Here is a 72,089-nt window from a genome sequence, read left to right on the forward strand (position 1 = left end):
GTTATGTCACAGGTGAGTGCCGTCCCCCCAGGGCAGTTCTGGGCTGCTGGGCTGTGTAGGGAGGCTCCCAGTCTGCTGAAATGATGGCTGAGTGGGGCTTTGTTAATTCACACTGCTCCACCTTCCCAACTCTGGGACAATCAGCTGATGTTGCAGGGAAGGCTAATGTCCATGCCCAGTTTTGTGGTGTGTGCCTGTTATTTGAAGCACTTCAGTCACACTGGGTTGTCTGAGGCAGTTCTGGGCTATGGGGCTGGCGATGGGCAGGAGTGTTTCCTGTCCACCAGGATGATGGCTGTGAGCAGACACCCCCCTTTTCTTGGGAAGTTGTGGTGTTTAGTGAATTTTCTCAGCCACTGGATTATTGCCTTTTGTCTCAGAGCTCTCTAAGTTCTGCTCTTGACTTGACGTGCCCAAATTGCAAGTCTTTGAAGCTTTCTGTATTGGGCTTCTTAGAGTAATTGTTTTAGAAAAAGAAAAAAGGATTAAAAGAAAAAAAAAAAGGGCCCTCCTCAGAGATCTAATGGGTTATTGAAATGCTAATAGTCAAAGCAACCAGGACCATTAAGGAAAGGTACACAGGGCAGAGAGATCAGCTTTTCTTCGGGATTTGCATATGCGTCTCAAGGCCTGAGCTCTGCCCTTCCCCTTTCTGTGTTCACCAGAAGTCCAAAAATCCTCTGCTTTTATTTTGGAGTTTTTTGTGCTGTTTTTTTTTTCTATGCCTGTCTCCTCTCTGCTGGGCTGGCTGCTGTCAGATTCTCTGGTGTCTGGTCTCAGTCTATCTATGGTTGGAGTTTGGATCAGTAGAATGAGTTTCCGATAAGGGCTGCCACTGCAGTTCTCCCTTCTCCTTCCCGGAGCTGACAGCCCCTCCTCCCACGGGACTGAGCCTGGCAGGGAGGGGCGCAGGTCCCCTGGCCACAAAAACTTACAGATTTCACTGATCTCAGCCGTTTGACATTTTCATGAGTGTTGTATGAAGTATGCCGAAAGACAGATTGCTCTGTGGTGTCCAGTCCACGCAGTTCCTGGCTTTCTACCTACTTTCCTGGAGGAGTAACTAAAACATACAGCTCATCAGTCTCCCATCTTGCCCTGCCTCCAGGATTTCTAATATTTTACAGTTAATTGTGGATATTGTCCACCACAAGATTCACTGTTTTACCCATTTCCATCTTTTAACCTCCAACTTTCCTTCTGGTGATGTGCATGATTCTGAGCTTACCCTTTCCACCACCTTCACACACTTTTCAGCACTGTTAGTTATTCTCACAACATGCTACCATCACTTCTGTCCATTTCCAAATGTTTAAGTTCAAACTAATTGAACATTCTGCTCATAATAAGCAACTGCTCCCCATTCTTTAGCCTCATTCTGTATCCTGATAACTTATATTTCATGTCTATAAGTTTACAGATTATAATTATTTCATATCAGGGATACCCTGCAATATTTGTCCTTATGTGGCTGTCTTATTTCATTCAATATAGTACCCTCAGCATTTCTTCATCAACCCATTTTTTTAAGATTGTTTTGCTCACACACCATACATTCTGTGCTGGGTTGGATGTATTGTGTCCTCCAAAATGCCGTTATCTTTAATGCAGTCTTGTGTGGGTGGGAAATGTATTGGTGTTGATTGGGTTGGAGAATTTTGATTGGATGTTTCTGTGGGGCTGTGATCACTCAACTGTGGGTGAGATCATTCATTGGATAATTTCCATAGAGGTGTGGCCCTGCCCACTCAGCATGGGCCTTGGTTAGGCCACTGGAGCACTATATAACCTCAGAGAGAAGATGCAAGCTTGCTACAGCAAAGAGGGACACTTTGAAGAATGCACAGAAGCTGAGAGAGTAGCTGCAGATGACAGACTGTTTGAAGATGACCATTGAAAGCAGACTCTTGCTCCAGAGAAGCTAAGAGAGAACAAACACCCCAAGAGCAACTGAGAGTGATGTTTTAAAGAGGAGCTATGACCTAGAGAGGAATATTCTGGGAGAAAGTCATTTTGGAAAGCAACCTGGGAGCAAGCAGATGCCAGGCACATGCTTTCCCATCTAACAGAGGTTTTCCAGATGCTAATGGCCTTTATCCAGTGAAGGCATCCTTTGTTGATGGGCTCTTTATGTCCTCAAGACTGTAACTGTGTAACCAAATAAACCTCCTTCATAAAAGCCAGTCCATTTCTGGTGTTTTGCATCCTAGAAGCATTAGCAAACTAGAACACAATCCATCCTAAGTAAACAATCATTTGTTCAAAGAAGGTAGAGGGACAAAAGAAAAAGGAAACAGAGAGAGAGAAAAAAAAAGACAGCTAGAAAGCAAAAAGGAAAGATAGAAATAATATAAAGTAGAACAGAGAGTGAGACAACATCACCAATGCCAGGAGTCTCATACCCTTCTCCTATGTCCCTCCCCTTACATGCATTTCAATTTGGTATATTGCCTTTGTTACATTAAAGGATGCATAACATTTCTGTTAATTATAGTCTCTAGTTTGCATTGATTGTATTCTTCCCCCAATCCCACCCTATTTTTATCACCTTGCAATGTTGACATTCATTTGTTCTACCTCATGTAAAAACATACCTGTACATTTTATTACAATTGTTGAGCACCCTAGGTTTCACTGAGTCATACAGTCCCAGTCTTTATCGTTTGTCTTTTGTTCTGGTGTCCCACATTGACCTAACTTTCCTCTTTCCACCATGCTCACCGTCCTCCCCACTACATGGGATCTGACACAGATGGGAGTAAATCTCCCTGGCAACATAGAATACGACTCCCAGGGAGGAATCTAGACCCAGCATTGTGGGATGGAGAACATATTCTTGACCAAAATGGGGATGTGAAAGGAAATGAAATAATCTTCAGTGGCAGAGAGATTCCAAAAAGAGCTGAGAGGTCACTGTGGTGGGCACTCATATGCACAATATAGATAATCCTTTTTAGGTCCTAATGAATTGGAATAGCTAGCAGTAAATACCTTCAACTATCAAACTACAAACTTGAACCCTTGAATCTTGAAAATGATTGTATAAAAATGTAGCTTATGAGGGGTGACAATGTGATTGGGAAAGCCATATGGACCACACTCCCCTTTGTCCAGTGTATGGATGGATCAGCAGAAAAATGGGGGCAAAAAAAGGCCCACAGTGTTCTATTTTACTTTAATTGTTCTTTTTCAGTTTAATTTTTATTCTCATTATTTTTGAGTGTGTGGTAATGAAAATGTTCAATAATTAATTTTGGTGATGAACACACAACTATGTAATGGTACTGTGAACAATTGGTTGTGTGCTTTGTATGACTGCATAGTATATGAATATATCTCAATAAAATTGAATAAAAAAAAGAACAACCAAAACATTCCATCCCCCATCCCACCCCCTATTTTTGATTTCATTTTTGTCTCTGTTTTTCTACTCATCTGTCCATTCATTGGATAAAGGGAGTGTGAGCCACAAGGTATTTGTAATCACAAAGTCACATCATGTAAGCTGCATAGTCATACAATCATCTTCAAGAATCATGGTTCTTGGGTAGCATGTAAGAATACCCTTCAGAGTGTCTTCTTGACTCCACTTGAAGTCTCTCAGACACTAAAACTTTATTTTGATTCATTTTGCTTCCCTGTTTTGGTCAAGAAGAGTTTCTCAATCCCCCAATGTTACATCCAGGCTAATCCCCAGGAGTCATGTCCCATGTTGCCAGGGAGATTTACACCACTTAGAGTCATGTCTCACTTATGGGAAGGGCAGTTGGTTTGACTTTTTTTTTTTTTTTTAATCATCATTTTATTGAGATATATTCACATACCACGCAGTCATACAAAACAAATCGTACTTTCGATTGTTTACAGTACCATTACATAGTTGTACATTCATCACCTAAATCAATCCCTGACACCTTCATTAGCACACACACAAAAATAACAAGAATAATAATTAGAGTGAAAAAGAGCAATTGAAGTAAAAAAGAACACTGGGTACCTTTGGCTGTTTGTTTCCTTCCCCTATTTTTCTACTCATCCATCCCTAAACTAGACAAAGTGGAGTGTGGTCCTTATGGCTTTCCCAATCCCATTGTCACCCCTCATAAGCTACATTTTTATACAACTGTCTTCGAGATTCATGGGTTCTGGGTTGTAGTTTGATAGTTTCAGGTATCCACCACCAGCTACCCCAATTCTTTAGAACCTAAAAAGGGTTGTCTAAAGTGTGCATAAGAGTGCCCTCCAGAGTGACCTCTCGGCTTGTTTTGGAATCTCTCTGCCACTGAAGCTTATTTCATTTCCTTTCACATCCCCCTTTTGGTCAAGAAGATGTTCTCTGTCCCACAATGCCGGGTCTACATTCCTCCCCGGGAGTCATATTCTACGTTGCCAGGGAGATTCACTCCCCTGGGTGTCTGATCCCATGTAGGTGGTTTGACTTTTGAGTGGGCTAAGAGAGAGGCCACATCTGAGCAGTAAAATAGGTTGCCTGGGGGAGACTCTTAGGCACAAATATAAGTAGGCTTAGCCTCTTCTTTACAGTAACACGCTTCAAAGGGCAAGCTCCAAGATTGAGGGCTCAGCCTACCAAACTGGCTACATAACCTTTGTTAGCTGTTTGGCATGGGCTTCCTTGGGGCAGCCATTTTAGCTTTTTCTCTCTTATTTTTGAGGATATTTTTGCCAGATATAGAGTACTTGATTGACAGCTTTCTCCTTTCAGTGCTATTTGTTTTCTAGAGTATTCTACAGCTTAAGAAACCTACTTATTACTGGTGTAAATATTAAGATAAAAGTAATTCAGTAACTGAAGAGTCCTTTCAGCAGTTTTAAAATAATTTTTTATTTACTAGAGAGGTTATTTATTTACAGAAAATACAAAGTTTCTATAGACCCTCCCATTATTAACACCTGACATTAATATGGTACATTTTTCACAACTGATGAAAAAGAATTTTTATATTTTTACTATTTACAATAGTGCATGATTTCCAATAGTGTTCACTGATTATATTGTATAATCCTATCTTCATTTTACAAATTTTTATTGACACAATTGTTTAGTTTCCTAATCTGTAAAAGCAATTGCCATGAAATGGGTTGACATAAACAATGGAAATTTATTTGGTTATGGTTTGTGGGCTAAAGGAATTCAAAATCAAGGCATCAACAGTGCAATGTTTTCTCCTCAAAGACTGTGGTGTTTGGTGGCTTGCTGGCAGCAAAGCTTGGCTCTCTATACATGGTAGGGAACATGATGGCATTTCCTGGTCTCTCAATTTCCCAGGTTCTATTGATGTAGCTTTTGGCTTCCTGTGGCTTGCTCTCTGTGTTTGAATTTCATTCTCTTATTAAAGACTCCAGTAATAAGAATAAGATCCTCCTGAATGAGGTGGAACACACCTTAACTGAAGTAACCTCATCAAAAGTGTCTACTTATGTTGGGTTTACTTCCCAAGGAATGGATTAAATTTTAGATCAAGTTTTTCTGGGCATATGTACAGCTTCAAATCACCACACTCCACCCTCACAACCCCCAAAAGACATATTCTTTCTATATACAAAGTACATTCATTCTATCACAATATCCCAAGATTCTTAAGTCATTTTAGAAAAAGTGATCAGTACAAAGACTCATCTAAATCAGTTATGGGTGTGGTCTTTCCTGGGACAGAATTCCCCTCTGTTTGTGGGCACTTGAATCCTACAGAACAGGTTATCTGCTTCCAATATACAGTAGACAGACAGGCTTAGGGTAAACATTTCAATTCATATAGGGAAAAAGTGGAAAGAAAACAGGGGTCATGGGCCACAAACAATTCCAAAACCCAGCACAGTATACTCCATTAGATTCCAAGTTTTGAGAGTCATCTATGGAATGAAGGTTTGTTCTCTTGGCCCGATGAAGCAGAGTCACCACCTCTTCTAAGAGTTTGTGCCATAGCCATGCTCTCCCCAAAACTGGGCTGAAGGCCCCACCCTCTTCAAGCATTGGGATGGCAGTTAAACATTTTGCAAATAATGTTGCACATGCCTCGCTCCCTCAGAACACTGGTGTGGTGGCCAGATTCTCTACAATCCCTGGGGAATAGGCTTCACCCTCTCAGAGAACTGGGGTTGCAGCACTCTCCCTGAAGATCAGGGCAGAAGGCCCACCCTCTCCAAGTTTCTGAGCAGACTCCCCCTTTCCACACACATGGGTAGGTCTACTCTCTTTGCCCAAGAAAATGTCTTTGATCCAGATCTCGGCTTCCGTATTCCTGCCATTGAAGCTATTTTTTCCTTCAGTCTTTTCCTTTTCTCTCCCTTTTAGTCCAAGACGGCAGTGGTTTGGTTCATACAAATTATGTGAGAAACTTGTCAGCATGGTTGAAGTGTGACACACCTTAACTGAAGGAATGTCATAAAAGTTCTTACTTATGTTAGGTTTGTGCCCATAGGAATGGATTAAACTTAAGAACCTGTTTTTCTGGGGACCATAAAACTTCAAACCACCACCACCACACACACACACAACCTGAATTTCCCCCTTTAACTACAGTTAAATAAATAATTTGGCATTGTTAATTATGTTCATTTTGTGCTACCATCACAAACATCCATTACCAAAATTTTCCATCAACCCAAATAGAAACTGAGTAAAATTTTAGCTTTAACTCCCTGTTCTGTTTTGCAAAGGCTGCTGTTATGCAAAAAAAAACAGAAATGGATTGGTTTTTTTTTCAATTAGATCATTTCCACTTTTTATTATTATGAATAATGCTGCTATGAACATTTGCAGAAGAGCTTGTGTTGGCATGTGTTTTCAATTTTCTTAGATATTTAACTAGGAGTAGAATTGTTCAATCACATGGTAATTCTATTTAATGTTTTAAGGAGCCACTAAACTGTTTTCTGCCAGAAGTGCACCATTTTATATTCCCACTAGTAAGTTACAGTGGTTCCAATTTCAGCATGTCCTCACCGAACCTTGAGATTTTCTGGGTTTTTGGTAATAGCCTTACTAGTATATGTGAAGTGGTATCTCATTGTGGTTTGTATTTTTTCTATTTTGCTTTGGAAGAATCTTTTTTTCCTTTCTTAGGGAAGTTGTGGGTTTAAAAAACAATCATGCATAAAATACAGGATTTCCATATTCCAACTCTTTTGATAACACCTGGCATTGGTGTGCTGCATTTATTACAATTGATGAAAAAACATTTTTATAATTTATTGCTTCCATCTTTTGACAGTTGTGAATAATGCCATTATGAACATCACTGGGCAAATATCTCTTCGTGTCCCTGCTATCAGCTTTTTGGGTGTATACCTAGTAGGGGGATTGCAAGGTCATATGGTAGTTCTATACTTAGTTTCTGAAGGACCACCAAACTGTCTTCCACAGTGGCTGCAAAATTTTACATTTTGCATTGCCACCAGCAACGAATCTGTGTTCATATTTTTCCACATCCTCTCCAACACTTAGTAATTTTCCATTGTTTTTTAATAGCAGCTATTCTACTAGGTGTGAAAGGGTATTTCATTGTAGTTTTCATTTGCATTTATTTCCCTGATGGCTAATGATATTGAGCATCTTTTCATGGCTTTCTGGCAGTTTGTATTTCTTCTTTGGAGAGATGTCTATTCAAGTCTTTTGCCTACTTTTTAACTGAGTTATTTGTTTTATTGTTAAGTTGAAGTTTTTCCTTATATATTCTGGATATTAAAACTTTATCAAGTTTGTGGATTCCAAATGTTTTCTCACATTGTGTAGGTTGTTGTCTTACTTTCATAGTAAAGTCCTTTGATTTTTCCCTTTCAAATTTTTAATGTGTTGTAATACATTGATTGATTTTCTTATGTTGAACCATCCTTGCATGCCTGGAATGAAACCCACTCGGTCATGGTGTATGATTTTTTTAATGTGTCTTTGGATTCGATTTGCAAGTATTTTGTTGAGGATTTTTGCATCTATATTTATTAGGGAGATTGGCTGGTAGTTTTCCTTTTTTGTAGCATCTTTGCCTGGTTTTGGTATTAGATTGATGTTAGCTTCATAAAATGTGTTAGGTAGTGTTCCATTTTCTTCAATGTTTTGAAAGAGTTTGAGTAAGATTGGTGTCAGTTCTTTTGGGAAGGTTTGGTAGAATTCCCCTGTGAAGCCATCTGGCCCTGGGCATTTATTTGTGGGAAGATTTTTGATGACTGATTGGATCTCTTCGCTTGTGATGGGTTGATTGAGGTCTTCTATTTCTTCTCTGGTCAGTCTAGGTTGTTCATATGTTTCCAGGAAATTGTCCATTTCTTCTACATTATCCAGTTTGTTGCCATACAGTTGTTCATAGTATCCTCTTATAATTATTTTTAAATTTGTTCAGGATCTGTAGTTATGTCACCTTTTTCATTCATTATTTTGTTTATATGGGTGTTCTCTCTTTTTGATGTTGTCAGTCTAGCGAGGGGCTTGTCAATCTTATTGATCTTCTCAAAGAACCAACTTTTGGTGATATTTATCCTCTCTATTGTTTTTTTTGTTTTCTATGTCATTTATTTCTGCTGTAATCCTTGTTATTTCTTTTCTTCTGCTTGGTTTAGGATTGGTTTACTGTTCATTTTCTAGCTTCTTCAGCTGATCCATTAGTTCTTTGATTTTGGCTCTTTCTTCCTTTTTAATATATGCATTTAGTGCTATAAATTTCCCCCTCAGTACTGCTTTTGCTGCATCCCATAGGTTTTGGTATGTTGTGTTCTCATTTTCATTTGTCTCTGTATATTTAGCAATTTCTCTTGCTATTTCTTCTTTAACACACTGATTGTTTAGGAGAATGTTGTTTAACCTCCAGGTATTTGTGAATTTTCTAAGTCTCTGATGGTTATTGACTTCTAATTGTATTCCATTGTGGTCAGAGAATGTGCTTTGGATGATTTCAATATTTTTAAATTTATTGAGGCTTGTTTTATGTCCCAGTATATGATCTATTCTGGAGAAAGTTCCGTGAGCAGTAGAGAAGTATGTGTATCCTGATGATTTGGAATGTAATGTTCTGTATATGTCTGTTAAATCTAATTCATTTATCAGATTGTTTAGGTTTTCAGTTTCCTTATTGTCTTCTGCCTGGTTGATCTATCTATAGGAGAGAGTGATGTGTTGAAGTCTCCGACAATTACTGTGGAAACATCAATTGCTTCCTTTAATTTTGCCAGTGTTTCTCTCATGTATTTTGTGGCACCTTGATTGGGTGCATAGACATTTATGATTGTTATTTCTTCTTGTTGAATTGCCCCTTTTATTAGTATGTAGTGGCCTTCTTTGTCTCTCAAAACATCCCTGCATTTGAAGTCTATTTTATCTGAGATTAATATTGCTACACCTGCTTTCTTTTGGCTGTTGCTTGCATGATATATTTTTTCCATCCTTTCACTTTCAATTTCTTTGTGTCCCTGTGTCTAAGATGAGTCTCTTGTATGCAACATATTGATGGTTCATTTTTTTTTTGATCCATTCTGCAAATCTGTATCTTTTAATTGGGACGTAATCCATTTACATTGAATGTTATAACCATGAAGGCATTTCTTGAATCAGCCATCTTCCTTTGGTTTATGTTTGTCATATACATTTTCCCCTCTCTCTACTAATATCCTTTATTGTACCCATACTGAATCTCTTTAGTACTGAACCTTTCTCCAAGTCTCTCTGTCCTGCCTTTGTTTCTCTGTCTGTAGGGCTCCCTTTAGTATCTCCAGTAGGGCAGGTCTCTTGTTAGCAAATTCTCTGAGCATTTGTTTGTCTGTGAAAAATGTAAGCTCTCCCTCAAATTTGAAGGAGAGCTTTGCTGGATAAAGTATCCTTGGTTGGAAATTTTTCTCACTCAGAATTTTAAATATATCGTGCCACTGCCTTCTCGCCTCTGTGGTGGCTGCTGAGTAGTCACTACTTAGTCTTATGCTGTTTCCTTTGTATGTGGTGAATTGCTTTTCTCTTGCTGCTTTCAGAACTTGCTCCTTCTCTTCCGTGTTTGACGGTGTGATCAGAATATGTCTCGGAGTGGGTTTATTTGGATTTATTCTATTTGGAGTTTGCTGAGCATTTATGATTTGTGTATTTATGTTGTTTAGAAGATTTGGGAAGTTTTCCCCAATAATTTCTTTGAATACTCTTCCTGGACCTTTACCCTTTTCTTCCCCTTCTGGAACACCAATGAGTCTTATATTCAGACTTTTATATTATCTATCATATCCCTGAGGTCTGTTTTGATTTTTTCATTTTTCTCCCCATTCTTTCTTTTATACTTTCATTTTCCATTCTGTCATCTTCCAGGTCACTGATTCTTTGTTCAACTTCCTCTAGTCTTGTATTATGAGTGTCCAGAATCTTTTTAATTTGGTCAACAGTTTCTTTAATTACCATAAGATCATCTGTTTTTTAATTTAGTCTTGCAATGTCTTCTTTATGCTCTTTTAGGGTCTTCTTGATATCCTTTGTATCCCGTACTGTGGTCTCATTGTTCATCTTTAGTTCTTTGAGTAGCTGCTCTAGGTGCTGTGTCTCTTCTGGTCCTTTGATTTGGGTGCTTGGGCTTGGGTTATCCATATCGTCTGTTTTTTTCATATGCTTTATAATTTTCTGTTGTTTTTGGCCTCTTGGCATTTGTTTAACTTGTTAGGGTTCTTTTAGGATTTGTAGACCAATTGAAGTCCTTATCTCTAGTTTTTCAGATCTATAGCTTTGTGGAGTACACTTTCTCTAACTAACCAGCAGGTGGCGTCCACAAGCCACCTGTTCTCCACAAGCCAGTTCTCCCCTGCTTTGCCTTTGTCGTGAGTGGAGGAGTGAGTCTTGTGGGGTCCAATTGGTGTACCAAGCTTGCATGTGTAGTTGGTTTTGCCTGCCCTGTATATGGGGCGTGTTTCTGGGCAGTCAGAGAGGGGGTTGGCTCTAACAATCAATCTCCCTGGTGATCCTAGAGTTTTAAAGGTGCTGCAATAGTCTAATCCTTCAGTTCAGTCCTGCCACAGTTTGTCTCTGCCACTGACCCACAAGTCCTTGGTATTGGCGTATGGCTCCTGAGACTTGCAAGTGGGTCCCTACTCAAGGCCGTGCACTTCCTGGTCCTTTGTTGAGGGATGACTGTGCTATGCCACAGGTGAGTGCCATCTCCCCAGGGCGGTTCTGGGCTCCTGTACTGTGTAGGGAGGCTCCCAGTCTGCTGAAATAATGGTTGAATGGGGCTTTGTGAATTCACACTGCTCCACCTTCCCAAGTCTGGGACAATCAACTGAGGTTGCAGGGAAGGCTAATGTCCACGCCCAGTTTTGTGGTGTGTGCCTGTTATTTGAAGCACTTCCGTCACACTGGGTTGTCTGGGGCAGCTCTGGGCTATGCAGCTGGTGATGGGCAGGGGTGTTTCCTGTCCACCAGGATGATGGCTGTGAGCGGACACCCCCCTTTTCTTGGGAAGTTGTCGTGTTTAGTGAATTTTCTCAGACACTGGATTATTGCCTTTTGTCTCAGAGCTCTCTTAGTTCTGCTCTTGTCTTGTCCTGCCCAAATTGCAAGTCTTTGAAACTTTCTGTATTGGGCTTCTTAGAGTAATTGTTTTAGAAAAAGAAAAACTGATTAAAAAAAAAAAAAAAAACAAGGGCCCTCCTCACAGATCTAATGGGTTATTGAAATGCTAGGAGGCAAAGCAATTAGGGCCATTAAGGAAAGGTCCATAGGGCAGAGAGATCAGCTTTTCTCTGGGATTTGCATAAGCGCCTCAGGGCCTGAGCTGTGCCCTTCCCCTTTCTATGTTCACCAGAACTCCAAAAATCCTCTGCTTTTATTTTTGAGTTTTTCGTGTTGTTTTTTTTCTATGCCTGTCTCCTCTCTGCTGGGCTGGCTGCTCTCAGATTCTCTGGTGTCTGGTCTCAGTCTATCTATGGTTGGAATTTGGATCAGTAGAATGAGTTTCTGATAGGGGCTGCCACTGCAGTTCTCTCTTCTCCTTCCCGGAGCTGACAGCCCCTCCTCCCAGGGGACTGAGCCTGGCAGGGAGGGGTGCAGGTCCCCTGGCCACAAAAACTTACAGATTTCGCTGATTTCAGCAGTTCCACATTTTCATGAGTGTTGTATGAAGTATGCCCAAAGTCAGATTGCTCTGTGGTGTCCAGTCCATGCAGTTCCTGGCTTTCTACCTACTTTTCTGGAGGAGTAACTAAAACATACAGCTCACCAGTCCGCCATCTTGTCCTGCCTCAGTCTGGATTCGTTTTAAAAAACAAATTTATTAGGTTACAAATTTACAGTTCTAAGGCCATAGCAGTGTCCAAACTAAGGCATCAACAAGAGGATACCTTCGCTGAAGGAAGGGCAATGGCATCCAGAACACCTCTGTTAGCTGGGAAGGCATGTGGCTGGCATCTGCTGATCCTTTGTTCCTGTGTTCTGGTTTCAAAATGGCTTTCTCCAAAATGTCTCTGAGATTCTGTCTCTCATAGGTTCTCTCAGCTCCTGTGCATCCATGCTTATTCTTTGAGGCTGTTTCTCTCTAAGCACCTGGGAGCCCTGTCTTAGCTTCTCCAGGGCAAATACTTGGCTGCTTCTCTTAGCTTTTCTCCAAAATCTCTCTCAGCTTCTCTGAGCTCCTTGTTTCCATGAGCTCTCTTAAAGGAGTGATCTACTTAAGACTCACCCTGAATTGGTGGGGTTGCATCTCCATGGAAATAATCTAATCGAAGATCCATCCCAAAAGTTTCTAATAAAAGAACATGGCTTTCTGGAGACCATAATAGCTCCAAACTAGCACATATGGTAATTCAATACATCACTTTCTGAGGAAACATCAGCCTTCCACAGAAGCTGCACGATTTTAATTCCCACCAACGATGAATGTGTTCCTATTTCTGCACAGGATTTCCAACATTTATAATTTTTAATAGTAGCCATTCTACTGAGTATTAAAGGATTTCTCATTGTATTTTTTAAAAATTATTATTGAAGTTGTGACTTTACAGAAATATCATGCATTAAATACAGGACTCCTTTATACCACCCCACCACCACCACCTTGAACTGATGTTCAAAATGTGTTACAATTGATAACACATTTTTATAATTGGACTATTTTTTTATTCAAACACCAAACAGTCCATCCAAAGTGTACAATTAGTGGCTTTCAATGTAATCTAAGGTTATGTACTCAACACAATCAACTTTTTTTTCCCAGTATCAATCAGTAATGTTTTATTGGAAAACACCACAGTCATTCACATATGAATTAACAGTTGCTGCCTTTGCACTACAATAGGCAGAGTAGTGTGGCAACAGAGGCTGCCTAAAATATTTACTGTCTGACTCTTTTTTTTTATTTTGAAATAAATTCAAAGTTATAGGAACAGTTGCAAAAACAATACTAACCCCATACACAGAATTCCATCATACTCTGACCCCCTCCCCCGATAGCTCAATCCATCAACTTTAACATGCTGTCACATTCCTATTTCTTTCCCTCTCTCCCTCCCTCCATATCTATCATCCAGCATCTATTGCTCTGTCTTCTGAACATATGAGAGTTAGCTGCACACATCCTTGAACATACACTGTAATTCATGTACACACTTCCCATGAACAAGAACATTCCTTTATGCAATCCCATTAAGTGCAGCTAAGAAGTACAAGAGATTCAACAATGATACAAAGCTTACATTCTATATTTCCTTTACCTTATGTCTCACCTGTGTCCCTTTGAGCAACCTGTCCTCCACCCTCCAATCCCATCGAAGTTCATCGTTGGCATTCAATCATCATCTATTATAGACTTTCTTTTTTTTTTTTTTTCCAGTTGTGGAAACATATATACAGCCTACATCTTCCCATTCCACCCCCTCCTTAGCCTTCCACTAGTGGGATTAAGCACATTTAGAATGTTGTAATGCTCTTTCCCACCATCCATTACTAGAAATTTCCCTTAGTAATCCTATAATCCTATATTCCTCCATTCCCCCACCTTTATATACTTGTCTAAAATTACATATTTTACATTGAGTTCAAAACCACTGATTTGTCATTAGAGTTTGTGTATTTTATATCATGTAGAAAGTAAATAGTGGCGTTGCAGTTCAAAAATTATTGAGTTCTATTTGTATTCCATTGTGGTTGGAGAATGTAGTTTGAGTATATTCAATTTTTTTTTTAATTTCTTGAGGCTTGTTTTATGTCCCAGCTTATGGTCCCTTCTGGAGAAAGATCTGTGATCACTAGAGAAAAATGAGTGTCCTGGTGATTTGGGAAGTAAGGTACTGTATTTGTTTGTCAAATCCTCTATATCTCTTTCTCCATTCTTTGTTTCTCTGTTGATAGGGCTCCCTTTAGAATTTGAAGTAGGGCAGGTCTTTTATTGGCAAAGTCTCTCAGCATTTGTTTGTCTGTGAAAAATTTAAGCTCTCCCTCAAAGTTGAAGGAGAGTTTTGCTGGATAAAGTATTCTTGGTTGGAAATTTTTTCTCTCAGAATTTTAAATATGTCATGCCACTGCCTTCTCACCTCCATGGTGGCCGCTGAGTAGTCAAAACGTAGTCTTATGTTGTTTCCTTTGGATGTGGTGAATTGCTTTTCTCTTCCTGCTTTCAGAACTTGCTCCTTCTCTTCAGTATTTGATAGTCTGATCAGAATATGTCTCGGAGTGTGTTTATTTGGATTTATTCTATTTGGAGTTCATTGGGCATTTATGCTTTGTGTATTTATCTTGTATAGAAGGTTGGGGAAGTTTTCCCCAACAATTTCTTTGAATACTCTTTCTAGACCTTCACCCTTCTCTTCCCTTTCTGGGACACCAATGAGTCTTAAGGTTGGACGTTTTATTTTATCTGTCATATCCCTGAGACCCATTTTGCTTTTTTAGATTTTTTTCTCCATTCTTTCTTTTGTTCTTTCATTTTCTGTTCTGTGGACTTCTAGGACACTGAGATGTTGTTCAGCTTCCTCTAGTCCTCTATTATGAATATCCAGAGTCTTTTTAATTTGGCCAACAGTTTCTTTTATTTCCATAAGATCTTCTATTTTTTATTTACTCTTGCAGTGTCTTCTTTATGCTCTTCTAGGGTCTTCTTTATGTCGCTTACATCCTGGGCCATGGTCTTCTTGATGTCCTTTAAATCCTTTTCCATGTTTTCACTCCTCAATTGTAGTTCTTTGATTAATTGTGTGAGGTACTGTGTCTCTTCCGATAACTTGATTTGTGTGTTTGGAGTTGGATTCTCCATATCGTCTGGTTTTATCATATGCATTGAGATTTTCTGTTGTTTTTGGCCTCTTGGCATTTGTTTTGCTTGATAGGGTTCTTCCAAGTTGTAAAAAAAGTACCTATCTAATTTTTCAGAAACACAGTTTGGTGGCATGCACTTTCTCTAACTAACCAGCAGATGGCATCTGTGAGTCACCTATACCCCTCAAGTCAGTTCTCCACCTCATTCCCATGGTGTGTGGGGAAATGATTCTTGTGGGGTTCAGTTGGAGAACTCAGTTTGGGTGTGTTGCTGGAGCCGTATGCCCTGAATGTGGGGTGTATGTACGGGTGCCCAGGGAGGAAGGACAGCTTTAATATTCAGATCCCCCAAGTTCCTGGAGATTCAAGGCCACCGCAAGAGCCTAATCCTTCATTTCATTTCAGCCCCAGACCCTCTCTCTCGCTGTCCCACAAACCACTTGACTTGGTGTAGTGTCCCTGGGTTCTCCGAGTGGGTTCCCCTGCCCAGCCAAAGTCCTCCAGGACCTCTGCTGAGGGAATGCTATTCTATGTCACCAGTGCACGCTGACCCTCAAGGGAAGCCCTAGGCCACTGGGCCATGCCGGGGCGCTTTCAGCCTGGAGCAAAAATGGCCAAGTGGGGCATCTCAACATCCCCCTCCTCACACAGTTCCTCCTTCCCAGCTCCGGGACAACTGTTGGGGCTCTGAGCTGTGGGCATGGCCCCAGGCAGGAGTTCATCCAGCCCCCTGGGGAGCCAGCTGCTAGCTGTGGGGTTTCTTTCTGCTTCCAGCTCTCCTCTCCATTCCTCTGGCCCCAAGGGTATCTTCAGTGGGCTATGTTCCAGGCCAGACACCAAGAGGGCAGCCCAGCTCCCTCTTGTTGTGTTTTACTGCATGGTTCTCCCTATCACAGCTGCAGCCACTCCTGGGTTTTTCCTTTTTTTTTAAGAAGAGCCCATCGGTCTCCAAACGCCAAACCCTGGCTTCCCCAGACCACTGAGCAGCTGCGGGTCTTCCAGCCAGCTTACTCACTCGTTTATGAATGCAGACTCCTGGTTTCCCCAAGTATACAGCCTCTGAGAACTAGCAGACCTCATCGAGCTGGTGCATCACTGTAACTGGTATTCTGGGTCTCTTTCTGGTTTTTAGCTAGTGTTTTTCAGGGAGGTGTTTTTTTGCCCTGTATCACCTAGCCGCCATCTCAGTTTTCCACTCAATGCAATCAACTTTTTGGCAACTTTTTTTTGTATTTTAATATGCTTATTCTGTTATGTTAAAAGTTACCAAGTTTATACAGACCAAATACAGTAGGTGAGCACTCTTATATTCTTGTATCACTCCAACTCCCCATCTTCCCACCCTCCAGCTTCCAAAATCATGTTATTGTTTAAATCAACAATTTATATATGCTTTAAACTGATAACCAGTGGACCTCTTATGGTCATATATTATATATTGTTCACTGATGAGCCTAGAAAAGTGAACTTAGTCATATTTACTTTAATCTTTCATTTTTTCTTTTCCTTGGAGTTAATAATTGCCTTGGTTTTTGTTTGCTTAGGTTTATATGTCACTATCACTGATTCATCCCAAATTCTCTAATCAATTAATAACCACCCCCCTTTGTAAAGTATTTTTCTTATGATCAAGTATATCAGGCTGTCCATTCCTCTTGGAGCCCCTACCTTTCTGCTTCCCTCTGCAATAATTCTCTAGCTTGCTGCATTTCCAGTGCCCTGGGTCTTCCCTCCTTCATTCTCCTATGTCACAAGATTCATTTTCTGAATCTTGTTTTTCTATTTCTTGATGTACTTCCTTGTTTTAGAGAAGCACATCTTCTAGGAGCTTCCTAAGAAAGTGTGCATAGAAAATATATTTTTTCCTGTTTCTGTCAAACTTATTTTTGGTAATATGGGGACACAGTTTAATGATTCTAAGTTTTTTAAAATAGTTTTTTGTACAAGTCAGATGTCATAAACATTTTAATAGTCCATCTTTTAAAAGGTGTGTTTCAACATTAAAAGAATTAAGATGAAATATAAACCTTTCTATTTACAATTTTTATACAGATTAACCAAATTACAAATGCCATAAAAAATGTTAAATTCTGACATTATAATGAAAAAATATTCAGATTTTTAATAAAATCTTTCTTTAACATTTTAAAACTTACCATTATAGTAAATAATCTATGCAGTTTTGGGGTACAATACCAAGAAGAAACCAACAGTACAAAGCAGATACAAAGCAGTTTCAGAAATTTCTTGAGTGTGATACATAGCTAAACAGCACAGAAAAAGGCAACGAGCTTCAAGTAAATGTGGTGTAATCCTTGAGAATTTGTTCTGAATTCTGAGTCATTTCTGAACCATCATGTCATGCTGATTACAGGTGGAGAAACCATGTATTTACTTGACTGTTACATGCTTCTCATTTTCACTGAATGAGTGTCATATTTCATATACTAGCATTACAATTTTGAAGCACAAGTGCTTTAAGAATGTATAAACAAAAGGATTGCTCAGATTTTTCAAAACCACATTTGCAAAAATATTTGCCTTGGATTTGGGATTTACAAATATAAGATATCATGGAATGGCCCCAAAACACGTAAGCACACACATGTGTGTGTTAACATAATGTTGGCATACTATATAAAAGTTTCCAATTTTAAAACAGTATAAACATATAAGCAAATAAACATGGAACAGACTCCCCTGAATTATCTGAATACCAGGTAGCAAGTGGAGTGGGCAGCACACATTTATGAGTCCTTAAAGACCATCGATGAACCACAGGTGGCTTCTGAAAGCTAACAGTTCCTTCTATACCCATCACCCATGTCTGAAAACAAAAGGAGTTCACGCAAACCCACCACACCCTGTGTACTACACAGAAAATACAAGGGTATTCTTCTACTCATACATCAAATGGCCTATGGGTCTCTAAGAACTTTGAAGACTGCAGTCGCCAGAGTCATCCTAATGAATTCTCTCAGCTCCACCCCACTCTCTTGTGGATCATTTCACACTAAATTAAAGGGCTTGAATATTTCATCTGGAATATTTTGCTTACATTTTAGATACCAAAAAATGCCATTAGTATGAAAGCTTATCTGAGTGCAAGAGTAGCAGAGGCGTTTGTATCACCAACATGAATTTAGATGACCTAATCTCTACGTTTTTAGAAATGTCAGAGGATCCAAAATGACAAGTCTATTACATACAATTGCTAGTACTTTCAACAGAAATCCTGTTTATGACCATCTCAGTTCCACTAAATTACATTTGGCATGATCAATAAAAAGCAGGGCTATGATGATTCCAGAAGGTGGTTGGCGGTTCCATGCCAATTGGATCACATAGTTACAGCAAGGGGGATGGGAAAGAGCCCCTGGTTCCCAGGCATTAGTATCCAGGGCCATGGCTTTCTTCTTAGAAGCGCATTGCAAAATTAACTTCGTAATAACACTAACATTCTAAGAAAGTATGAAGAAACAAGAGTAATAAAACAAACTCTCAGTACTCCTTCTAAAATGAAAACCGACTTCTCACTGGATCAAGTAACAATCAATTCTGCATACTGTTTCTGTGCTCCGTGGACCTTCATGTGACAGCCAGGAGCTAGGAATTGAAAACCACGGACCTGGCAATCTTTATTTAAACTTCGTGCCACGGAAGTTTTGTGTTTTGTTTTGTGTTTTAAACAGTTTTGGATTTTACAAAATTGACAGTAACTGGAAACAGTAAAAAGTCCTTAAATTTGATCTTTCTTTAAAAATTCAATTTTATTGAGATATATTCACATACCATACATACCATGTGGTCATACAAAGTGGACAATCAACTGTTCACATTACCATTACACAGTTGTGCATTCATCACCAAAATTAATTTTTGAACATTTTCATTACCACACACACAAAAATAATAAGAATTAAAAATTAAAGTGAAAAAGAACAATTAAAGTAAAAAAGAACATTGGGTGCCTTTTTTTTGCCCCCATTTTCCTACTTAAATTTGATCTTAATATCTTTAAAGTGGCATTTTGCTATTTGTAATAAAACAACAAAGATAAAAATAAAACACTAAAGCCCCTTTCCACCACACTTGACACAATGGAGTTTGACCTGCATTTATACTGTTGGTTTTTTTTAAATAAACCTGTTTATTGAGATAGTACAGAGAAGTGTAGAAATCATAATAAATCTTCACAAAGCACCTATGCTACCATCTCTCAGATTCATAGTAGTAGATCAATAGGTACTCTAGTACCTAAAGAACCTCTGATTGAAAGGTTTTGGTCACATTATATTTCTGTATTATTTAAAGTTCTCTAGGGAAACAGAATCAACAAGAGATATCCATAAATATAAGATTTATAAAAGTATCTCACACAACTGTGGGTATGCACAAGTCCAAATTCCAGAGGGCAGGCAGCAGACTGGCAACTCCAATGAAGATGTTTGATGAACTTCTCATGCAATGAACTGGCAACTTCAGTGAACTCCTCAGGAAATGCTTCGCTGGTCAGCTGAAGTGGAAGTCCTCTATCTGTCTCACTTAACAGTCTTTAGCTGATTGGAATAAATCCAGCTGATTGCACTCTATCATTGTGGAATACACGCCTTTTGTTGATGCAATCTGTCACAGCTTCAGTCAATTGATTGATGATTTAATAAACCAGCTTTCTAGTTTATTAACCAGCCACAGATGTCCTTGCAGTAATGGTTAGGCCAGTGCTTGCTTGACCAGACACGTGGGTACCATCACCTGGCCAAGTTGACACATGAACTTAACCATTACAATTTCCCTGCTCTTTTGTTCTCCTTTGTGTTCCATAAGTAGAGGGGATACTTATTTAGAGACTTGGAACCCAGGAAAATTTTCTTTGGATAAACTGAAAGCAGGTTGTGAGACGTCTTTCTTTCTTTTTTTTCCACTGATTTTTAATATATTTTCAGATTTGTGCAACCATCACCATAGTTGATTTGAGAACACTTAATCACCTGAAATAAAACCCCTTACCCATTAGCTATTGCTACCTCCACTCTTTTATGTCCTCTAGCACCAAGCAACCACTAATTTACTTTTTGTCTCTATAAACTTGCCTTTTTTAGATACTTCATGTAAATGGAATCATGTAATATGTGGTGTTTTGTGACTGGCTTTTTTCATTGAGCATAATGTTTTCTTCTTTTTAAGCAGTTTTATTACCACACCACAGAATCCATCTGTGTACATTCAATGGCATTCCCTATGATCACAGAGTTGTACTTTCATCACTACAATCAATCTCAGAACATTTCCATTGCTTCTGAAAGAAAAACCCCACACACCTTGTACACTCCATTTTTGAAACTTAGCATTGGTGTGGTGTCATTGTTACAATTAATGAAAGAATATTAAAATATTACTCTAAACTAAAGTCCATAGTTTGTATTAGGTATATTTTCCCTCATATATCACCCTATTGTTAACACCTTGTAATGGTAACAAACATTTGATCTACTTCATGGAAGAATATTCTTACATTTGTACTATTAATAACATTCATCTCCAACCTTTTTCACTTTGTTATACAGTTCCAGGTTTTATCCTCTAGCTGTCCTTCTAGAGATAATGCAACCCTAAATTCCCCATTTCAACTACAATCATGTGTACAATTTGGTGCTGTCAAATACACTCATGATAATGTGCTACCATTGCCTCTATCCATTTCCAGACATTTACAACCAACTTTATTAAAAATTTTGCACAAATTAAGCATCAGCTCCCCATCAAAATAAAGAGTAGAGGTATATATTGAGGATACAGTATTATTAGGCTTTCCATTTACCCACTTACTTTACTTCAATGAACTTCTTCACTTCCTCAAACTATTTCAAGACATTTTCTTCTTTTACTTTCAACTTGACAAACTCCCTTTAGCAATTCTTACAGGGTAGGTCTTTTGTTGATGAAGCCTCTCAGTTTTAATTTATCTGTGAATGTGTTAAGCTATCCCTCATTTTTTAAAATGCAACTTTACTGAGATATAATCACATACCATAAAATCATCCAAAGTATACAATTGTTCACAGTATCATCCTAGAGTTGCGCATTCACCACCACAATCAATTTTTGAACATTTTCATTACTCCAGGAAATAAAAATTAAAATAAAAGTAAAAAAGAACACCCAAAACATCCCATACTCTTTCCTCCCTGCCCATTATTCACTTACTTTTTATCCCCCTTTATTCTAGTCAACTGTCCACATACCCGACAAAGGGTGTGTGGGCCACAAGGTTTTCACAATCACACAGTCATCCTGTAAAAGCTATATAGTTATATGATCATCTTCAAGAATCAAGGATACTGGATTTCAGTTCACCAGTTCCAGGTATTTCCTTCTGTCTATTTCAACACACTAAGAACTAAAGAGGGATATCTAAACAATGCATAAGAATTACCTCCAGAATGACCTCTCGACTCCATTTGTGATCTCTCAGCCACTGAAACTTTATTTTCTTTAATTTCTCTTCCCCCTTTTGGTCAGAAAGTTTTTCTCAATCACACAATGCCAGGTCCAGACACCACAGTTGCTGCCCAGTTCTATGTGCCCCATTTCTTGGGACACAACACTTTCCCAGTATCCTGAGCTCAGATGACTCCAAAAGCATCTGTTTTTATTTATTTAAATATTTTTTTCCATCAGCCCCACCTCCTCTCTGCCAGGAGAACCTCCAGGTTCCTTTCCTGCTTGCTCCGGGTTTATCTGTGCTTCTAGTTTGTATTCAGTAGTCCAAATTCATTCATTAAAACTACAGTTGGAGCTTGGTTGAGCTACCTTCCCTTCCTCCTAGTAGACTGCTTCTTTTTCCCACATGGAAGTCTTCCAACTCAGTCTGCCATGCCATTGAGGGTGGGGCACCAGCTCCACAATTTAGGGAGCTTTACTTACAATTCTTATGCTGTGACCTCAGCCATTCCACCCATTCCAGTCTGTTGTATGATGTTTGTCTGGTCATAGATGACCCCAACAGTTGTTTCAGTCTATTTAATAGTTGTTCCTTGCTATATGCTAGTTTTTCCAGAGGATGGTTAGCTTAGTGTCTTTCATCAAATTTGAGAAGTTTTCAGTTATTATTTCTTCAAATAATGTTCCATTTGGCTTTGTTCATGTTTTTTAATTCTTTCTTTCTGATCCTCAGACTAGATAATTTCAATAAAGCTATCTTTATGTTTGCTGACTATTTCTTCTGGCTCAAGATGTGATGTTTAGGTTCATGTGTCAACTTGGCCAGGTGATGGTATCCAGGTGTCTGGTCAAGCAAGTCCTGGCCTACCCTTTACTGCAAGGACATTTGTGGCTGGTTAATAAACCAGAAGGCTGGTTTATTAAATCATCGGTCAACTGGCTGTAATTGTGACTGATTACATTAACAAAGTGTGTGTCTTCCACAATGAGAGAATGCAATCAGCTGGATTTAATCCAATCAGTTGAAGACTTATAAGCAAGACAGAGGACCTTCACTTCTTCAGCTGACCAGCAAAGCATATCCTGAGGAGTTCATCGAATTTGCCAGTTCATTGCCTGAGGAGTTCATTGAACACATTCATTGGAGTTGCCAGTTTGCTGCCTGAGGAGTTCCTCAAACCTTTTCATTGGAGTTGCCAGTCTGCTGCCTGCTGTATGGAATTTGGACTCATACATACCCACAGTTTCATGAGACACTTTTATAAATCTTATATTTATAGATATCTCTTGTTGATTCTATTTCACTAGAGAACTCTAATACAAAGTCTTCTAGTGAGTTGTTAATTTCAGTTATTTTACTTTTATGCTCTGGGATTTCTATTTGGTTTCTTTTTATTATTCCTATCTATTGTTGTTCTCTATTTGGTGAGACATAGTACTCTAGGTTTCCTTAATTCTTTGTCTGTGATTTCTCTTAATATTTTGAACACATTTATTACAGTTAATTTAAAATCTTTTAATAGTGCTTTCAGTGTCTTGCCTTCCTTGGGGAGAGTTTCTGTTGATTTCTGTATTTGTGTGCATGGGACATACTTGTTATTTATTTGCATGTCTCATGATTTTTTTTGGTACAAACTGGGCATTTTGAATATTATAACATGAATCAAACCTCCCCCACCTCATATTTGTTGTTAATGCTTATTGTCAGTGTAGTCTTTTGCTTTTGTAGATTGACTCTGATAGAGTACACTCCTCAATGCTCAGCCAGACTGCTTACAATTTTACTTTAATCTTCATTTTCTTCTTATGGGGAGCATAAAAATCCACCAGAGGCTGAGGTTTAGTTTATTTTGGGGTTTTTTTTTTTGAGCATGCATCTATGCTGGGAATGTGCGTGTTCCTCTGTATTCCCTGGTAAATGCAAAGTTTTCCAAAATGTTTATTCCTTCATTTGTTTCCTTCCCAAACATCATCTTTCCTCCTATGCTTTTTCTTCTATTTTATGTTTGCCCTGTCTCTTGTCTCTTGTCCCAGGCAGCTATGGGTAGCATATGTCATTAAATGTTTTCCACAAACACTACATGGGAGGCATTTCCAGCCTTGGTGGTTTTATGAGGAGGTGCAACAGAAGGAAAGCCCCTTAATTGTTACCTCAGGTAGCCATCTGAGATATCAAACAGCCCTACCAACATTGAGAACAAGGCTCAAATTACCCCCTCTAGCAGCATTGAGCTGTACCAGGAATGTGGGCCTCCATGCCCATTGCCACTGATAATCTATGGGATGCGGTATGGTAGGCAGATAAGCAAAAACACCACAATGCTATTTTACTGAAATTCAGCAGCCTCTTTCTTCATTAAGCACCTCTTTGTTATAGGTTTCTGATCAGTTACAAGACCTCTTGAAAAGTTGCTTCTGGCAGTTTTTCCCAGTTTAATGGTGGCTTCAGTGGAGGGATGGTCTTTGGATCTCCCTATTCCACATTCTTGGTGACATCATTCCCTAGCATCTGGTTTTGATTTTGAAAATTTTCAGTCATGAAGCAAAGATGAAAGAATAGTACAGTAAAAACTCACCAATAGATTCTACTATTAACATTCTATTAAACACGTTTTATCATATAACTATCTATCCACCCTGTATTCAGTCACTAATACATTTTATTATTGGATGCTGTTATGTGTTGATTTGTGTCTCCCAATGAGACACGTTTAAGTCCTAATCCCAGTCCTATGAGTGTGAACATATTTGTAAACATGAAGTTGTTAGTTAAAATAAGGCTAAAATACAAAGTTGTTAGTTAAAATAAGGCTGAAATATATTAGAGTGGGCCCTTAATCCAATATGATTCGTTTCCTTATAGGCAGAAGAAATGTGGATTTCGTTACTAAGATAGGGGACAAAGAGAAATGGTCTTTTGTCAGAGGCAGAGATTGAGTTTTGCCATAAGCCTCCAGGGAACATCATGGGTTGCTAGCTGCCACCAGAACCCTACAGACTTCAACAGAAGAATAGCCAAGTTAATACCTTGAAATCTAGTCTTTAGAACTGTGAGACAATAAATTTCTTGCTTTTAAGCCAGTTTGTCTGTGGTACTTGGTTACACTCACCCTGGCAAAAGTAAGACAGATGCATTTCAAAGCAAATTGCAACCATCAGCGTATCCACAAGATACTTCCACATGTACATCATTTATAGAGTTCAATATTTCTTTACAATTTTTAAAGTTTTATGTTATATATATATATATATATATACACAGTGAAATGCTCAATTATTAATTCTACATTTATTAATTTTTCACATGGTCCCTCTTTACCCTCTATAAATATTAAAACTTTTCCCAGAATCCTAATATACCCTTGAATTGCACCATGAATGGTGTGTGTGTGTGTGTGTGTGTTTGTGTGTGTGTGTGTGTGTGTGTGTGTGAGAGAGAGAGAGAGAGAGAGAGAGAGAGAGAGAGAGAGAGAAAATAGAATATCCCAGAGAGAGAGAGAGAGAGAGAGAGAGAGAGAGAAAATAGAATATCCCAGATATTCTGAACAGGTATATGGGAACTTGGTCTTGTTTCACGGTAAGAAAACCGTTAGAGTACATGTGGCTCACCTTCTCTATCTGTTGATTTTTTCTGTAGCATTCTCACTAAACCACCTTCAGTTTCCATACCTTCAAGTATTGCCACCTTCCACCTTCATCACGTCTGGAGGTAATTAATATATTCTATCTTTGGGCAGTTCATAGTATTCAGAAGTCCTTATTTACATAGCGCTACACACAACACGGCTTATAATCTATTTTTCCCATTGCTTACAGCTAAGTTGTAAAAAGCCCAAAAAGCCCTTCCTTAGGTTTTCTCTTCTCTTCCCCAGATAATATGCCCTGGTTCCTTTAAGAGTTTCTCCCTCGGGATGGTTTGGAAGACTCCCATCAACCTGCTAATTTCAATCTCAATACTTTATCAAATCATTAAATTGTTTGATAAATGCTTTAAGTGGCCCTGCCCTGCAGCCAAGGACAAACTTCCTCTCAGGGGGCTGTGCAAAGTAGAGGAAGCTGGCTACTTTTCTTTCACCCTTTCTTTCGATTCTGCTCTTGTTTGAATCAGACGTTGTTCCCCTTCAACTCAAATTCTAGTCCTCCTTGGATCTTTCGTCAGTCTGGCGTTTGAGTTTGCTGATTTCATTCTGCCATCTTGTGGCTAAAGTTGGCAGTACAGGTTGTTTATTGTATTCTGGCAAGAAAGCGGAAATAAAAGTAAACGATGTGACTAGCCTAGAACTAGAATAGCACGAATCTTTTTTAAAAGAGGAGCTGAATCATCCCCTCTCCCGCACAGAGTTCCTATTGTGTGCCGCGAATTTGGGAACCCAAGTACAGGATGCTGGCACAGCAAGGGCGCAGCCATAGAAAATATATCTGGGACATCTCCATTTGGGTTCAACTCTGACTAGCCAATTGATTTTTTTAAAATTCAATTTTATTAAGATATAGTCACATATATACAAACCACTTTTCCTTCTAAGGTCTCAGTTTCCACAGAGCTCTGGGACATCCCAGTTTATAACGTGTCTTTTCATTTTTAAGTTTTGTGTTTTTTTCTGTTGTTAAACAACAAAACGTTTTAATTTCAATGAGTCAAAATTATTACTCTTTTATAGTCAATGCTCTTTGAGTCTTGACAAAGAAATTTTTCCCTAATCCATCCATCTTTATGAAAGTCTGTTTAATAATCTATAAAACAGAGGGATAATCCTTCAGTATCACAGGATAATGGAAGGGAAACTCCCTTGAAGATGGTTCTAAGCTCATTGTATGGCCCCTTCCTAGCTTCTTTGAAAGTTTTGGTGGAGGAGTTACATATTCTAGCTGAATGAGGTATTTGGGTAATTTACCAACAAATCAAAGCACTCCTTGACCCTTCTTCCAATCTCAAAACCAGACTAAAAGATAATCTTTATGCTTGTTATACAGTTCATGCAGGATTTTGACATGTTGTCCAATTTGATTTAGTCAACGTCCCATTTTATAGATGAGGAACTTGAAAACACATTGGCGTGGTGACTACCAGACTAGAAAGGAAGCCTATTTCCAGTCTTGGGTTCTTTCTGGTATTAGCACTGTTATGTTGAAATCTCCTCTTCTCTTGTAGCTAGGTGAATTTTGAGCGGACTAAACCACAAAGATGTCCGCCTTTCAATCTTTTAAGGCCACTCCTCTTCTGCTTCCCCCGCCCCCAGCCCCACCTCAATTCATAAAGCGCCGCAATTCGCTGCAGCGGCCATATTTCTTTCTGTCCCGGGGCTGGGTGGTTGCTACCCATGGGTTTCTCTGCCTTTGTTTCTGGAATATGTGGCAGCACCCCCACCCCCACCCCTCAGGGCGTATTTCTTTTAAAAAAATCATGAAAATTCCATAAAATGTTTTAACAATGCTGAACTTTCTTCTAGTATTTTCTTCACACTTCCCTTCCCCTCCCTCACAATTTTTCAGGCATTTGAAATGCTTTTATGGAATTTTACATTTTTAAGGACGTATTCAGATAGGTTTTTTTTGACGCCTCTGTTTGTGTGGTTAATCCTCTGCCCCCCTTTTCTATATTTTGCCCGTCGGGGCTGCGGATATCTGGTTATATTGTTTTTTCCCTTCGCCCATCGGGGCCATGGATACCTGCCTTAAAATTCTTCTTTTCTTCTCCCATCGGGGCTGTGGATACCTGCTTTTTATTATTTTTTTCCCTTAGTCCATCGGGGCCGCGGATACCTGTTATTCTCCCACACCCCCAAAATTCTCTGGCCCATCGGGGCAATGGATACCTGCTTTTTTTTTTTCTTCCCCCCCCCCTTTTTTTTTTCCTTTTTGTGGTCCATCGGGGCTGTGGATATCAGGGTTTATTATTTTTTTTTTTTCTTGCCCATCAGGGCCTCGGATACCTGCTTTAATTTTTTTTTTTCTGGTCCATCGGGGCCGCGGATACCTGCTTTGAATTTTTCTTCATCACCCATCGGGGCTATGGATGGAAAAGTGTTAGGTTTTGTGGTTTGTTGCACTATTTGGAATATCTACAGATTTTTGCTGCTGATCATTTGGCGTTGTGTGAGTGAATCTACGGTATTAGCTGGGGATAGACTTTGCACTTAGCTAAAGGGGTGATCAGGCTGGGGAGGAAAAATGGCGGCCATTGTGGATTTCCCGCATGGCTGGGGGTGAGGACTAGTTGTTTGTGCAAAGTATAAACCAGGGAGGCAAGACGGATAGGGGACAGGTGGTGGAAGGTGGGTTCCATGAGCTAAAGGTCTTGAATGCGTCGATTTAGGGCTTGCTAAAATCTTTGCAAGAATTGTGGTTTCGGAAGGCAGACAACCAGGATACTCCTATGAAAGTAAAAAGGGCTAGTTGAAACTGAGAGGGAGAGAATTTATGTGTATGGTTTAAAATGGCGATTTTGACTTTGTGGCATTGCTCAGGATGGCTGCCCCTGCTTTCTTAGATTGTCCAAAATGGCGGATCCAGTTCTGTCGTGGTGTTCCAAGTGGCGGGAAGGCCACACCGCGGTGGATGAGTCTTTGTTGTAATTTCTAGCATGGCGGTACATGGATCCGGCATTTTGCAAAAGATGGCGGCTTAAGCTCTTGCCGCAATATAAAACATGGCGGGCTTCTCTTTGTCTTTTGTTGTGCGCACTTCTGGCAAATTTTGCCGCAGGGGCAATATGGCAGACCATATCACGTGGTCGTCATGGCTGACCGTCACGTGGACGGTATTGCGATTTTTGCTGGTACAGTCTTGGCGGGCTTTGCACAAGTTAGGCGTGCCGCATTGTTAAAGATGGCGGGCGGGCGTGGTGGCCATTTGGTTAAAGCGGGAGAAAAGGTGAGCTGGTCAATGCTGGATTGCAGCATGACCCAACCAATCAGAAAGGAGTGGAATTGTCCACGGCCAGTTAAAATGAAAGGTGCACTTCGATGATGACACATTGGTCAGCTATTCAGCGAGGATTGGTTGAGTAGGCTGTTGTCTTATTCAGCCAATCAGGAGGAAGAAGTGAAGGAGCCATTTTGTAAGTCTCTCCCAGTGGGTGGTTTTCCGAGGTCTTTTCAAGGACGTTTGTCATTTCCGCCATCCTCTCCTGTGCCATATTTGGATGTGGATGCTGAACCTGACCCTTAGGCAAGGCCTAAGGCTATCCTATTTCCCCTTGGTCTCTACTCTTCTTTCCACTGGCATTGTGGCCGTGGACCGTACTCAAGGCCTGCCTGGGGTGGATATGGCGGTGAGTCGTGTCAAGGACCAGAATGGATTCCAGATGATCCTTGGCCAACAGGTGGCAGAAGAGGAATCCCTGCCTTCCTCAAGAGGAACACCTACCCCGTGGCTAACGGCTGGGGTCGGATTTTGATTTATATTTATCTGTTGGATGTCAGTCATAATCTGATTGTGTGGTCTGCTGGTGTTTGAATTTAAGTCTTAAGCAACTATTATGGAAATACGTTTAGGGGCTTTTTTTATTTGCAGAATTCATTTCAGTTACGGTTATATAATTTTCACTTTTGGGTTATTTAAAATTCCTTGAAGTTTTTAGTTTCTTTATTTTAAATAACTTTTTTCCAGTGTTAAGTATTCAAAGCCAAACTATCTGGAATTTTAAAAAGCCGATGTTTTTTGCCTTTAGAATTGGCTTAATGAACTACTTCCCTTTAGATTTTTGAAGAGTTTTTATAGCATGGAAAAAGTTAATTAAGAATTTAAGGTCTGCTCCAGTCCAGGCCTTGCTCTGTCCCTGTCCTTGATACTGCACTAATTGACCAATGACCTATCAGACAGAAAATTTGAATTGCTATGATCTTGTTTTCTCTATTCATACTCTTATATATGGAGTATTAATGCCCACAGTTTTATTTTTCTATTGTTCCCTGTTTCCTCCAGGTACCTCCAGCTTCCCTCAGCCTAATCCCAGCCCTTGTCCTGCCCCTCCCAACACTGCCCCTGCCCCTGCCCCAGCCCCAGCCCACCCCACACGCAGAGCCTGTCTTCTCCCTAGGGCCATATCCCCTGCCTGTTATCCAATTTGCATTGCTTCAGTGCTCAAAATCCCTTGTCCATTGCTTACCCATTATTGGGATACCCTGTCTACCTCTTTAGCCTTGCCGATTCCCGGTGCTTATTACCTGAGTCCTCATTCTCAGTTAATGCACACAATCCTATTTGTCCATGGTCCCATGATAGAACAAGAATCCAGGCATCCTATGTGTTAATGTTAAGGAATGTTAGTTAATTGAGAATATTTAGTAGTTAATTGTCCCTAATTCCTGTTACTCATCCTCAAAATACTCTGTTCTTCTGGAAGAAGAAATCATTCCTCTATCATTGATGCAATTCACAATCCCAATTTTCTACTCTTTTAACATTGTTACTGAGTAGTACTCAGTGGCCTTTTCTCATGCACAAAAAGTATTGATCACCTAAAATTCCTTGGGTTAATGAAATTTTCATTGTCCATAATCCTGCCCATTTATGTTCAGCAGGGGGCACAGATAACCCAAGGCACCATCTGTGGGATAGTTAATGTGCTTGGTCCCAATTGCCATAATGTTGGCCACTAAATAAAGGCAGCCTGTCCTATTTGACTTGCTTCTGGGGAGTCTTGTTCCTTGGACAGTTAAAGAACAAAATAGTAAGTCTTCATTGGCTTACCCATCAATCAATCCTGTCCCCTCCCTCTTTGCATTGCCTTTGGGCAGTGCTGACTACCTGAGACCACATTTCTTGAATTAATGGGTAAAATCCCATTTGTCCATAGTCCTGTTCGTTACACTAGGGCCTTTGCAACCTCTGCAGTACAACAGAGGTGCTAATCCTCAAAGTCCCTTTCCTTTTTATTGCTCCCAGGTAGTGCAGATCGCCTATCTTGCATTAATATGTAAAATCCTAATTGCCCATAGTTCTACGCATTAGTCTGGGGTGCTCCCTACCTCTGTGCCATTGCTGCTGGGGAGTTAAGCCTACCCAAAGTCCCTTCTCTTCAACTGTCAATGTGCATAGTTACATATCTCCATGGGCCTGTGCAATAAAAATTGACTGCCACCCCATTCCTCTATCTGTGAGATGTTGCTAAGGTGTGCAGATAATTCGAGAATCCAGCTCTTAGACAATTAATTTGGAAAGTAGGAGTTGTACAGAGTCCTGTCCAATTGAAAGTGCTACTGTATGCATTTGCATACTGTTGACTGATTACCCTCAGTCACCTTCTTTTGCATTGTTGTCGTCCATAATTGCATTTGTCCATGATTCTGTGCATTAGTCCCACCCACTCCCTTTGTATTTACCGTGGGATGCTTACTACTCAAGCTCTCTGTGCTAAGATACTCTTAAGTGTACATTCTTAATCAACTAGACCTGATTCTTTTACATCAGGATCCTCCCACCATCTTTACATTAAGAGGTTACTGATTACCTAAGGTCCCTTCTCCTGAGACTGTTATCTGCAAAATTAAATTTGGCCATGTCTCCTTCTGTTAGTCTGGGATCTGTTCCCTTTGCATTCCCGTGGGGGTACTGACCACCTAAACCTTTTCTCTTGGGGTTGTTAATATACATAATTGCAACTGTGGTGCTTTCCATTAAGCTAAGGTACCATACTTTCACACCCTGTTAGCATAACAGCAGACTGTTGACCATCAAGGCCCCTTGGTGTGCATAATTGCATTTTTTCCCTCTTCCTGTGCACTAGATAAACACCTTGATTACTTTCCTTGTATTAAACAGTGGATGACCTCTATTCAAGACATTTGCACTTGGATAGTTATGTGAACCATGGTAATTTATTCCTGTACTCTGATTTATAGCAAGGAGTGTTAATGTCCGGAATTACAATGTTCGTTATCCCTCCCATTAAACTAATATCTCCACTGTCTGTAAGTCCTACTTTTGGGACTCTAAATGTGTGTATTTTCAATTGCCTCTGATTGACTGCATTTCCAGTTGTCCTTGATCCTTCCCAATAAGCTAGTATCCCGAGTTACTATTATAGCAGGAGGTTTTGACTACCTAAACTGTCTTTTGGACTAATATGCAAAATTGTACTAGGACTCCACCACTCACAATTGTTTTTCATAACAGCAAGGGGTGCTGACTACCTGTTGATGCCCTTTCCTATACTATTTAAATGTGCCTAATCGCAGTTGTCCATGCTCCTTTATGTTTGAGTTGATACCATTTCCTTTCTTCATTTGCATTACTAAAGGGGCTACTGACTAGACATTATTCATTCTCTTGGAATGTTAATGCTTACGTTTGCTCCGGTATTTGTACATCAAGTAAGAAACCCACCCATGCTATTTGCATTCCTGCAGGAAGTGCCTACTACACAAGGACCTTGCTACAGTACAGTAATGTGCACAATCTTAGTTGTCTGCAATCTCTGCCCTTTAGATCAAGAGTCCTGAACCCAAGCAAAGCTGGGGGTGCTGACCATTTTACAACCTTTCACTTGGGATTGTGAAAATGTGTAATTATAGTTGTCCCTGGTCCTTCAAGTGAGACTTGGGTCCCTGACTTAGACCCTCTTTGCATTCTTGCATGGGGTACTCACCACTTAAGGCCCCTTTGTCAGACTGTTACTGTGCATAATTACAGTTCACATCACACTCCCCTTGTATTATTACTGTAAGGATGTTGGCCCTTAAGGTCCTTCACTTAACCTGTTGTGCAGGATTACATCTGTCCATGTTCCTGTGCACTAGATAAGGACTTCTCCTCTCTGCCACTCCCTCTGCCCTTCAGCTGGCAGTGCCCACTGCTTTTAAGATCCATATATCTTTGGACAACCAAGAGACATGGCCACAACCATATTCCTTGGACATTAATGTACATAATTTTACCTGGTTCATACTATTGTACTGAGGTCCTATTCCCTCACACCCTTTCTGCATTACAGCAGGGAGGCTGACCCCTAAGGCCCCTTTTATAGTGCATTAATTGCAATTATCCATGTTCCTGCACTAAATAATAAAACCTTTCCACTCCTCCACCGCCTTTACCTTACAGCTGGGAGTGCCCACTGCTTTAAACATCCCTATATTTGGACAGTCAAGAGACATGATTTTAACTGGCCACAACCATGTGCCTTGGACATTAATGTAAATAATTTCTTTCGGTCCATCCTATTCATCTCATGTCCTACAGCAGGGAGGTTAATCCCTAAGGTCACATTTCTTGGCCTGTTAGTGTGCATGGTTGTATTTGTCCCAGCTCCTGTGCACTAACAAGGAAATGTCTGTCAACACACTCCCACCCCTCCTCCCCACGCACACCATCTTTCTTTGCCTTCCAACAGGAAATGTCCCTACATAAATATTTTTTTTTTATTAAATTCAGTTTTATTGAAATGCATTCACACACCATACAATCATCCATGATATACAGTCCACTGTCCACAGTATGATAACATAGTTATGCGTTCATCACCACAATCTATCTCTGAACATTTTCCTTACATCAGAAAGAACCAGAACAAGAATAAAAAATAAAAGTGAAAAAAGAATACCCAAATCATCCCCCCCATCCCACCCCATTTGTCCATTAGTTTTTATCCCCATTTTTATCCCCATTTTTCTACTCATCCATACACTAGATAAAGGGGGTGTGATCCACAAGGTCTTCACGATCACACTGTCACCCCTTGTAATCTACATTATTATATAATTGTCTTCAGGAGTCCAGACTGCTGGGTTGGAGTTTGGTAGTTCCAGGTATTTACTTCTAGCTATTCCAATACATTAAAGCCTAAGAGGTGTTATCTATATAGTGCATAAGAATGTCCACCAGAGTGACCTCTCGACTCCATTTGGAATCTCTCAGCCACTGAAACTATTTTGTCTCATTTTGCATCCCCCTTTTGGTCAAGAAGATACTCTCTGTCCCATGATGCTGGGTCCACATTCATCCCCGGGAGTCATACTCTGCGTTGCCAGGGAGATTTACACCCTGGGAGTCAGGTCCCACGTAGGGGGGAGGGCAGCGAGTCCACCTGTCGAGATGGCTCAGTTAGAAGAGAGAGAGGGCCACATCTGAGCAACACAGAGGTACTCAAGGGGAGACTCTTAGGCACCATTACATACAAGTTTAGACTCTCCTTTGCCTACATAAATATTTTGTATTTGGACAGTCAAGGTGCACAATTTGAAGTGACAACCCCTATGTGTCTTGGACATTAATGTGCATAATTGCACAGAGTTAATTCTATCGGAATAAGGTCCTGCTCCCCCTCAGACCACTTTTGCAGTACAGCAAGGGTACTGGCCACCAAGGCCTTTTTTTGGCCTGCTGCTGTGCATAATAGCATTTGTCCATGTTCCTGTGCCCTAGATAAGGACTCCCTTGCTTCCCCACTTCCTTTGTCTTACAGTGGGGAGTGCCCACTGCTTTTAAGATCCTTACTTTTGGGCAATGAAGAGACATGTTTTTAATTGACCACCACCTATGTCTCCTGGACACTAGTGTACATAGTTTCACCTGGTTTGTCCTACTCTCTCATACCCCTTTGCATTACAGCAGGGTTGCTGACCCCTAAGGCTCCTTTACTTGGACTGTAGTGCACATGATTGTATTTGTCTGGATTCTTGTGCACTAGATAAAGAATCTCCCCACCCCCCACCATCTTTCTTTGCCTTCGAGCAGGGATTAGCCACACATAAAGAGTTGCATTTAGACAATCAATGCTCCCAATTGTAATTGACCACAACTATGAATCTTGGACATTTATATACACATGGTTCATTCCATTTGAGTAAGACCGTACCTCTCAGACCTCTTGCAGTATAGCGGAGATGCTAGCCACTGAGACTTATATCTTTTCTTGGCCTTTTATTGTGCATTAATTGCATTTGCCCATGTTTCCTGTACCCTCTTTGCCTTACAGTTGGGAGCACCCACTGCTTTAAAGATCCTTATATTTGGACCATCAAGAGACATGATTTTATCTGGCCATGACCATGTCCTTTGGGTGCAAATGTATGTAATTTCACTTTGTTCATCGTGTTTGACTCAGATTCTGCTCCATCAGATTTTGCATTACAGCATGATGGCTGACCCCAAGACCACTTTTCTTGGCTTGTTGTGCATGATTGTATTTGTTAGGGTTCCTGTGCACTGGTCAAGGAACACCTCCCACCCCGCACACATTTTCCTTTGCCTTCCAGCAGGGAATGCCTATAAACAAAGACATTGCATTTGGACTGTCAAGGTACACAGTTGTAATTGACCACAACTGTATATCTTGGACATTAATATGCATAATTGCACAAGGTTAATTCCCTTTGGATAAGGCCTTACCCCCTCAGACTACTTTTGCAGTACAACAGAAATGTTGGCCTCTAAGGTCTCTTTTCTTGGTCTTTCATTGTGCATAATTGCATTTGTCCATGTTCCTGTGCAGTAAATAAAGACTTCCATGCACCCCCTCACTCTCTCTGTCTTATAGCTGGTAGTGCCCACCACTTTTTAAATCCTTATATATGGACAGTCAAGGGATGCAATTTAAATTCACCACAGCATTGTCCCTTGGACTTTAAGGTGCATAATTTCACATGGTTCATCCTATCAGATCAAGGTCCAGCTCCCTCAGACCCCTTTGTATTACAGCAGGGTTGCTGACCCAGAGGCCCCTTTACTTGGGACTGTAGTGCACATGACTTTTTCTTCTGGATTCCTATACACTAGACAAGGAAAGCCGCCCCTCCAACCCATCTGTCTTTGCCTTTTAGCAAGGAATGCTGCCCCTACCTAAAGATACTGGATTTGGACAGTCAAGGTGCACAATTGTAATAGACCATGGTAATATGTCTTGGACCTTAATGTCCATAATTGCACATGGTTAATTCCAGTTGAATAAGATCTTACCCCTTCAGACCACTTTTGAAGTAGTACGGCAGGGATGCTGGCCACTAAGGCCTGTTTTCTCGGCCTGTTATCATGCGTAATTAACCTGTCCATGTTTCTGTGTGCTGGATGAGGACCTCCCCACTACCCCACTCCCTGTTTTATAGCTGGGAGTACCCACTACTTTTGAAGTCTTTATATATGGACGGTTAAGGGATATGATTTTAATTGACCACAACCACATCCCTTGGACTTGATTGTACATAATTTTACCTGTTTCATCCTATTAGACTGAGATGCTACTCCCTCAGTCCCCTTTTGTATTACAGCAGGGTTGCTGACCCTTAAGGCCCCTTTATTGGGACTGTAGTGCACATGATTGTATTTGTCTGGGCCCTTATGCTCTAGACAAGGAAAGCCCCAACCCTTCCTCATTTTCTTTTGACTTCAAGCAGTGAATGCCTTACCCAAGATACTACATTTGGGCAGTTCAGATGCACAATTGTAATTGACCATAACAATACATCTTGGACATTAACATGCATACGTGCACGTGGTTAATTCCAGTTGAATAGGTTCCTAACCCCTCATGCTACTTTTACAGTAGTACAGCAGGGATGCTGGCCACTAAGGCCCCTTTTCTTGGTCTCTTATTGTGCATAATTGCATTGTCCATGTTCCTGTGCACTAGATAAAGACCACCCCATTGCCCCATTCCCTTTGACTTATAGCTGGGAGTGCTCACTACTTTTAAAATCCTTAGGGACATGGTTTTATGACCACCACCATATACCTTGGACTTTACATAATTTCACGTGGTTCATCCTATTAGACTGAGGTCCTACTCCCTTAGCCCCTTTTATGTTACAGCAGAGTTGCTGACCCCTAAGGCCCCTTTACTTGGGACTGTAGTGCACATGATTGTATTTGTCTGGGATCTTATATTCTAGACAGGGAAAGCCCCAACCCTTTTCCATCTTCCTTTGTCTTTAAACAAGGAATATCCCAACCTAAAGATGTTAGATTTGGACAGTCAAGGAGCACAGTTGTAATTTACCACAACAATATATCTTGGACATTAATGTGCATAATTGCACATTGAATAAGATCTAACCTTGGTACAGCAGGGTTACTGGCCTCTAAGGCCTCTTTTCGTGGTCATTTGTTGTCCATAATTGCATTTGTCATATTACTGTGCACTAGAGACTTCCCTGCCACCCCCCCCCCCCCAACTCCCCTTGTCTTACAGCTTGGAGTTCCCACTACCTTTAAGATCTTTACATTTGGGCAGTCAAGGGATGGTTTTAATTGACCCAGGTCATCCTACTAGATTGAGGTCCAATTCTCTCATACCCATTTGTATTACAGCAGGATTGCTGAGCCCTAAGGCACCTTTACTTGGACTGTAGTGCACATTATTGCATTTGACCGGGTTCCTGTGTACTAGACAAGAAAGTACCCTCCTCACCCTTATCTTCCTCCACCTTCCAGCAGGAAATGTCTCCTACATAATACCTTTACATTTGGACAGTCAAGGTGCACCACTGTAATAGACCACACCTATGCCCCTTGAACATTAATGTACATAATTTCACCTGGTTCACTCAATTTGAAAAAGATCCTTTTCTCTCAAACACCTTTTGGAGTATAGCAGGGATGCTGGACTGTGAGACCTCTTGGCCTGCTATTGTGTATAATTGCATTTGCCCATGTTCCTAGGTGCTAGATAAGGACCTCTCCACTGCCCCACCCCCCACTTGAGAGTGCCCACTACTTTTAAGATCTTTATGTTTGGACAGTCGAAAGACAGGGTTTTAATTAAGCACAATTATGTCTTTGGGCACTAATGAGCACAATTGCATGTGGTTCATCCTGTTTGAGTAAGGTGCTATCACCTGTTTTCCAGTATGTGATGTCCACTGTTTAAGACCCTTACATTTGGCCAGTTAATGCACATAATTGTAGTTGTTCACAACTCATCATCTCTTGGATCTTTGTCCCTCCTTGCGTTACTGCAGGGAGTACTCTTTCTTTTCCCCCCCAAGGCCCATTATAGTAGACTGTTAAAATGCCTAATTGCCAATTATTGTGATCTTCATCATTACGCTAAACAGATATCCGTTCACACTCCCTTTGCAATTCAGAAGGTTGTCCTGATTAACCAAGGCCCTCTTTTGGACTGGTAATGTGTGTAATTGCATTTATTCTTGGGTTATGCACTGTTCTGTCCACCTACCTCATGAGCATTTCCAGAAGATGGTAGTGCCTACTACTCAAGACCCTTTCACTTGGAATGTTAATGTGCATAAACACAGTTTTTCTAAAAGCATGTTTTATACTAAAATCCATCAGCCTCTTTGCTTTATAGCAAGTGGATGCTGTTCACCTCATGCCCCTTCCTTTGGACTGTAACATGCATAATTGGAATTGTCCATCTCTTTGTTGGACTAGAATTCCGTTCCCTTATACCTTCTTTACATTAGGGGTGTGTTAATCCATGTATGAGCCCTTTTCTTGGAACTATTAATGTGTATTATTTGTCTGTGGACCTATGCAGTAGAAAAGGACCGTGTCCTCCAAGTACCTTTGGATTGCTGTTGAGGAGTGCTAATTATTCATGGCCTCAGCTCGTGGACAATTAATATGCACTAATGACAGTTGTCAAGAATACCAGTCCTTACAGAAGATCCTTATGCCTTCTGTGTATATCAGGGACACTGACTTCCTAAGGTCCTTTTTCTTTAACTGTTAATGTGAATATTTGCCATTATCCAGGCCTCTTTCTGTTAGGCTAGGATACCATCCTCTCACACCCCCTTTGCATTGCTGCAGGGTGGCTGCTGACACGTCAAGACCTATTCTGGGACTGTTAATGGGCACACTGGCAATTGCCAGTTTCTTCCCTGCCCTTGTTAGGCAAGCACTCCCAATCCCACCCAATTTCCCACAGCATAATGAAGTACAAACATTTTAGTTGGCTATGCTATTGTCCATCAAATAGGGACTCCCACTCTTTGTATTATTCATGTGCATAAAATGCCAATTATTCAGTCTCACCCTTTATCAAGGCCTTCTCTCTCCCCACCTCTTTGTACCCTTTTTATGAACTGTTAATGCTAACCATTTCAGATGTCCATGTATCTAGCTATTTAAGGTTATGCTGTCCCATGCCCCTCCCTTCCCCCATCCCCTGCCCTTTTGCATTGCTGCTGGGGCATGTTAACTGGACAAGGTCCTCTCTCGTGGACTTAAAAGGTTAACAGTTCCAAAGGTCATTGGTTTACCCACTTTGTATTGCCGTAATACTTCAGTTGCACTTGCCCTGGTCCAGCCCATTAAACATGGATCTCTCTACTTCCTTCTTTGCATTGCTTCAGGGCAGTATAACTACCCAAAACCCCTTCTGTGTTAATGAACACAATACCATTTGTCTCATATTTCAACCCATCAGTCCAAGAACACCCTACCACTTTGGTGTTGTGCTGTGTTTGTGCAGTGGTGACTACCAAAAGCAGGCCTGGATTAGGTGGCTAGACCTTCCTCTTTTTCCTGCATTGTTAATAGTCCCAACTCCAATGATTAATTGTTATATCACTGGGGGCAGGAGCCATCGCTTCCCACCTCTATTATTGCTTTCCTGTGCAAAATACTCAAGGCAAGTCAGGCCCAGGGAGCTGGATTGCCACTTATTTATTTGGGGGTTTTCCGTATACAGTATGAATTGAAAATAGTCTCCACAGGAAGGTAAATTCGCCCTTCCTCCATTCTTCTCCCAGAGCAGATTGCCTTGCTAAGAATCTGTCCTCTCTGTGTATTTCAGTTGTGCAATGCCAGTTGCTAGGATAGAACCAGAAAAATTGGTTTTAAGTATTTGTTTTTTAAAAAAGATATTTGGATTGCCAGTTGGAATTTGATTACCTGGACACTGATTTTTTGAAGTTGAGGAGCCCTTTTATACCATGCACCTGATGACCAGTGTCTCTCATTTTATGGAGGGTGGTGGGTTTGTGGATAGACCACTGTGACTTCTACCATTTTAATATTTAATCAAAGAAGTTCTAGAGTGGAACTCTTTAAGAATAGTCCCTTCATTTGGGTTCTGTCACCATTTTAAAGCCAATTCTTGTTTGGGCATTACCACCACTCACTTTCAAAAAAACTGTCTAAACTTGCTAGCCCAAACAGAGCCCCAACCCTTATTTCAAGAGGGTTGCTATAAAAAGATTAAATGAGAGAATGTATGCTGAGATGATTTTGTAAACTCTAGAACACCTGATTTGATTGATGGATTGCATAATATGCACCGTTTAATTCTGCCAATAATTTGAAATAGACTAAAGTACCACACCAAAGTGAGGACCTGTCTTAGAAATGATGGGACCTGTTTCCCTGTTTTATAGTATGAGGAAAATAAGCCAAGATCTAATCATTCTTCTGTACATCAACAGTGAGAACTGCCTGGTAAACATGAATAATATCCCAGCCTCTAGTGTATAGGGTGTTTTGTGGCAGAGGAGTGTTTAATATGGGACTGCTGAAGCAAATAACTAGTCATTACAGCAGCAGTTCTTTGTAATCAGAAACAAGGATACTATTCCTCTGAGAAAGATGTCAAAACATCGGCCCAGCTCAGAGTGCACTTTTCACTACTTGCTCCTTGGACAGCTGTAAGAAGAGTCTCTGGCCCTTTAGAATACTGTAAGTACTACTTCATAGAAAATAATCTTTTCGCTGATCTATTTTCTTTCTCTTTGTTGCCAACCATAGACAAGTCAGGGGACCAGTAAGTGTGTTTCCCTGTTCTCGCCTCATTTACAATTTTATATGTGTGTATATGTATGTTAAGCAATAGAAGAATTATACAATTAATACTGTATATCCAGCCCTATGCTAGGAAATACTGATGTGAGGGGTTGGAATGATGCAGTCTTTTATAATTTCATTCTTAAGTTGGTTTTCTTACTGAGGATCCAACTTCAGCATACTTGAAAGAACTGTAGGAGATATGATCAATGCTGTTTTGTGTGAATTTTAAGAGTTTTAAAAAGGGAGTGCACTGGGATTTGAGGTTGATAGGATAAAATTCAAGAAGGGAGGTAGTTTTACCCTTTCTTTGGGCCAGTCTATGATTAACATTGCAGTCATCTGAGTAGTCCAGTTGATTGTAATGTTACCTGTTTTTACCTCCTTTGGAGGCATGGCTACATAACAAGGCTGGCAAATTGAAGATTGTTAAATCTCATTGAAAGGTTGAGCTTTATTGGGAGTATAAACCTAATACTTGGACCTTTTGCCCAATTGCATTATATTTCTGCCCAAGAACAGATGACCATGGCTAATCCAGAGTGGAGTAGAGATACCTTTTTACTCTGGAATATTTATGGAGCCATTTTGGCAAGAAAGCATCGGACTAGTACAGTAACTTTTACAAGAAAACTTTGATCTTGCTTACTTGATGCTGTACTTTGTGTACTTTTGGCCCTTTAATGTCTTTCAACAGGTACCTTGATGAGCTTAAAGCAGCTTAGCCTCCTGTTAAAATAAAAGCAACTTAGCCTCCTTGATGTAAAACAGACATAAAAGTCCAGCTGAAAAAATGTTCCTTAATCTAAAACCTGAAACTTTTTACGTACATACATGTACCTTAGCAGGAACAACAAGAACTATGTAAGTAAGCTGGCTTTCATATTCATATGTCCATATGTCACCCCCCTTCCCCCTCATGGCCTAAAGACTTCATTCGTATGACAGATTGAGCGTAACTTATAATGGTCCTGAACCTTCCTGGACCCATGGCTTTGTGCCATTGTTTCTCAAACTCGAGTCGTGTGTCAGGATGAAACACCTTTTAAAGGAACACAATTTCCTGGGGTCCTGAAGAATATGCAATTTGAAGAACACTAACTTAAAGTTATTTGAAATGTAAACGTGTTTTCCAGTTCAAGTTATCTTTGTCAAAAACTATCATTTTTTGTAGAACTTGGGGATCCATGAGAATATATCCACAAACCTCCAGGGTTATCACCCCAATTTGAGAAACACTGGTCTATGCCTTTGAAGTCTTATTGCTAGTAATCAAATTACCATTAGTATCAACATACAACTGTAACTATTACTGGAATTTATTTTAAAGGGATGAACTCAGAGCCGGTCTGTATTCCCACTCGAGGAAAGTTGGATTGATTGTAGGTGGATAGAAGCCTGAAGCCAGAGGTGAATCTTAGTTTCATTTCAATTCATTGCTTGAAATAATCTCTGCCCTCAAAAATCTCTAGCAGTTGTTTGATTCTTGAAGAATTAAGAGTTGATCCATGGTAACTCCTAAAACATTTCTCATAAGCGAATGTGTCCTGGGAAGATTTTTTACCAGCTTAAAGAGGACGACACTGGTAATTCTGAATTGAGTTTATGCCTCTTCTGTTATCCAAACCCTATAAGCTTGAATGGCAAATGACGATATGTATTGTTCAGCAGAGCCAATGCCTTCCCCTTCCCCATGCTTGAGGTTAGACGGGAAGAAAACTTAATTTTCACATTACTGTATTTTGGGCTGCAGTACCATTAAACACTGGTATCCTTCAAAATCCGAGTCTAAAGTATTTGTTTGAGACTTAGCTGGCCTGCTGACTTTGACAAGTTAAACTTGAATGGCCATGCATATTTTTTGCATTGCATTGCTGCCCTTGAGTTGGATGTGCTTTTTGTTGAAGATTTTGACAACTCGATTGTCTTCCTTGACCTCTCCAAATCAGAGCAGTGAGACATGGAATGTTAGGCTCTTTGTGCATCCTGTACAAATGAGTTTGATAAAGAGCTCTTCCTTTTACTATTTTAATGCTATATTGTAAATGGAAGAGCCTTTGATTTGTTCATATTAGGATGAGAAATTGAAGCATAATTTAAATTTGCCAGTACTGTATTTCCTAGATTTCTGGCAAACTTAAACTAAAGTATTATTTTGTTTAATCAATTACAATGCTGTTCTTCTAGTTTCCCTGGAAATATTAGGGGGTGTGCATTATCTCTAATACCCTCTCATTGCACAGTTTATGTGGTAAAATGCTTATATAATATAAAAATAGAGATGTGGTTGGAAGAGCAGTGTACTTTATAGGATCCCATTATAAAGTGTGAAAGTTAGTTTAGCCATAGCTTTGAAAACTGTTGACCTACTTTATTTTACATTTTTCCAACCCTATAGGTCTTCCTTGACTAGCTGTTAACCCAGAGCCTTTTCATAACAAGTTAACTATATCTTTCCAGGAAATAACTTACTGAACAAAAATGAAATTCTAATGTCTTTTAAAAATGTCTTTTTGATATTGTGGATAATAGGCTATTTGGGCCTCTTCTACAGTGCTGTAGTTCAATGTAAAAACTGACCACAATTAAATTACTATAAACAGAAAAGAAGGGAAGCAAGTCTTTAGGCCTAATGGGCAAACAGTGAGAGTACCTGTTTGCAAAATTCTATAGCAAATTTCTGGAACATAGAATTACCAGTTCTCAGGTTCTCTTTTGCTTGCTTTTTAAAAACATTTGTGTTTTATAAGCCTTATACATCTGGCTGGGAGTTTTTTTTAAGTAAGTTTTTAATTTTAGAACAGTTTTAGATTTACAGAATGATTCTGAAGATAGTACACAGAGTTCACCACACCCAGTTTCTCATTAACATCTTAACATTAGTATGGTGCATTTGCCGCAATGAACCAATATTTACTAACTGCATACTTGGTTCATATTGGCTGTGACAGTTTTTCAGACTTCCCTTGTTTTCGATGATTTGGACAGTTTTCTGAATTAATGGTCAGGTATTTCATAGAATGTCCCTTTATAGAGATTTTTTGATGTTGTTCTCATGTTTAGACTGGATTATGGGTTTTTATAAAGACCACAAAGGTAAAGTTCCATTGTTTTCTCATCTTATCAAAGGTACGTACTGTCAGTATGACTTGTCACTGTTGATGTTAACCTTGATAACCTGGCTGAGGTTGTGCTTGTTAGTTTCTATAAGCTAACACTGCAAAATTACTCTTTTTTTCCTTTTCATGCTGTACTCTTGGAAAGGAAGTCCCTATGTACAGCCAGTACTTATGGAGTTCCCTCTTTGAGGGAAGCATGTGTATATAAGCTACTTGGAATTGTGCCAAGAGAGATGTCCATTCTCCCCATTTTATGTATTTATTCACTCATTCAGTTATATTAGTATGGACTCATGGATATTTTATATACTGGGTTATAAACCAATACTATATTTCATTGCTCAAAATGTTGCAGCTTAAGCCATTGGGAGATTCTTTCTGTTGGCTCTTTCAGCCCTTTGACATATTTCCATTACTGTGGGATTGTTCATTTATTTTTTTTTGAGCACTTTTTTACTTTCTGGCACTAGAAGATGTTTGTGTATTTCTTGTCCCAGTCCTAGAACAGTCATTTCTCCAAAGAGCCCTGGTTCCTTTTATTGAAGAATGATATTAGAATTCAAGATCTGGGTGCTAGGAGTGCTCATTGCTACTGAGATATTATTGCTTTGAGGCCCTCTCAGCTGACAGCAAGGAGATACATGTGTGTACTAATTGGTATGCATATATATACACACATATCTATAAATATTTATATATATAATTGTCTGTATCTGTATTAAGCTAAATAGGTTCATACTAATGTCTCCAACTCTGATATATTACCACATGAATCATTCTAGCCTCCACCCCTTGCTTTTTTATTATCGCCCACTATCAACAGTGAGAAACATGGCCTGATTTGTAGATTTTTATGCTAAAATTAAGGTAGCTGAGTGTTTAGGGAGAGTTTAGCTGTAGTGTGATTAAAACTTTCTGAAACAAGAAATGATCCTTCCACCCTAAACATTTCTGCTAGTTTTGAAACTCTTTATAGGCTTGGGAAACTAACTTGATTTTAAGCACCAGAATATACCTTGCCCTCTACATCCTATTCCTTGTTTTCAGATTAAATTACTTGGACACACCCAGGGAAAATGTTTCTTGGGTAGACATTTCACTTTTTTAAAAGGAGATGACTGTCCTGACAATGGGGTGGAGAAGGGAGGAGAGGAAGGGCATGGTCATAGGTGGGGTTTGGAAGATCCTTTAGTGGCCTCCATCTAGTCTTCGTAAGTGTTTATTTAAGACCTAAGGAGTAGCTTCCTTCCTTGGTAATATCTAACCCAGATGCAATTTTATTTAATGTTTTTATTTTATTTTATTCAAGCTAATTGGTGTGCTGATTTTAAAAATGTTGTGATTAACATGCTAGCCACATGGATTTGCATTTAGATTAGTAATTTAAAGTAACATGAAATTTTATTGAGCATAATTTTATTTTATTGAGCAGTGTATAAGTGAAATTTTACTGAGCTGTGTATAAATGAATTTGAATCTGGACCCATTAATTTAAAATTTCTTTGAGTAACTTTGTTTGCACATGGAGTATCCATTTCCCCTCATTAATGAAGTTTCAGGAAGGAGTAAGAGTAAATATATACACATATGAATGAATTGCCATGTTTAACTGGGAACCTATATTTTGGGTGTAGTGTCTAATCTTAGGTTACAATAGGCTTTGCTAGAGATCTTATCTAGAGAATAGAGTTGAAAGAGTGATTTTTACCTACTGCTCTTAGAACTTGTTTGATATTGAGATAAAAGTCCTTACAATATGGTAATCCCTCATTGGGAGACTAGAAGCCTATGTTCAGTTAAGGTCCCCAGGTTTGCTTGTGCCAGATAAGTTGCTTTCCAGTTGCAAACCTGGCTTACATCTGCTTCAGTGAGCTCTTATCCTATAGCAAAAGCGAAATAGTCAAGGCCATTGCAGCCAACAGTAGCAACTGCACTGCTGCCTTATAGCTAGAAGTATTTTCAACAACAGGGTGACCTTTAGGCCTCAAATTTAGTCAGCCCCTAAGGTGGTATTGGCTTGTCTCATTTTCAGACAGTTCTTAATTCATTTGCCTAATCATTCTAAGATACTGCCAGTGCTTACCATTATAGGACCTTGGAGAAACCAGACAGACTAGAAAGCTGAAACAGGAAATGCCTATGTCTAATTCTTCAGGTTGATGCTTTCTAGTTTTTTTCGTTGAGGTTTTCTCAATGATTTTGATCCACTGGTGCTTTGTCCTACTGAGAGCTGTTCTTTCCTTCCTTAAGGATGATCTGAGCATGTGAGACCTGAGGACTGCATGCAGTTCTAAGAGGCTCCAAATTCAGCATATCTTTCCTTTCAAGAGTCTGGATGAACTCCAACTAGTCTAGGAGGATGGTTTGCAGACCACCTGGAGAAAAAGGTAGTTTGAAGAGCTCATCTTTGTAGAACCCTGTCTGTTTTACAGGCTTTGACTTCCTGTAGTTCTCCTTTTTAATGCAGGATGACGCTGGGATGAAAAGATGATTCTCATGATGCTAGACTTTTAGACAGAATATAGAACTCTATACAGCTGTAAATCCCCACTCCTCATTCCACATGAAGGAAAGGGGAGACATAGTTAATTCAACCACTCGTTTCTCATTAGGGTAGACTTTTCCACTACATTCAGATAAAATGTTTTTCTTTTGTCTCTTCTCCAGGTCTTCCTCTGAAGAAGAGGCTTGTTGCTTTACAGTGTTATTGACCTGTTCCCTTTGACGATCCCTAGGTGGAGATGGGTGTGAGGATCCTCCAGGGGAAAAGCTCACTACTACTGGGCAGCAACTCTAGGTCAGAAGGTTCTACCAAAATACTTTCTGGGCTCAAAGAGGAAGATGAAGTTACAAGACACAACCAGCACACATTAGAAGTAGGTAAACTCTCTCCAAAGCTGTAATAAGTAATCTTAATTTTGATCTTGTTTTCCAGGATAAATTACAATTAGCTTTCCATTGATGTTACTTTTCTTAGTATCCTTTGTCTGTTTTGGTTAAAACAGCTTCCTAACTAACCTGGGAAGCTACTTGGTGTGAGAGGGGTAAAAGTGATGATGTGAAGAGGGTAGCAGGCTGCATGAAGGTGGTGTTTAGGGTGGGATTATTTTGTATGGTAGAGGCCTACAGCTAAATACCTTTTTTTTTTTTTTTTTTTTTTTAAGAGAAGTTGGGCTGCATCTGCCACATGAACAACATTGATCATGGGCAAATCATCGTTTTGTTCCACCTGGTTCTGAAAGTCTGCCTTGAGGACCTGCAGGAGAATTTTGTAGTTATTTACTTTCTTCAAGATACCTTGGGATGTCCATGGGATAAAACCCACATCGAGCTGTTTTGAGAAGGTAATTAAGAGTTACATCTTTTTATGCTGTGCTTGTTGATTGATGGAAGTCTCACAACTACCAATGGGAAGCTGACCAAAAATGGCACAAAGCTATCTTTCATCATGCAGGGTCTTAAGAGCTACAACACTGTATACACTAGGTCAGTGATGGGACAAGTTGGTAAGAGGGAGGATTGGGAGATGGAGGTGACTATTCAATGCAGTAACTCCTGATTGTACAGGCATTGCCCAGTGTTGTCTCGAGTAGGTACCTTACAAATATAAAATGCTTTTCCAGGAATCCGTGAAATGTAATTGCAGCTAGTTGACTAGGAAGACTTGTAGATTTTGAAATAAAGTTTCTAATAGTGAAACTTATTATAAATCCCATGAGTTAGAAAGCTAAGTTGAGAGTTAGCTAGGAATATCTACCTTATTGTACTTAAGAGTTTTTAAGTGAGTTGTCCCAGAGCCAGTACTTCACATGAATTATGTTACTGTGAGAATGTCTGCTTCCCAGAGTGGCTCTTCTTTATCTTAGAATGCTATTAAGAGTTTTGGAAATGCTGCTGTATGACAATATTTAGGTAGTCCTGCTCTTAGACAGACAAAAGCCAAAGGGTTCTGTCCCAGAGTCAGGAGACTTAAATATATAAAGGTAACTTGAGGTAGTCCTATTCTTAGCCCATACTCTTTCCTCATATAGGGGTGTTTTTGTTTTTGTTTTTGTTTTTGTGGTCTCAGTTACTAATTATTTAAAAGGATCCTTCCTAGCTGTTTGGTATTTTCAACAGTATTCCAGTCTTAACAAATAACCTTAAAGGAATAAAGCTATGATAGGTGTTGGTGTTTCCAGTGATTTATCAAGTGCTATTGGATAAGTCATTTAGCCTGTTTATTCCCTAGCTTCCTATTCTGTTGAACTAGGAAGTTGTGTTACTTCTATTTCTAAGTACCTAAAAGCTTTGACTTTATAGGTTTCTGATCTCTGTGGAGACAGTTTCCATATCTCATTAATTTGAATCTTGCTGAACTTTAGCACAGGACTCAATTATTACTTCCTTATGGAATTTACATCGTTTCTCTCCTGTTTTTTGTAGCTCTTGATAGTTCCCTCAGTATCTGCTAAATCATCATTACCAAAAGCAGTGCATATAGAGCTGGGGCTTTCAGCAGGATCAAGAGCTTTGAAAACACCAAAGGAAGTCAGCCTTCCTACCTGAAGATCAGCATGCCTGGCACTCCAGCATTTTAGAATAGCAGAATGAAGTAAGTTGTTGGTGTTGCAGTCCTGCAAGGATCACTTTAGGAGTAATATCTGTTTGGCTGTTAGGATTTGGTGTGGGATGGGTAGTGATAGTCTAATGCGAAACAGCAAAATGTGAGATGGGAGGATGACCAGTCTACCATCTTAACAGCTGGGTTCACTGAATCAACTATTACAGTCTCATTGCCAGTAGTATCACAGTATTTTGGGGCCTCTACATGTCTGTTATATACCTTCACTGCCTAGGTCCTTTGCTATTCTTAGAGGACTAAACATGTAGGAGCCAAAAATAGTGTATGCTTTCTACTGAAAGTGTGGCCCTTTCTCACTCAGTTATGAGAAAATCTGTATGCAGTTAAGATTTAGTATTAAAAGAAACCGAGACTCTGAAGCAGCCATCATAATGAAGGGTGTGAAAAGTTGGTTTCTTAAAGTTATGGGGAAAATGAAAAATATAAATGAGGGAGAAGGTGAACCTATAAAATGAAGGGATTGACTAGGTGCTATCCAAGGGCACTTTGTTAAAATATTCACTCATTTGTGACATCTTGTTTGGCTTTTAAGGAAATCCTAGAGAAAAAGTTGTAGCAGAATGTTAAAGAGTCAGGCATTCTGTGTTTATAACCTCTCTGCCACTCATTAGCTGTATGACCTCTGGCAAATTAGAGCCTTTAATTAGACTCCCTAATATCTGTGAAAGTTAAATCATATATGTACAGTTGAGTGGCATATGGTAGTCACACGTTATCTAAGAAGTTTAATAAATTCATTTGACACTACAAGTTACTACTAACACCATCCGGTGGCAGGCAAAGTTAGCATGTTTCAATTATATAATAAATTCCTATGGTAAAAGTCTATAAGTATACAAGCATCTTTGTTGTTTGTTGTTAAGATTATTGGTAATAATTAAGTAGTATTGGTACTAGTAATAGCTTATTGTAATTATTAATGGTACTTTTTGGTTTCTTTGTTTTCTTCTCTTTCTGATGCTTCTCATGTCTTTTATGCCCCTCACTATGTCTTATCTCTTCTACTTCATGCCCTCTCCCTCTGTATACCTGCCCGATTATTCCTTTCACTCATAAGTATGTATTCCTTTTCTTGTCTATTTCTTCCTTGAGTGCCTTTCTTTTTTCTTCTGAATCTAAAATGCATTTTATCCATTTCCATGATTCTTTTGCTAGTTTGTTCTCTGTGTGCCTTTGTGTCATTTTCTTTTTGTTTCTAAGAGTTGTCTGTGCCTTGTCTTAGATGTATATCTCTAATTTTTCATTTTGTTGCTGCTTCTCTGCTCTCCCAGAATTGGCTTGTCTTTGACTGCTCCTTTTGTGTCTCCTCTCTTGAGTCTCATGCTGTGTGCTTTTTGCTCTTTTCTTCTTCTGCCTACCTCTTTTTGTGTCTGTGAATTCTGATTGTCACCTCCTTCCTTTCTTGTTGCTTTGTCTTCTCACCTTTTTCTGATTCTGGTCTTGCTTCTGCTATTTCTAGTCCTCATCTCTCATTTCTCTTTTCTACATTTCCTCTCTGCTTCCCACTGGGCAATTTTCTCCCCTTTTTTCCTCTGTGTGCCTCTTTTCACATTGTCTTTTTTGCTCTTCTTTCCATTTCAGCATTAAACTCTGCTTTTCTTGTGTTTCTTTTCTGCTTTTTCTTTTTCTACTCACCTTTGAGTATTTCAGTCTTTTTCATGAGTCTGTTTTCCCTCTCTTTGATTTCATGTCATCCTCTCTTCTTGGATATTTCCTTGTGTGTGTTTCTGTGTGTGTTTCTGTGTGTGTGACAGAGGCACTTCCTAATCCCTTCCCAGTAGGTCAGAGTGTATCAGCCATCAAAATAAGCATTACAGAGCTGCTTCTTATGCCAGACTGCCTTGTAAGATGATTGAAGACCAATGGAAGGCCCATGCCCCAAGATAGATGGATGCCTCAGTCCTGAAACCAGCAGAAGCCCTGAGAGCCGAGATGTATAGAAGGCTACCTGAGTTGGATGGACGACCCAACCAAGTTGGGATGGAAGGCTTTAGTTCTGAGTTATACACAAGGCCCAAGACGTGGGATGGGAAACTGAAGATCTTGGAGCCAGGACATGTGGATAACCTGAGAATTGAGATGTAAAACACAAGACCCAAGACCTGAGATGAAAAGCCCAAGGTCTTTAGTTTGACCTGTATCCAAGAATGGACATCCTCAGATCCAGGATGCAAGGCCCTAGATGGACAGAAGGCCCAAGAGAGACAAAACTCAAGATTAAAGGTGGGACACTGAAGACCTGTGACCCAGAAACCAGGAACGATAGAAGCCCCAGACCAGAAGAAATCCCAAGATGAGAACCCTAAACTCTAGCTCTTTTCTTTTGCTATGCCTCTTACTCTTAGACTTTCGCAGTTCTTCTAGTTCCATTTGAGCCTATTTATTTTTGAACATCCTTTTTGATGTTGCCATTACCTTAAAGGAACCTGAGGGCAACATCAAAGATAGGCAGTATTATACCTGGGACTGTCTTGAGCCAGTTCTGAGCCATTGCTTAAGTTTAAAAACAAAAAGAAAAACATTTCTTCACACTTCCATTTGCGAGATACAAATATTTAGTTTGTATTGAATTTGGCTTTTATTCTTCTTAGGAGCAAGCATCCATATAGATGACATTGTATTTCATTCTCCCTCTTCCTTAGAAGCCCTAGGCTGAGGAGAAGAAGAAAATATCAGGCATTTGGGAAAAAAAAGTGCCAGGATCTCTAGAGAAGGTGTGAACAGATGTTCCAGGCCACTGAAAAGCCTTAGACAAGAAATATAAAGATGTATCAACATGCTGAGAAGCACCATCCAGCAACACCTTAACTTCTTTGATCTGGGTGAGCGGGATTCCTAAGGTTTGAGATTCCTAGTTGATGGTTTACAGAAAGGATGATTGGGTTTGGGGCAGAGTGAGGCCCCAAAGGGACAGCCTGAACTCCCTGCTCATAGTAGTGGCCAAATAATTTGGACTTCATCAGTGCTATGGATTCCTCGGTTTAATACTAACCATGTCTAGGCCTAAAGGAGAGTAAAGTTGGGTTTGCTTGTAGCAGGTTTACTATTTTTTAATTTTTTCCCCTTTTTATGTGGGAAGATGGTTTAAATGATTGCTTATGTGTATGAAAACACTTTGCAGACTGTGAAACACAGGAGAAAAGCAAGGTGTTTTCATTATAATTTATTGACAGCTAGGCACAGTTAATATTTCAGAGTGTACTGTAAGCAGTAAAGCATTAATTATAGCAAACTTTCTGTGAGGGGTGAAATAGTAAACGTTTTAGTTTTGGTGGGCTGTATAGTCTATTGCACATTCTTTTTTTTCCTTACAACCCTTTAACATTGTTAAAACCATTCCTAGTTTATAGGGCAAGTGAGATTTGGCCTGCTGGCCAGTTTAACCACCATCTGATATAAATGCCAGGGACTATGTGCTGAATACTACTAATTTCCTTCTCTGTGCCTCTTTCTGTGCTAGGCAGTATGGATGCACTGATTATTTGTGATGACATCCCAGCAAAGGAGAAACATGTGCATATACTTTCTAAACTGTGAAGCACTTAAAAACTAATGGGTTTCAGTGTTTTGAGTGATTGTTGATTACTTATTTTATGTATTCAAGTGTGCTAGGCACATGGATACAAAGATTAAAAGAAGCAAAAATTTAAAAGTGCATTACTTCAAGTATGTAGTGTTTATGCAGATACAAGTGTTGGATAAATGAATAATTTATATATTATTGGCCAACCATGTTTCTGCTGTTATGGCAATTTTGAGTAAAATAAGAATTACAGTAATCCAGGTAGCAGAAAAGAGAAACTATAACATATACTGTATACTGTAAACAGTACCATGCCAGGTACCATGCTAGGTGGTATTGTTGTCATTACAGTATTAAAATTTTAAGAAAGGAAATTATATTGAAGTGTTTTGTAAACTAAAGCACTATCCAAATACCAGTGGATTACGTATTTATAAATGAATAAATATTAATCACCTCAGTATCAGCCAGTTTTGGGTACTGTGGAATCCAAGATAAATACTTATCCCAAATAATAAGAGGAAGATCAATGCCCTTATCATTTATATGTAAGGAATTACATGTTTGTTTAATTTATCAAACAAGAGTTCCTGGGGATGCCTAATTCAACTATTACCAGCATGTTGTCCGAGGTATTAGAGAAAAGGGTAATGAATGTGAGTGCTTTTTCGAAACTTTGCAGTGCTACATAAATGTAAGATGTTAACGTGCTTTCTGTATGAATAAAGTTTTCTCTGAGCTAGGCTTGTTTCTACAAATTGTTCTGGGCTCACAGAAGAGAAAGATAAGTTTAGTATACAAGAAATTTTTCTGTAACATGTAAACCACTACCCAAAGATACATAAGGGTATTTGCCAAATAAATATTAACAGTACGTATCAGGCACTGGAGATGAAATGATTTCTCATTGCGTGCTTGACCCATGATGAGAAAGGTATTGTTACTAGTTACACAAATTTAGGGTTTATATACTTGTTAAATGAATGAATCAGTATTGCCTACTGTATGAACTCACAGACACTGAAGAGATACACAGTTGACTGACTATTGTTCACAGCTGAGAATAAGGTAATACATGTTTTAGTATTTTGTGAACTATAAAGCAGCATATAAATGTAACTACTGGTGTTATTTGGTGCTTGTATAAAATTGCACCATTGTACTCTATGCAGGAGGTAATAAAAAGGGTTTGAGGAAAGATTGATAACTAATTTAACCCTGAATATAATACATAAAGGACTAAGTAAGTGATGAACTACAAGAACAGGGGGTGATTGTTTGCCAGCTTCTTGGTAGGCATTGGGGATGTGAAGATAAATGATCTTGATCGTGTACTGAGTAGCAGAAAACAGTATGTGTAAAATTGGCTTATAAGTTGTAAACTGCTATACATAAGGTATCTGCTGAATGAATATTGATTATTTTTATGTCTTATCTTCAGAGATAGTGACTGTGGTACAAAAATTCATTATTATTTAACCTGCAATAGAGATCTGTGTAAATTTACAGGGCCTAGTGTTTTACACAGATAAAAATAATTCACTGTCAACTTAGTGAATGAATAGTGATTATTGTCTATGAGGCTCAGAACTGTGATTGCCTATGATTATGTGGTGCTCACAGGAAATCATAAAATAATAGGTTGTGAGATCCAGACTGAAAGTCACTTGACCACTACTAAGCTCATTCAATGATGAGAACATGGGGGGAAAACAAAGGAATTGGATTTCTTTGAGTCAGTTAACAATTTGTAGGAGTGTGCTAAATGCTGAACTAACTAGAGACATAAAATTCAGTCCTGAAAGCAACTTTCTCCATGGCCTTACTTAAGAGATGGGGAAAAATGTTTATAAAGCAAGGGATTGTGGTTTTCCAGTTTCTTAAATGCTGAGTGCTGAAGATAGAGGAGAAATAAATCCAACCCTGGACTAACTTAAGAGACTGTAAAGGAATAAAAATAAATGGCTGAGGTTTGTTTTTTTGATTCATTTGATGAACATTTAAATGTTTTGTGGAAAATACTTTTCTAGGTCCTAAAAATAGAGAGGTGAAATGGGCCTGGTCTAAAGGGAAGATCACTGATCACAGCTGAAGATAGGAAAAATCTTTGGTTTATTTATACAGTAAACATTTGAATGTCAGTTCTCCACAAGGTACTATGCTGGAGAAGTTAGTTAAGTAGGTATGGTCATTGACTTGCCTTGGAGATTAAAAAATGTCAGCAAAAAGGCAAGGTTCTTTAAATACAAAATGAAGATTTTCTAGTTCCAGGGAGCCTGACAGTCACTTGCTGTTTGTTATTGGCCTAGTTTGAAGCCAGATGACCAATAAAAGGTCTCAAAGGCTTAAGGTTTGTCCTTTAATTAACATTCTGCTTCTATTAAATGGTTTAAGATGGAAGCATCTGGTTGTAGAGGTATTTGCTCATTGACCTGGCTTAGAGTCAGAAGGACACTTGAGCACTAAAGTGGATTCGTTCTACATTGACCATATTTAGTAAAACTTTATTGGTTAAACCTAAATGAAATGCCATTCTTAAATGCTGTAGAGAATGAGATGATTTTAAAACACCTAGACCAAAATGCACTTAGTTTATGGTAGAAACAAATTTAAAAAGAAACTGTGGTGGTTCTCTTTTAGTTGAAAAAAAAAAAAATGAGCAGCTGCCGTATGTAAGACACTGAGTGCCTTTTTTCCATTCATACATATGTTAATGAAGGTGATGTTAAGTGAAATAGATCCAGTTCAAAAAGCATTTAGTTTGACTTTGAGATGCAGTTAAAACAATAAGAAGTGGAGCGACATTCTTCTCACCAAATAAAAGTGTTTTGTCAAGGTATTGTGTTAAGTCCTAGGGAAAAAAAAATTGAAAGAGATCTTGATTGAAAGACAGTTGGCTTGGAGACTAGAATATAAGGAGGAGGTTCATTTATTTTTTCATTTTTTCATTCATAGTACAAGTATCTTGGGGTGCCTGTTGGCTATGAGGCCTTTTACTAGGTTCTCACTTGGCCCCAGAGACATGAAAAAATGCATGCCTTCCTGGAGAATTTCTATACCTTTCCTTTTGCCTTATTTTCAGGTGAGGTGTGTGGTTTAATATCTAATAAATATTGCATGGTTTAATTCCAAATCCATAGCTCTTCTCCCACCTCTGGCCACTACGATAAGCAGGTAGCTGGGTTTTCTATTGAGCTTGCTCTTAAAGTTGCAGAAATTGTCTCTATTTAGACATTTCATTTTTTCTAGCTCATCCCTCATGAAAATTGGCTGTAGCCACTGTTAAACAGAAGGAGGGATGACTAACCAGTTCCCAAACTCCAGTTTCATTGGGTCCCCCTTTGGAGAACAAACACCCCATGCTCAGGCCACAGTTGATTTTGAGATGCATTTACCAGTTTTGTCTATTTTCAATTCAATTCTCTTTCCCAGTTTACATATATATATTGCCTAAATAAATCTCTTGCAGGAATAGTTCTCAGATAACATCATGACAAAACTGGAGATAGAGACATGATTTGTCTTCTGCAACAGCTTCTCTACTTACACTATAGAAATGTCTTCCTCATGATCAAAACCTGCTCAAGAAAGGACTTGTTTCAGTAGCATAATGTTGATGGATGAAAACCGCTTTAAAAAATGTTATCCTGCTGGCTTAAGTTTTAAGAATAATAAAATGAAAATTGGAAATATTGGCAAAAAAAAAAAAAAAAAAAAAAAAACCCACAAAGAAACAAACCTTTAAATATAGGTCCAACTGGGCTTTGACCTTTTCTATTTTTAAATCACTCGCAGAGGGTGGGATAGGAGGAAGAGTGACAGAAAAGGTCAAACCTGCTTTCTGTGGGCAGCCAGCCTTTGTTCTCGGTTAGACTTAGGAGAGTTTACTAACTAGTCTAAAACGTGGAGTTGCTTCTTCTTAATTTAATGTAGTTCCAATAATTTTTGATCATTGCTAAACAAAATCTTTGAATGGTTATCAACTAAGCCTTTGGCTAGATAGGAATGGAATGTATTAATTGAATCCATGTGACCCCTCCATTGTAAGGTTATCTTAAAATTGAAATCCAAATTAACTGCAAAAAAGAGAACTTTATTGTTCGTTGTAATTCTTCGACTCAAAGCTTGTAAACTGTAGTTTATATACCATGCTGACAATGATATGCACAAAAGGAGAGGGAAATAGAGGAATGGCAAAGGACAAAACTGATGGAAGAAGCAAGGTTAAAAGGATTTGGGGATGATGTTTCTAGCATTTGTTTTGTACATTTTTAGTTAGGCATCAGATACAGCTGAAATACTAATGTCTGGCTTTTAATGTGTAGTAACAGCCAGGCTTGGTAATTCCTCCTTTTCAGGTGGGGTTGGTAGGGGGGCATTATTGGAAAGTGGAAAGGAGAAAATAACTAAAAGCCTTCCTTTCTCAGTTTCTGACACCATAAGACTACCACTACTGATAAGAATAAGAGGACATGCTATCTGTTTTGTGGCTTAAATGATGTTATGAACAAATCCAGTTTTAAAGGAAATGACATTGCCTCTACCCTTCTACCTCAAAGGGAAGATATACCAAAATGCTATGATAAGTGGAAGACACACTTTGACTCATCTGATAAAAAAATGCAGAATCTTTGTTGGTTCATGAATGAGTTGAACATTGAAAAATGTTGCTCGGCATGGGTGACTACCAAAAACCACTTTGAACTTAGTAGCTTTTTTATAGCTTTAATTTTCTGGTTAACTAAAGGGCAAGTATTTGTGTGTTCCTAAAACTCAACCAGAGGTCTTAAACTCGGCTCAAATAAGCTATTTTGCTTCTTTTGCCCAAGTTACTGCAACCCTTATCTACATGTCACAACTGAAATAAACTTGGGACTTTGTTCTGTAAAATAAAATGTACTGTTTTGAAAACTTTGAATTTTCCTGTGATAATTTCTAATTTACTATCCCTTCCCAACTATGCTAGTTACTTTAATTTTCTTTCTTTTTACAATTTAAAAAATTTATTGAGGTAGCAAAAATAATTTTCCTTTACTGTCTTAATCACTAAGCGTGAGTAAATGATTTGAGGTATCACTTTACAGTTGTTTTATCAGAGACACTGAGAAACATACCCAGTAAAAAATGTGAAAAGCAGAAAACTGAGGTATTATGGTAGGATGAAAGCTGGGGCTTAAACTGTTTGCAGAGTTTTGGGAAGAAGGAAGCATTCAGAGAGGAACAGTCTCTGGGTACTCAAAGGGATCTTTGGTGTTCCAAAGTTCTGAATGACTTAAATGTTAGATTGGTCACTTCATGAGTACATGACCCAGTGTAGTAAATGTTTGTAAACAGTTTCTACTGCTTCATTGACAATTAACAGTATTTCCCACAACTAGCAACTAGTGTCATCAGAAGAAAGCATTAAGATGTCATGGACCAAGTGACCATTTAGTGCATGCATTTCTTTTTTAATTCAATTTTATGTAGATATATTCATATACCCTACAATCATCCATGGTGTACAATCAAATGTTCACAGTACCATTACATAGTTGTGCATTCATCACCAGAATCAATATTTGAACATTTTCATTGCCACACACAAAAAATAAGAATAAAAGTTAAAAGAACACCCAAAACATCCCATACCCCCCATCCCTCTGTATTCCTTTATTTTAGTCCTCATTTTTATATTCATCTATCCATACACTGCATAAAGGGAGTGGGTGCCACAAGGTTTTAACAGTCACATGGTTGCACAGTGTAAACTGTATAGTTACAAAATCTTCAAGAATAAAGGTTTCTGGGTTGCAGATCGACAGTTTCAGGTATTGCCTTCTAACTATTCTAATACACTAAAATATAAAAAGGGGTAACTATATAACGCATATGAATAACTTCCAGAATGACTTCTTGACTCAGATCTCTCAGCCACTGAAACATCATTTTGCTTCATTCCTTTTTCTCCTTTTGGTCCAAGAAGGCTTTCTCAGTCCCGCAGTGCCAGGGCGAAGGTATCCCTGCAAGTCATGTTCCACGTTGCCAGGGAGATTTACACCCTGGGAGTCATGTCTGACAGGGAGGAGGGCAGTGAATTTACCTGCAGGATTGGCTTAGGCCACATCTTAGCAGCAAAAGAACCTAGGGGTGACTCTTAAACACACAATTTTAAGTAGGCTAAGCCTCTCTTCAGTAACACATTTTGTAAGGGGAAGCTCCAAGATCGAGGGCTTAGCTTTCTAAATTGGTAGTCCCCAATTCTTGTGAGAATATTAATTCCCCAGGTGGGGAAAATAATTTCCACATTGTCCCCCAGTCCCTCAATGGAGTTTGCAAATAGATTTTTATTCTCTGCCCAAATTACTCTGGGATGTGTTGGGGCTTTGCACTAATGTGTACAAACCAACCAGATTTCACTCCATATTCAATGTTCCATTTAATTATGTTTGAATAAATTGACCATACAAGTTAAATTATACAAGTTAAATTATTCAGTGTGTTACAAAAAAATGTAGATTTTGCACTTAATAAACATCTCTTCCTTTTGTCTCACACAGAAGTTGAAGTTATAAAAATATCAATATTGCTCTTTACCCTTTAGTCTGATTTACATCAGTCCTAATCAAGTCCAGTTCATTCATATCTCTAACTGAAGTCTGATGTCTTTTCAGACTGTTTAACATTTGCTGTATGGGGTAATGCTGATATAGCTACCAGATGATGGCTCAGTCCCAGGGGACAGTCACACAGGTACCCAGTTCCAGGGGCTGACCAGGTTATACACAAAGAGCTTAGCATCTCAGAATTTAGGAATAGCCATTACAACTTCGGAATAGATATAACTGCTGTAAGAGCTTACACTCTAGGAACCTTTACAATAAGCTTTCCCTGATAACCTATGCTTTCAGCCTCAATTCTCAGAATTTGCATATTAATGTTAGTCTGTGTTAGTGAGGCATTATAATGTTTGTCTTCTCTGGTTTATTTCACTCAACCTACTGTCTTCATTGTCCATTCAACTCACAACTGTCCTTGTAGTAGCTCAATAGTCCCATTATATGTATACACCACATTTTGCATTCCGTTCATCAGTTGATGTACTCTTAGACCACCTCCACTGCAAATTGAATAGTGACACCATAAAACCCATTGTGCAAATGTCCATTTGTGTCCCTCTTAAGTTCTTCCAAGAATATGCACAATAACATGGTTGCAGGACCATATGGCAACCCCATAACTAGCTTCCTTCCACACTGCTCTCTGGTTGGGCTGCACCATTCTACTTCCCCAACAATGGTGATTAGATATATCCCTTTAGTATTTCATGTAGAGAAGGTATCTTGTTCACAAACTCTCTCAGTGTCTGTCCAATAATATTTTTTTTTTAATCATCATTTTATTGAGATATAGTCACATATCACGCAGTCATACAAAACAAATTGTACTTTCGATTGTTTACGGTACCGTTACATAGTTGTACATTCATCACCTAAATCAATCCCTGACACCTTCATTAGCACACACACAAAAATAAAAAGAATAATAATTAGAGTGAAAAAGAGCAATTGAAGTAAAAAAGAACACTAGGTACCTTTGTCTGTTTGTTTGCTTCCCCTACTTTTCTACACATCCATCCATAAACTAGACAAAGTGGAGTTTGGTCCTTATGGCATTCCCAATCCCACTGTCACCCCTCATAAGCTACATTTTTATACAACTGTCTTCGAGATTCATGGGTTCTGGGTTGTAGTTTAATAGTTTCAGGTATCCACCACCAGCTACCCCAATTCTTTAGAACCTAAAAAAGGTTGTCTAAAGTGTGCGTAAGAGTGCCCACCAGAGTGATCTCTCGGCTCGTTTTGGAATCTCTCTGCCACTGAAGCTTATTTCATTTCCTTTCACATCCCCCTTTTGGTCAAGAAGTTGTTCTCCATCCCACGATGCCGGGTCTACATTCCTCCCCGGGAGTCATATTCCACGTTGCCAGCGAGATTCACTTCCCTGGGTGTCTGATCCCACGTAGGGGGGAGGGCAGTGATTTCACCTTTCAAGTTGGCTTAGCCAGAGAGAGAGGGCCACATCTGAGCAACAAAGAGGCATTCAGGAGGAGACTCTTAGGCACAAATACAGGGAGGCCTAGCCTCTCCTTTGCAGCAACCGTCTTCCCAAGGGTAAAACTTATGGTAGAGGGCTGAACCCATCAAACCACCAGTCCCCTATGTCTGTGGTCATGTTAGCAACCATGGAGGTGGGGTAGGCGAATACCCCTGCATTCTCCACAGGCTCCTCAAGGGGGCACTACATCTTTTTTTTTTTTTTTTTCCTTGTTTGTCTTTTTTCTTTCTTTTTTTTTTTTTTAACTTTCCCTTTTTTCAAATCAACTGTATGAAAAAAAAAAGTTAAAAAGAAAACAAACATACAATAAAAGAACATTTCAAAGAGACCATAGCAAGGGAGTAAGAAAAAGACAACTAACCTAAGATAACTGCTTAACTTCCAACATGTTCCTACTTTACCCCAAGAAAGTTACATAATATAGCAACATTTCAGTGAACTTGTTCCTACTACATCCATCAGAAATTAACAGACCATAGTCATTTCTGGGCATCCCCAGAACGTTAAATAGCTTATCTGTTCTTCTTGGATTATTGTTCCCCCTTCCTTAATTGCTCTCTACTGCTAGTTCCCCTACATTCTACATTATAAACCATTTGTTTTACATTTTTCAAAGTTCACATTAGTGGTAGCATATAATATTTCTCTTTTTGTGCCTGGCTTATTTCGCTCAGCATTATGTCTTCAAGGTTCATCCATGTTGTCATATGTTTCACCAGATCGTTCCTTCTTACTGCCGCGTAGTATTCCATTGTGTGTATATACCACATTTTATTTATCCACTCATCTGTTGAAGGACATTTGGGTTGTTTCCATCTCTTGGCAATTGTGTTACCACTGTTTTTATATCCATTTTGTGATTGTTACTTAACCACTTTCAAAAGGACATAAAGGAGATGGGGCTAAGAAACTAAGAGTTGGGAAACTGGGGCATAGGCTCAGATAAACCCTTACTTGAACTTGCTCATGGCTGGAAACCAGTCACTGTGCCACTCCCATGGTGAGCTAACGTATTCCCTGTTGCTACTACCTGAAGAACTGGAGGCCCTCTCTGTCATAGTAACCCATGGTATTTGGAATGCGGACATAGGAGAAGAGCCAATGAAACTTGAGTCTGCAGAGATGTAGTAAAAACAGGAGAGACAGGTAGGTGTTACATTACCTTGGATGTTACCATTCTATGATCCCAAACCTTATATCTTCTCATTGTCACCCCTTTCTTGCTTGAATAATCTTTGTAAAGAATATGTCTCACTGGAGAATAAAGTAACTCTTGAGCTAAAAGAAGTGGAGAAAAGAGAAATGGATCTAGCTCTCCTTCCCACCATGCTAAACTTTTGCCTCCAAATAGAAGAGAAGGATATACTAATAATATAGCTGACAATGACTGCTATTGGCTGAATCACATTATGGTGTAAGGACTTTATGTAAATGCTGCTACTTGGTTTTCAGTATAGCAGCAAGATACTTAGTTTGGACTCTAAGACAGACTCTGGCCCTGGGTAGCAGAGGGTTGAGTAGCAGAGCTTGAGGTATGGAACTTACCTGAACTACAGCCAAGTGGAAGTGATCTCTTATTACTGTAGATGACAGGTTGGCTTTGGAGAGAATGCAGAATACATAGTAAATCCCACCATTTTCAGCATAATAGAGTGTTCCAGTTTGCCAATGCTGCTGTTTTGCAAATTAGAAAGTTACAGTCTTAAGGCCATAAATTGACCAAAGTAAGGCATCAACAATAGGATACCTTCACTGGACAAAGGCCATTGGCATCTGAAAACATCTGTTAGCTGGGAAGACGTGGCTGGCATCTGCTTGCTCCCAGGTTGCATTTTAAAATGGTTTTCTCCAAAAGGTCACTGCCAGCTTTCAATGGCCATCTTCAAAATGTCTCTCTAAGCTGCAGCTGCTCTGAGGTCCTTCTGTTTGTGAGCTTTTATAGGGCTCCAGTAAACTAATCAAGATCCATGCTGAATGGGTGGGGCACACCTCCATGGAAATAATCTAATCAAAGGTATTAACCACAGTGGGGTTTGTCACATCTCTATGGAAACAGCCTAATCCAAAGATTCCAACCTAATCAACAGTAATACATTGGCCCCCACAAGATTGCATTAAAGAACATGGCGTTTTGGGGGACAGAATACATCCAAACTGCCACAGAGTATCTGCTGGAAGTCTACAAGATTCACATAAAATAGCTCTAGTAACAATAGCCCCATTATGCACTGGATTGGTTACTAGTTTCAAAGAGGTACAACAGTCATATCATCAGATATCCTGGAAAGGCTAAACAAAAACCAAAGAAAGGTCCTAACCAACTGTAATTTCCCTTCCAAATCTAGTCTGGAGTCAGAAGCCCCTGTTTTACTTTCCTTTTATCTCTTTCCCTTTCTCTACGTCACTAAATGTGAAGTGCAATGGCCAAAAAGAAGGCTGGATGATCTACCAAAAGTCTCTGGATTAAGTAGTAAATATCAGAGAATGTTTACACCATGCGAGGAAAAAGCAGTCCTTCCTATACAACAGCACCATTTTATGCTAAGTCAGTACACTGTCCCATCTTAGGCCATTCTAAATTTAGCCAGGGGCAGTGATCAGTTCCCTCTTTCCAGTGCCAATCCCTGCTCAAATATTCCACTGTCAGAGTTTCCTTACCTGTCCATTTTTGAATTAAGAAATGCTGAAGGCTTAGTCAGTGTTGGAGGAAACAATCTTGTAAGGAAGCCACAAAAAATGGCAACAAAAAAGTTTAGGACAGCACAGCACAAAAAGATCCTGGAATAAATCAAGTCTATATTCTATAGGCCCAAAATAGATGTTACATTGGTGGGGAGGAGGGTGGCAAGATTTGCCCGTGAAGCTGATTAGCCAGATACCTATACCATTTCATTTCCTCTAGAACACTTGCCTATGTTCAATCTTTTCTCACTTTAGTGCTTACAGCTTTTGCCATGTCATCTGTTGTCTCTTTCCATCTCCTAATATCTATGAAACACCGAGTCCCAATTTGGATATATGATGCCCCCCCATAAAGCCATGTTCTTTAATGCAGTCTTGTGGGGCAGATTTATTATTCTTTTGATTAGGGTGGAACCTCTTTATTGGATGCTTCTATGGAGATGTGACACCCAACTGTGGGTGGTAACTTTGATTAGATTATTTCCATAGAGGTGTGGCCTCATCCATTCAGAATGAGTCTTGATTAGTTCAGTGGATTATTTAAGAGAGAAGCTAAGGGTGGCACAGACCCAGATGCTGATGCTTAGAGATGTTTGAAGATGCCAAGCTAAGAGATGAAGCCCAGAGTTTGCCCCAGAGAGAGAGGAGCTGAAACAACCCAGGACCAGCAGATGCCAGCTATGTGCCTGAACACACAGGAGCTGAGAGAGAGGAGCTGAAACACAACCTGGGACCAGCAGACGCCAGCCACATGCCTTTCCAACTGACAGAGGTGTTCTGGACATCATTGGTTGTTCTTCAGTGAAGGTATCCTCTTATTGATGCCTTAGTATGGACACTTTTATGGCATTAGAACTCTAAATTTGTAACAGTAAACCCCCTTTATAAAGCCAATCCATTTCTGGTGTTTTGTATAATGGCAGCTCTAGCAAACTGGAACACACCTTAATCTCATCTGCATATAACTAGGCTTATATATACATGGAGCTATGTGCTATTGCCTGTGTGGTCTTATTTCCAAAATTCAAGAAGGACTTCTTTCCTAAGCCTATATTTCCCTTTCTTGGTAGCTTATGTGTAAAATTCTGTATTTAAAGACAACTATTTGATTCCACAATAAATGATAAAGCAGGGACTGTTTGTTTGTTTTATTTTGTACTTGTATAGAGCCTAACAACAGTGCCTTGCCCATAGTAGATGCTTAGCAAATGTTAAATTAACTTTTTTGAATTAGGCTTATACCTCAGAATGCTTTTGGAGAGAAAACATGACTTCTACACGAGGCAAGATCAGCTAATATATAATATGCATGAATGTCAATTTCTTTCTTCCAACACATGGCAGATACCATTAATCAATCATGGCACTTACTCCTGTTAAGCCTAGTTAGGGAGAGACTGCTATCTGCCCACCAAAGTACATTCTCCCTTTCTTGCCTGACATGTGGCTATCCACCTAGACTACACCTCCCAGCCCCTTTGCAGTTATTTGTAACCAATTTATTAAATTATAACCAATGAAATGTGAGTGGAAGTAGTGTGTACTATTGCTGTGTTCAGTCTTAACACACAGGACATGTCATCCTCTCTAGTTTCTTCCCACTTCACACCAGCTGCAACCCACACATATGGTTACCAAGCTTCAATGATACAATTGACAAGCATTCTCTATGGGATGGATATGCACTGATGTGGAAGGAAACCAAGTTCCTGAATGACTCTGAGAAACAGAGCTATCACTCTGACCTGAACTTTCTACATTGCTATTGTCATGGAAAAATAAAGAGCTTTCTTTTTCTTTATGCTACTGAATTGTTGATTACCTTTCTTTTTTCTCATTCTTCTTCCCATATGCAACTCTACAATCCTTAACACAGGATTTCAGGTATCTTGGCATGCAAGATAAAATTTATTCACCATCCCAGCACTAGGGGATAATTATTGCTGTGAAGAAGCTGTAGAATAGAAGGCCTTTAGCTCTGAGGAGAAGGGGTACCACATAGAAGAGAATAAGGATTAAAACGGACAGGGACATTATAAACCAGCTTCACCTTTATAACTTTTCCTCACAGTACAGGTGGCAAGGATGTGTTCAGAGAACTAGGCTCTTCATTTCCAACTAAATATCCAGAGAGAAAAGAGAATGTCTTACCTAAAATAGGTCTCATTGGTGACAATCCTAGGGAGAAAAAAGACAGCAAATGAAAAAACAAAAACATCATGCAGCACTAGCTCAGGAAGAAGGGATAGATAGGCCCTAAAAACAAATCAGGGTGAGGTATGAGTTTTCTGTGTAATCTTTTGTCATCTTTGGTAAATTGTAATTGACACTAGTCCAGTGGCAAATCTATATGAAATCAATGAGGGGAATTCATGGAAACAGTATAATGGGTCGAAAGGAAATGGGACATATTCTGTTTATCTTCTTTAACCCCTTTGTGCTTGATTTGCACAGTGCCCCATAGTGTATATTATCCAGGCTGAGAACAATTTGAGGACCAATTTATTCTGTAGAATTTAGTGGGAAAAAATGGGTTGAAGGCACAGCCATGTACCCCGTATTTATGAAAATGCAAAGCAGAAAGTGGTAAACATTGTTATTGGCAGGGCCTCCACTGGAAAATGTGTTTTAAGAGGAATATAAATGTCACGTTTTCTGTCCACAGATAATTTCACCATTGATCTTGATATCCAACACCAAAACTAGAAATTACTGTCATAGGTAATTTTGGGAACTAAAGTAAATATAAGGATGTGTTATAATTTTGTTAAATTTAACATCCCTGTTTTGGTATGCTGACAGTCCCTGATGACTCTAAAACAGGGGTTGGCAAACTATGGTCCACTACCTGTTTTTGTACATTCCATGAGCCAAGTGGTTTGTACATTCTTAATGCTTGAAAAGAATCAAATGAAGAATATTTTCTTACATGTAAAAATTATGTGAAAATCAAATTTCAATTTCCATAAATAACATTTATTAAGAAAGAGCCATACTCATTTGTTTGATTATTGTTTATGGCTGCTTTCATGTTACAATGGCACTTCTGAGTAGTTTTGACAGGCTGTGTGAACGATGAAGTTTACACCAGTCATTCTCAACCTGGGACAATTTTGTCTCACAGAGGACATTGGACAATATCTGGAAACTTTTTGGTTGTCACAGTTGGGGGTGGGGTGTAAGTGGCATCCAGTGGCAGGGGCCAGAGATACTGCCAAACATCCTGCAGTGCACAGGCAAGACCCCCACAACAAAGAATTATCTAGCCCAAAATGTCAGTAGTGCTGAGGTTGAGAAACTCTGGCCAAGTCTGTTTTACTCTTTGGCCCTTTAAGAAAAGTTTGCTAATACCTGGTCCACAAGCAAATTATCCAGTTAATAGATATTCCAGCAGAGGTTATGTACTAATTTTCTGACTAATGAGTATATGGTAATTTATAGAATTTACCTGTTTCATATTTATATACCCAATATTATATCACATGAAAATGAGGAAAAGGGGAGCTCAGTTAAACTGTCAGGCTGTCTGTGAGGCCTAATGTGTTCTCACTTATTTACCTAGTTGTATTCCACTAATCATATTCCCTCAAAAGTGTCCAGAATTGCCAAGGCAACCTCTTTGAGGAGTCTAAGCAGGCATTACCCTTGTCAAATTCTTCTATAAAATTGAGACTGACTTAAATTAGGGATGAAGAATAGGTGGCACTGATGAAACTGAAAGTAAAGAGTGAAGAAAATGTCATGAAGTCCAGTGACAGAAAAATGGAGAGCCTTGTGAGTACACAAATGGTGGCTCTTGCTGAGGAGACTTGTGTGATGGAGACGGGAGCAGCTGGAGTGGTGTTGGAGGTGGTGTTAGCATCTGCTGTAGACGTTGTTGGATGTATTTATTAACCCCAATATCCTTTAAAAAGTGGGAGTAAGGAAATGGGGGATAGAATTATGAGAAGAACAATAGTCCATAGGAAGCATACAACTGTGTCCATACCCAAAAGATCATCACAGAATATTCTTGCCGTATTTTGGGAGATAAGGTGTGTCATATGACTTGATAGGGTGTTAGCCACTGAAGGCAATGCAAAATAAAATAATCTTTGCATTTACATAGATTGGTTGAGGAAAGGGCTTAAAACACATAGTTTGGCTGGGGAAACAGGCAGTTGAAAAAATGCTAATGATTAATTATCTAGTTGAAGCTCTTTATTGTAAAGGAGAGGGCTCTGAGGTCTGAAAGGTTAAGTGAATTACTCAAAGTTGGAGATAATTTGAACAGAGAAAAATGTAGGACCCAGTCTGTGGTGGTTTAGATCTGTTTGTACTCCAGAAACATGGTCTTACGCTTAATCCAGTTTTGCAGGTGTGAATCTACTGTAAGTAGGACATTTTTGATGAGGTTACTTCAGTTAAGGTGTGGCCTCCCTCAATCAGGATGGACCTTAATCCTATTACTGGGATCCTTTATAAGAAGTATTGAAATTTCAACACACCAAGAGAAAGCCACAGACAGAGCAGACAGAAGATGAACATCAGTGGAACCTGGCAGAGAAGGGAGACACCAGGAGATGCCATCACATGTCTTGCCATGTGGCAAGCTAGGGCCAAGACTTGCCATCAGCCAGACTCAGAACACCATAGTCTTCAGGAAGAAAGCATTGCCTTGATGATGCCTTGATTTGGACTTCTATCTTAGCCTAAAAACCCATGAACTAATAAGTAAACGTTGTTTAACCCAACCCATTTCATGGTATTTGCTTGAGCAGCCTAGGAAACTAAAACACAGTCCTACTGAATACTTGTCCAGTCACCATGTTGCCACCTTTCTCTTCCCTTCCTTCTTATTTTTGTGTATTATTCCTAGAATTGACGTACAAAGCTTTGAAAATCCATACTCTGTGTTCTCAGTTCTGGAATAATAATAAAAGATTGTAACTGTAAATATAAAAAGGATTTGGAGTCTATAAAAGGAATTCACTAGCCTTTCAAAGCTATGGAGTAAAAGAAGTATAGGAGATATTACTTGAAAAAGAGCAAAGAAAAAGAAAACAAAGATATAGAAGAACTTGAAGATTGTTTTGAGCAGGAACAGAGGAAAAGTAGAGCTAAGTGATATCAAAAATATGTAAAGATAGATCTGATCTTATTTTAACTGGCTCAGGTTCTCCTCTGTAACATGTCTGAAGTGATGTCTTCCTTCCGTTCTTCAGATAAATCCTGCTTGTCTACCAATCCCAACAGTGGTTCCACTTCATTTCCTGACATCAAAGTGTTCATGTTTCAGTATGCAATTATAAATTCATTTGTTGAATTATTTGATTAATGTGTTCCTCCTTCATCTCCAGATGAGAAGCTTCCTGAAGGCAGGGGCAAACATCTATTTTTGCTCACTTTTGTGTCTCCAGTATGGTTCAGGCTCTCAACAAATATTTTTTACCTGAATGTATGAATAATCAATCCATTCAAACCAAAGTAATACCTAGGTTCCTGGCTTCATTAGAATCCCTATCCGCAACTCACATGTCCCCCCTCCATACATTTCCATCTTTATCCTAAAGACCTCTTTTCTCATACCTTCATCCCTAGAAAGGAGATGCTTCACAGAGAAATTCTTCAAAGACTCCCTGCCATCATTTCTTCATCCCTATTTTATTCTCCAATATGTCATAGTTGAATAACCCCACCACTCTATTGAAAGTGCTTTGGCAAAAGTCAGCAATAGTCTCCTTGTCTGATCAAATTTCCTATGTTCATTTAAATTTGTTTATCTGTATCTATTGACATACTGCCCCCACCCACTTTTTAAAAATCCCTATGACATTCCCCTGATGGTTGTAACATCTTCCACTAGAGGTTTACCTTCAACCCTTCTGTTAATACTTTTTGAAACTCTTACTTAGGCTTTTGCTTGAAGGGTTTCTTATTGTTTTTCCAGATTAAAGTGTTTTAATCAAAGAAAATTTTATTTATACTATAAGAAAGATTAATATTAGCAATGAGAAAATTTTCCTGACATGTAGAAAAGTGAGACAATATTACTGTAAACTAACTAGATAAAGAAGATTCTATACTTTTTCTGATTTAGATAAAGCTGACTCATCTGAGGAAGTTTGGGTCATTTTCTGCCTGGAAGCAGGAGCCTTGACTAAGTGACTTATAGAAATATTCTTTCTAAGCCTAGCATTCTACCATTTGTGCCACATTTTGTGTGTCTTTTTAATGAACTCACAGTAGCCACTCACTAGACTTAGATGTTGGTTAGTAGTCTCTCCTTTAATTGCTCATCCACAAAGGGATCAAAATCTGTATTAGCTGTGTCCCAAAGAAGTTCTCTGACTCCTTCTCCACAATGCTTATGTGAGTCTGAAAAACAGCAGCAAAGCAAAGCAAACAAAAAGCAAAAAACAAAAACAAAACAAAGCAGCATTCAATAGTGGATTCTCCATATACATGGGGCCCTGACTTAAGGAATGCCTTAGGAACAGAATCAGAGTCTCATTAGTTATTCTGCTGTCATAGATTCTATGTCTTCTGAAGAAGAAATGGGGCCATAATTGCTTTCTATCTAGATGAAAGGATTTTATAGAGAAGTTGTAAAAGACACCCTCATATCCTATATGCATTAGCCTATCTCATGCCTCTTCTTCTGGTTTTGTCCATAATGTCTAAATTCCTGTAGGAGGATATAAGAACATAGGTAAGAATTTAAGCTGGAAAAGTGGAGAGATGTTTGTCTATTTGGTACAAATGCATCTTCATTGCCTGGAACAGTGCTTGGAAGATGGCATGGGCTCAGTAAATATTTGTTAAGGGAATGGTCAGCATCTGCTGATAGGGAACTCTTCTGTGAAGCTCAATATTGGGAAAACAAAGTTCATTCTTCCTGTTATGATTACTTTTGATTTGATTTATTTCCTTCATATATGATGCTAAGCCATCTGAATATAACCCTAGATAGCACACATAGCTTCAATACTGAAAGAACTTATAGAAGACTGTATTTGAGGTCCTTTTTTAAAGATCCAAGCTGAAGATTATTCAAGACCTTTTCTGGATGCTCCCTAGAAATCAGTATATTCTTCCTCTTGCTCCCTGCCTTTGATACATTCCTTTGTTTATTACTTCTATTTAGAAGTAGGATCTAAAAAATAGGAATGTGGTATTAGATTCTTATTACTGCTGTAATGAATTATCACAAACTTGGTTGCTTAACGCAACACAAGTTTATTATCTTACAGTTCTGGAGTTCAGAAGTTTGAAATGGTTCTCACTGGGCTAAAAATAAGATGCTGGCAGGGCTGTGTCCCTTCCAGAAGCTCCAGGGAAGAATCTGTTTCCTTGCCTTTTCCCACTTGTAGAGGCCTGCATTTTTTAGCTCATGTCCCCTTTCCTTCATCTTCAAAGTCAACAGTGAACAATACAATCTTCCCCATGCTGCATCACCTAGACACTGACTCTTCTGTCTCCCACTTTCACTTATAAGGACACTTGTGATTACATTGGGCCCACTTGCATACTCCAGGATAATCTCCTCTTCTCAAAGTCAACTGACTAGCAGCCTTAATTCCACCTTGCCATGTAAAATAACATATTCACAGGTTCTGGGAATTAGAATGTGGACATCTTTGGGGGTCATTGTACTTAACACTGATGTCTATTTTCCTCTATTAATATAGGAAAGAAGATGAATAGGTATTATAAAACTGACAATTTCCAAATCCTTCCTCTTTCCACATATCACATTTATATATTTAATACCAATTTTCCTTTTTTTCCATGCTGAACAAATTCTTGAGTTAGCCCTATTACTGGTAATCTTTGGTTCATCTGGGCACTATGAGTGTAGCAGAGGAAGGGATATATAGTGCCCATGATGTCCAGGACAATGAATTTGTTGATATAGCCTAATGAAAAATATTTTGTCTTGGACTTTTATTTTGGAGGGCAGAAAGGATATAGTATGAACATATTAAAAAATGCTTTACCTGTGATTTTCAATTATGCCATGGCTGAGTTACCCTGCCTCTTAGAAACAAAGATAACTCAGAACAAAAATACTATGTCTCAACTGCCATTGCCTCTCTTAAATAGTAATGTGTTGGGTATAAAATGTTCTCAGTTATTTCAAATTTTGCCAGTTCTTTTTAGATCTAGCTAATCTGTGATTTTGCTTCGTTAAGCTACTCAAATAAGACTGAATATCCACTCTTACCCCATTTCTCCATCCCTTATTTCTGTTAATTCTGTTCTAATGGGATCAAAACACTCAAGGGTAATGAATTTAATCCAAAGGTATACAAATAGAAAAGTTTATGGGTTGGGAGTAAAAATCACATTGTTTTCTCTGAAGATAGCAAAGAAGGGTGCATTTGAATTCCCAAATCTGATGCCAAGATGACATGAGAATTTAGTTATAAGGACTGGGGCAATTTATTCTGCCTCCTTAAAGTTGAGTTATCCACCCTGTATCCCACATACCAAATGCACACACTCTGGCACTTCCCCAATAAATCTTTTGGACAGAAACTAATAGGCTGTCTTTGCTATTTGCACTCTTAGTTTGGCATTTGCTTACCTTACTTTTGGCTATGACCTCATGAAAAAAGGTCCTTTTTTCTCACCCTACATTCCTCAGTGTATGTAAGATTTTGCTGTGAACTTGAGGTCAACCACTAACTTTTCCACTCTTTCCCATGAAAATCAGAGCAATTCCAGAATTTAATTCTGTTTTTAGCTCATAACTACTATGAAGTTGTCTGTGATGTGGAAACAGGGAGGGGATGGACCTGTGTTCAACTGGACTTGACACTGCTTAGTACAATAAGATTTTGATGTGTCTTCAGTGAATCCATAATTAAAATAGTCAGATGAATCAGCACCTACAACCAAAGCAGAAGGAGGCTGAGTGACCAGTTTTAATGTAATGAATACATTTGACAAATACTTATTTAATTCATACTAAATTATATGAAGTGTCAGGAACTGGTGAATAAAGCACAAACAGACACTGCCCTTCACTAAATGGAGGCTATAATCTATTGGAGGTGTGCAATGATGAGGAATGAAGGAAGGGGCAAATCTACCTAAGGAAGAGTAGTTAGAGAAGGAGTCACTGAATAGATGACATTTAAAATTATGAGACCCACCAAAAAAAAAAAAAAAGCATCAGAAAACAACACACTGTCAAAAGACACTCAAAAGAGCCAAACTCATAGATGACTCAGATGTTGGAATTTTAAAATAACTGATAAGTTAAAGGCTAGAGGAGGAGTAAAATAGCATATATGATCAGATAGTGAATTTTAGGACAGAGATGGAAACTATTAGAAAGGGTCTAATAATGCAATGAACAAACAAAAATAGGAACAGAGAAAAAAAAGCTTTTGATGGACTCAAAAGTAGACTAAAGGGCCAAAAAAAGTCAGTGTGCTTACATATAGGTTACCAGAAGTAAACAAACTGAAACACAAAGAGAAAAGGTAGTAAAAAGTAGGGGAGAGCATTGAAGAATTTTGGGATAAAATAAAATAGTTTAACATGTGGTGAAAGTTTTTCCAAAATAGTGAAGCACATCAAACCACAGATATAAAAACTTTAAAAGATGCAAACAGAATTATAGAAAAAACTTTAGACCCATCATATTCAAATTGCTAAGAACTGAAGATAAAGATAAAATCTTGAAAACAGAACAAAAATGACATT

The 72,089-nt window shown here is 39.1% G+C and overlaps 2 long non-coding RNA genes across 8 annotated transcripts; both read left to right on the top strand.

Annotated features, from left to right (window-relative positions):
• Positions 1 to 26,962: 26,962 nt before the first annotated feature.
• On the top strand, positions 26,963 to 49,614 carry LOC119524322. Of its 7 annotated transcripts, none has more exons than XR_005214778.1 (8): positions 26,963 to 27,763; positions 40,126 to 40,243; positions 41,679 to 41,758; positions 45,718 to 45,854; positions 46,203 to 46,343; positions 46,632 to 46,811; positions 47,893 to 48,061; positions 49,149 to 49,614. It is a non-coding gene; the product is annotated as an uncharacterized LOC119524322 (long non-coding RNA). The 7 variants fall into 7 exon arrangements; XR_005214779.1 differs by lacking the exon at positions 26,963 to 27,763 and adding an exon at positions 27,770 to 29,054; XR_005214782.1 differs by lacking the exon at positions 26,963 to 27,763 and adding an exon at positions 41,046 to 41,212 and having other exon boundaries at positions 33,706 to 40,243.
• A 232-nt stretch (positions 49,615 to 49,846) lies between these two features.
• On the top strand, positions 49,847 to 56,528 carry LOC119524323. The gene is made up of 2 exons (XR_005214784.1): positions 49,847 to 50,314; positions 50,734 to 56,528. It is a non-coding gene; the product is annotated as an uncharacterized LOC119524323 (long non-coding RNA).
• Positions 56,529 to 72,089: the final 15,561 nt, after the last annotated feature.

The sequence above is a fragment of the Choloepus didactylus genome, chromosome Y, assembly GCF_015220235.1.
Source record: "Choloepus didactylus isolate mChoDid1 chromosome Y, mChoDid1.pri, whole genome shotgun sequence".
NCBI classification, from domain to species: Eukaryota; Metazoa; Chordata; class Mammalia; order Pilosa; family Megalonychidae; genus Choloepus; species Choloepus didactylus.